General features: G+C 42.1%; 10 protein-coding genes across 10 annotated transcripts; 5 read left to right on the plus strand and 5 right to left on the minus strand.

The window, feature by feature from the left end:
- Positions 1-789: 789 nt before the first annotated feature.
- Positions 790-1,518, plus strand: PpBr36_07916 (uncharacterized protein; the record flags this gene model as incomplete). The annotated part of the gene is made up of 2 exons (XM_029895049.1): positions 790-1,003; positions 1,154-1,518. The coding sequence occupies 2 exons, from the start codon at positions 790-792 to the stop codon at positions 1,516-1,518; spliced, it is 579 nt and encodes a 192-aa protein (XP_029748062.1).
- Positions 1,519-2,648: 1,130 nt separating this feature from the next.
- On the minus strand, positions 2,649-4,366 carry PpBr36_07917 (uncharacterized protein; the record flags this gene model as incomplete). Its single annotated transcript, XM_029895050.1, has 5 exons — positions 2,649-3,279; positions 3,371-3,540; positions 3,604-3,680; positions 3,776-4,025; positions 4,079-4,366. The coding sequence occupies 5 exons, from the start codon at positions 4,364-4,366 to the stop codon at positions 2,649-2,651; spliced, it is 1,416 nt and encodes a 471-aa protein (XP_029748061.1).
- Positions 4,367-9,930: 5,564 nt separating this feature from the next.
- On the plus strand, positions 9,931-12,947 carry PpBr36_07918 (uncharacterized protein; the record flags this gene model as incomplete). Its single annotated transcript, XM_029895051.1, has 6 exons — positions 9,931-11,275; positions 11,487-11,971; positions 12,025-12,097; positions 12,156-12,466; positions 12,533-12,731; positions 12,823-12,947. Coding segments are annotated over 6 exons (2,538 nt in total), but the record flags the coding sequence as incomplete, so codon positions are not given.
- Positions 12,948-14,566: 1,619 nt separating this feature from the next.
- Positions 14,567-15,163, plus strand: PpBr36_07919 (uncharacterized protein; the record flags this gene model as incomplete). Its single annotated transcript, XM_029895052.1, has 1 exon — positions 14,567-15,163. The coding sequence occupies one exon, from the start codon at positions 14,567-14,569 to the stop codon at positions 15,161-15,163; it is 597 nt and encodes a 198-aa protein (XP_029748053.1).
- A 910-nt stretch (positions 15,164-16,073) lies between these two features.
- PpBr36_07920 (uncharacterized protein) lies at positions 16,074-17,169 on the minus strand (the record flags this gene model as incomplete). Its single annotated transcript, XM_029895053.1, has 2 exons — positions 17,092-17,169; positions 16,074-16,984 (listed from the first exon to the last, which is right to left on the minus strand). The coding sequence occupies exons 1-2, from the start codon at positions 17,096-17,098 to the stop codon at positions 16,074-16,076; spliced, it is 918 nt and encodes a 305-aa protein (XP_029748600.1). The 5' UTR covers positions 17,099-17,169.
- A 1,332-nt stretch (positions 17,170-18,501) lies between these two features.
- Positions 18,502-19,716, plus strand: PpBr36_07921 (uncharacterized protein; the record flags this gene model as incomplete). Its single annotated transcript, XM_029895054.1, has 1 exon — positions 18,502-19,716. The coding sequence occupies one exon, from the start codon at positions 18,502-18,504 to the stop codon at positions 19,714-19,716; it is 1,215 nt and encodes a 404-aa protein (XP_029748601.1).
- Positions 19,717-20,860: 1,144 nt separating this feature from the next.
- On the minus strand, positions 20,861-22,587 carry PpBr36_07922 (uncharacterized protein; the record flags this gene model as incomplete). Its single annotated transcript, XM_029895055.1, has 4 exons — positions 20,861-21,154; positions 21,188-21,497; positions 21,570-21,657; positions 21,768-22,587. The coding sequence occupies 4 exons, from the start codon at positions 22,585-22,587 to the stop codon at positions 20,861-20,863; spliced, it is 1,512 nt and encodes a 503-aa protein (XP_029748602.1).
- Positions 22,588-24,569: 1,982 nt separating this feature from the next.
- PpBr36_07923 (uncharacterized protein) lies at positions 24,570-26,890 on the plus strand (the record flags this gene model as incomplete). The annotated part of the gene is made up of 5 exons (XM_029895056.1): positions 24,570-24,997; positions 25,117-26,219; positions 26,287-26,438; positions 26,502-26,606; positions 26,690-26,890. 5 exons carry the CDS (start codon positions 24,570-24,572, stop codon positions 26,888-26,890), a joined length of 1,989 nt encoding a protein of 662 aa, XP_029748910.1.
- Positions 26,891-27,618: 728 nt separating this feature from the next.
- On the minus strand, positions 27,619-28,298 carry PpBr36_07924 (uncharacterized protein; the record flags this gene model as incomplete). The annotated part of the gene is made up of 3 exons (XM_029895057.1): positions 27,619-27,835; positions 27,969-28,075; positions 28,182-28,298. 3 exons carry the CDS (start codon positions 28,296-28,298, stop codon positions 27,619-27,621), a joined length of 441 nt encoding a protein of 146 aa, XP_029748604.1.
- A 645-nt stretch (positions 28,299-28,943) lies between these two features.
- PpBr36_07925 (uncharacterized protein) lies at positions 28,944-29,857 on the minus strand (the record flags this gene model as incomplete). The annotated part of the gene is made up of 3 exons (XM_029895058.1): positions 28,944-28,971; positions 29,064-29,661; positions 29,761-29,857. The coding sequence occupies 3 exons, from the start codon at positions 29,855-29,857 to the stop codon at positions 28,944-28,946; spliced, it is 723 nt and encodes a 240-aa protein (XP_029748605.1).
- Positions 29,858-71,873: the final 42,016 nt, after the last annotated feature.

Below are 71,873 nucleotides of genomic sequence, written 5' to 3' on the forward strand. Positions count from 1 at the left end.
GTCCTTTAATCCCGGTTTGCCAGGTCCAGGAGCAGGTTCCACACCACCGAGTGGTCATCAACCATGGAAACCCCCTGTCCTCCCCGCCTTTTGCGCGGCTCCTTTCTGCTCGTCGCCCCGGATCCAAATGATGATTGACAAAGGTGGCAGGTGCTGCGAGGCGAGTGGGCTCCCGCTAAGCATGCCATGGAATTCCTTCCTTTCTTTGTTGGCGTCGGCGCAGTCGAAAAAAAGGGAGGGTATGATTCTGTGGAGAAGATGTTGGCCTTCCGGGGGAGGGGGGGTAAGTATGTGGTACCTCGCATTGGCGGCAAATGCCCTCCCTCCGTCAGACCACACCAGACCTATTGCCAAGTATCATCGGCATCAACAAGGTCTTTTCCCCCCGGCAGGAGAAGAGAAGAAGAAAAAAAATGGTTCGCCAGCCTCTTTGTGGGGTTTCAGAAAGCCGTTCAATCACTTGCTGGGCCTAAACTGCTCTCTAGATTCCTTGCACAGCACATGCTTTTTGTGGGTATAGAACCGAGGCGGACTTTAACATGGACAATAACCTTGGACCAAGCCTTACCCCCCCTCAGTTGATTTGTTTATTATAAAAAACCTGCCTCTTCTCCTCATTAGCCCATCTCATCCCACTCCCTTCTCCCCATCTCTATTACTCTCGCTAGTATAACCAGACCACTCGCTCAGCAAGAACAAAAAAAAACAGCCTGTATATCATTTTAATCTTTGCCATTATTCTTTTGTATATCCTACATATAAAGAAAAAGACCACACCAAACCGTCAGAATGAAGTACACTGCCGTTCTTGCTGTCCTCGCTGGCTTCGCCGCCGCCCAGAGCATCAACGATGTTCCCGAGTGCGCCCGCTCCTGCATCAGCACCGCCGCTACGGCTGCCGGCTGCGGCGCCACCGATCTGGCCTGCATGTGCAGCAACCGTGACAAGATCGTCTCGGGCCCTGCCGCCACCTGCGCCATCAGCTCCTGCGGGTCGCAGATTGGTACGTCTTTTTTCTTTTCTTTTCTTTTTTCTTTCTCCCTTTTTTTCTCCCTTTTTTTCTCCCTTTTTTTTCCTTCTCTCTTCTTCTATCCATATTCTCAAGCCGTGTTTCCAGTACACCAAAACTAACTCACCCCTTTCTGTTTGACAGGCGAGGTCCTCACCTCCCTGCAGACCCTCTGCGCTGCCGTCGGCACCGGTGGCGGTGCCAGCAGCGGCACTCCTGCCCCCGCCACCTCGTCGACTCCCCCCGCGTCGTCGGCGCCCCCGGCATCGTCGGCTGCTCCTGCTCCCTCCTCGTCGGCCCAGGCTCCCGCCCCGGTCTCCTCGTCGACCAGGGCCGTGACCTCCGCCGCCCCCACCGCTACCAGTCCGGGCACAGCCTCGTCCGGCGTTGCCAAGCCAACCTCGGCCAGCGGCAGCGCTACTGCTCCCCCGACTTCGCCTACCGCCGGCGCTGCCACCCTCGGCATGAGCGGCTTTGCCGTCCTCGCCCTCGGTGCCCTTGCTCTGTAGATTTCTTTTTCTTCTCTACACGGATAATGATGGCGTAAAGAGAAATTTGTGGGGGAGCATGGGGATATGTGACGAGGGGACATGTGGGGTTTATGGAAAAAAGGCCTCAAAAATATGAAGATTCTTACGGCCTTGTATGTAATGTGATGGGGGACTGAGTAATGGGATCTCTTCTGAAAAACCTTGCACCTACCAGTTATTGCGTGTAGGTACTTGCATAGGGGTAAGACAGCGCCTTTTGCAGTATTATGATAATAATAATGTGAACCAGCCCAATCCCCAAACTTTTGTTAGTCTCTGTCCGTATTGGGGTTCCCTCAAAGGTGAAAGGAGAGGAAATACGAGAATATCACTGTTGATGGTCATAATTTCCCGCAAAATGAGAAGCTTGCCAGCCTACTTTGAATACGAGCTCAGCCTACGCCTATAATCCGATAGTCGAGCCACTAGTGAAACCAATTCAGATAGCTCAGGGGTATCACGTGATTATCTACATTACGGACAGTCAGACGACGACATACAAGCCTCGTCTGGAACTTATCCTAGCTGGAGAAAAAGAGAAAAATGAAGGAAGATCTACATATCCCGATTCCACTGGCTTTTATCAATACGGCCAATTACAGCTCCAAGTCAGCAGTGGCATCGTCCATGTGGCATTCGCGATCAACTTTCTTCGGTATAGAGAAAAACAATGTTCATCTCTGTTATTATAGGAGAAACTAGTTATCTGCTCAGTGTAACCTCATGTTTTAGTGAGCAAACAGCGAACGAGTATATGAGGAAAGCTAAAAGATAGATGGAGGTAAAGGGCTTAGATGTGATTGGTTTGTTGGTGTGCTGTTCCGCCTTGTACATCACAACTAGGTAGCTAGGAGATGCATCATTCCCCTGGCCATACATATTTGGAGACCAGAAGAAAGGGAAAAAAAACAAAAAAAAAATCTTGGGTTGCTTTTGACATGTTGAAAAGGCAAAAAGAAGAATCCTCAAAGCAAAGAGCAAATGAGTTTCTGTTGAGAACAGAGCAGAAGCATGTGATAGTATATAATAAAAGGATGAAAAAACAAGAGACTCAGATGTGGGCAGTGACTCCCAATTCACATGAGAGCCGCCAAAAAGCAAGTCAAATCTCACTCCCAGTCGCTGTCGTCATCGAGGTACTCAGCCTCGTCGTCACTGCTGTCGAGAACAAACGCTGCAGAGCCAGCCGTGTACTTGGGGATACGGTAGTCGACAGCGGGAACAATGGGATACTTGCGGTTGACCACGCGGCGAGCCCGCGCAGAGATACCATCCTCTGCCTCATCGCCCAGGGAGCCCTGCGGCTTGAAGTGATAGCCGAACGCGGCGAGCCACGGCACCCGCATGCCCGCCGGGCGTGACCAAGCGAGCTTTTCATCATGGAGCCACATGCGGACGGCGTGGCGGCGCTGACCGCCGGCGACCTCTTCGTCAGTGTAGGCATCGCGCGCATGCACCAGAGCCAGATTGTTGACAAGGAGAATGTCCCCGGCCTGCATGCTGACAGAGATCTTGTGCTTGTGGGCCAGCTGGTCAAAGACGGCCAGGGCGTCGCGCTGGGTTCGGGTGAGGGTAGGCACGCGGAGCAGCGAAGACGCTGCGCCTGTGTTGGCCTTGCTGGGGACATGCTCCGGGTTGGCCTGTTGTCGGCCCAGGCGGCCTGGGTCGAGGCTTGCCATGACCTTGCCATCATGGTACGAGATGAGAGACGCTAGGAAGTGGCGAAGACGGGTTTTGGTACTGCTCACAGGGCAGTGCCATGTCAGATATTATCCAAGTTTCCTGGAACTGCAAATCCCGCCTCGCTCGCTCGCTTCATAGTGACACTTACATCTGAATGGGCCAGTTCGGGGTGGCCAACACCTCGAGGACCCTGGGAAAGTTGGCTGCGAGCTCGTTGTAGATGGTGGAAACCGAAGACAGATGGATGAAGCCACCCTCCTTGGCCACCTGGCGGTAGTGCAGACAAAGAATATCGGCACCCATATCGTTGTGGAATGGCTATGGAAGCTCGTCAGCCTGTCTGCCTAATTTTAGACTAACTTGGGATTGTGCATATCTTACCATGCTCTTGTTGGTGTGAACGCCATGACGAAGCCTATCAGGGAGAGACTCCCAGGCTTTGACGGACGTGACATGGCCTGTATCGGAAAAAACTGTGAGCAGCTGTGTCGAGGCAGATCGTGTGCTCACAAGCAAAGCACACCAGACGAGAGAAAACCCAGTTCAGTCATACTCAGCATATTTCCATTGCTATCCTGGATCCCACGAATGTTGCCAATATAGCTGGCAGTTCCCAGGTAGATCAGCGTGTTGTCCTCGGGAGAGTACTTGGCAGCCTCAAGGCCCCTCAGAACGCAGAAGCCCTGCTTGTTGTGGACGGCATCAGATGCACCACGGAGGCGGGCGCTCAGGTTGTCCGAGAGGGGGAATGTCTCGCAGCTGACTTTATCACCGTGGAGTTCCTGGGCTTCATTGTTGCGAAGCTGGTCAGTTTCGGTAGGGCATATGGACTGAGATACGAGTGACTAGTAGTAACAATACCTTTGAACGAGGCAACCGCATTCTCAATCTCTAGCACATCAGCCGTATCAAGCTGGATTACATGGTGGGTGGGTGCAGAAGCGTCTGCACCAGACCAGACCAGGTCGCCTGTCACTTTCTTCGGAAACTGTGCCAGATTATCTGTTGTAAGAGTGGGTTCCGTCGTCTCGGTCACATCGCTCGAGCGCAATGTCACAGACAGCTGGCTAGAGACGCTCGCAGAACGTTGGCGGACCTGCTGAGTGCTGATCATGTTCTCGCAGAGGGTCTGAGAGGCAGACATGGCGATAGCTGAAGATGGGGGGAACTTTGCAAAGAGGTAAAGCCACGGGCGGGTAGATGATGCAGGTTTGGCAGATCCTCGAAAAGTGATAGATCAGAAAAAGTGCCGCACAGTCGACTGCTAGTGTCGAGGAAGGTGAGATGCAGATCAGAGGAAAGCGCAAGTGTGCTCGGGAAGAGATGATTGATCCCAACGAACAAAACGTCGAAAGGTATCGGAGCTCTGGGTATTTATGTTCACCAGACCTCGGTCTATACCTTCCTCTCATGATATTCCTGGCCTCAGGTGCTAGCGATGAAAGTCTCGAAAATCACCCCATCTCTCTTGTTCTTTTTTTTTTTTTTTTCTTTTCTTTTTTCTAACCTGACACCCCCAAGTGGACGCGGGTTGATGATACAAGCAGCCGGAACGGATTTCAGTGGTTTCTACAAGCCAATAAAGTGGCAAACAAATCGGCAAACATGCAAGATTCCGTCTGCGCATCGTCTCTAGATGTTGATAGAAAACAGTGGCGGTGAATAATTGCTCGGTGGAAGATGTTCACCACGACTGTGGTACAAACTCGTTTACCCCTACATGACAACGACACCCGGTGATCCACAGATAGCCCTTTCGAACTGTTATACTATTGATCGTCCATGTAACTGTGGAAATCCCTGGTACGAGGGAATGAAGATAGAAGGCTAGCGATTTGGATTTTTGCAACAAGGGAGATATGCGACTGGAGTGTATATGTCGGTGTGTCGCTGGCAGAGGTGGGCCATAGACTCGGAATATGCCTCATCTGACCTACAAAAGCCCCCGCCCGGTGAGTTCCAATTGACCACAGTGATTGGGCAAAAGCTAAACGAAGAGACGAGGGCTCAAAGTGGAGGTATCTCTCAAAGTTTAATCGAGCGTCCGTAGGACCGTTGAAGCTCTACAGACCATAGATGGTGGCAACTGCAAACAGCTCATGCATGACACGTACGTACTCAGCTGTACTTAGCCGTGGTCAAATTTCGGTGGCCATATCAGCGGCATCGCAACTAGTGATGTATCAAAGTGACAGCAACGGCTGGGGATGGCGGGTGAACGAAACCTTCATGATCCGCGATATTCCCCTACTTTCAGAACCCCTTGTCGCGACAGGCTTCCGATGATCTCGGGCAAGGAATGACACCGGAGCCACACTCTCTCTGCTTCAGATCGACATCCATGATTCGATTCTGCAGGGGAATGCTGGCAGTCAAGCCAAACCAGGTAACTAGGGCGCTAAGGGTCGGAATCCTGCCTTGAACGAGTCTTCCCGAAGAACAAGAACAGAGAAACCGTGGGTCACAAATCGATCAGAGGGCGCGAGAGAGTATCCGGACTAGCAGCCTCGTTTTGAGATCGATATATTCTGCGACCTGGCGATAGACGACCAAAGTTTGAAGACTTTGCGGTCAAGTCCAGAGGTGCCCCCGAGGACCGTAGGATGATGTCGAAAAAGTGACAAATTCTTATAAAGGCTGTGCAGATTCAGACCTTTGTCGGGCCTGAGCTTATAGAGTCAGCTCGTGACCATGCTAAGCGAAGATGCTCGAGCGGTGGGTGAAAAAGGAGGCCTAGGAAATGTGACTTCTGCTCGCTTGCGCGTGGTGCCCCTGAAGGACGTTGCATACGATATTCGATAATTGTGGGCAAGCAAACAAGTCTAGTGGCTGCAGCAGCGTTGCAGGGATCTCGAATCACCCCGGTACCATGCGCACTGCCTAGGGTGCTGGGGAAAATCGATGCAAAAGCCCGCAGGCCGGTGGGCGTAGGATACCAAGGAGGCAAGCAGAACTGAGATATCATGACTTTTGCATCATGAGATGATACCCCATGAGGGGATAACAGTGTGCTCGTCGAGAAGTTGGCTCCACTCTATTGCAGTCGGTTCAGGGGTAAAAGACATTGTTCGGGATTGAGATCAAGTCACTGACGTATGTAGTAAAGGCTGAAGACGCAAGGAGGCATCGAGATGTATGGGACGAGGAGAGAAACTGGAGGTGCTGCCGTTAAAAATGAAGGAACCCCCCTGTAAGGAACACAGCTTTGACATGGTAAAGCGAAGCGTTCGCAGGATATGCGCAGATTGAGGTCACAATCTGGGCGGGAGAAATATTGATCCGATATGCACCATTTTAGAACTTCAGATGACAGGCGCCTCTTGTCTGTGCCAATGGATACTCGGTACGGGTGAATGCTAGCAACCACTCGTGGGCAAATTCCGCTCAGACTCAACCCGATGTAGAAAGCTGATCGACGATACGGTCGAAACGGGAGCAGCCCCTCTTGAGAGAACTCTGTCTAGAGAAAATGATAAGCGCATGCCAACACCTACACTGCAGCGTGCCGAGGGTCAATCGCCGCCCGGCCGAAGTATGCCAGTCAAAACACCTCAAAAGCTGCTCGGAGGCAACCGGTCAAGATCCACTTTGACGGTGTCTCGAGCTCCGCGGCGTGAGAATTTGGCCTGTCAACCCTCTCAACAGGCAATAGCGGTGAGTCGAGACTTTGAGTTTACTCGTCCCGTGACGAAAATGCGACTGATTCACTGACCGGTCGAGCTGCGTGATGTTCTCTCAAGCAAGTAGCCGCACGACTAGGTAGGTACTTAGGTATTCAGGCTAGACGATGCAACGAGGGGCGGAACATTCTGCCGTACCTAGGTGGCCCCGCGATTGGCATGCGTAATTTTTGCGCAGCGATATCTGTACAGTATTTGATGCGAACTACTTAATCGGACAGCCTGGCCACTGGGTCTGCAAGTGATTTGCCTCAAATTTGCAACGAGGAAAAGAAATGACAAAGAGAGATAGTATTTCGCCGACTTGCAACTGGAGTGAAATTGGTTCCTGCTTGCGCGGGGGTTGATGCATGTATCTGCCCGCTAGCGCTCGAAAACTACCGGTAGAGTGGAGGCTGGGCAAGGTAACGTAGGGAAAAGCTGCAGAGTAGTTGGTGGGAAGCGAAGTAAAGCGGACACTCAAGTCCGCTGCGCCAACCAGCCGGGGTCGACGGGTGCAGAGCTGCAGAACAGAGGTCAATTCGTTTTTGAAAACTGTAGCAATTCTAGGCAATCGCAATTGAGGCTGTTATGCGCCCTGAGAGTGGAGAGGGAGATGCCGAAATCGCACCAGACCCAACGTCAGTGTTGCAGTGTTGTGGACTCTGCCTGCGAGAGCTTTCAGGGCTTGCAGACTCCTTGTTCTGCAATTGGAGCTGAATGGCAGAAATCCAACCAACCACGTCCAATATCTGATCCTCGGTGTATATCAAGGTAGGTAGGAGCTGCCCAGGGCCAATCAGGTTGGGGAAGCAATTTGAGATTATGGGGAATGCGAGCTCGTCCGCAAAGTTTAGGCTCGTCGTATCGTTTATACGGTTTAAGTACGGTGCAGGTGCCTTCGGGTACTTTTAAAACGGCAGGTCGAACCAGTGGAGCTATTCTACCGGTCCAAAGAAGGCAAGAGCACTTTGCAATGGGTACCTTGGCTTGCTTACCTAGGTCTTTAGGTGGTTCGGGTCCACGGAGTATATCTATTTGTTAATCGAGGTGCTAGTCAAACAACCTTGGAAAGTTGCATCATACCCCATTTAACGAGACCGGAGAAAATCAATGTTTGCGTTTCATTCATGTATTGAAGCAAGTTGTAGGCGTCACCAGAATGAACCCCTCGACCAGATCTGCAGTTTGCTGGCCATGGTTGGCTACCTGGGCCACTTTGAACCCACTCAGTATCGCCTCTCCCCACATTGCAGGCTTGCACCACCAATCTTATTATGCGAGCAAGCGTTTTATTGCTTCCTTCACCACGCAAACAAATATTTTGTGCTCAGCACATGGTCTACAGTGCCGGCCTCCCCTCCACGCTCAGCGGAACGTGACAAACATGGCCAACCCCTCTTGCCAGACTCCTCCGAACCCCATGTCAATGTTTGTTGGTCTGATTACTGTGCTGTTCTTGAGGTTACCCTCGCGTGGCCGCCTGCATACCCACCAAAGGATTTGGTTTCATCGCAGTCCATACAGACTACACTGTCTTTCAGGCAACCTTTCTTTCCCCTCGCAAACATCAACAAAATCGCGTCAAGCAAGCCTGGCTTGAGTAGAACAACGTCACTGGCTTTCGATCCGCATACACCTCTCGCTTTTCGAAAGTGCCAAATTCCGTGTACCTCGTCACGTCATACTCTGAGCTCGCAGCGCATTGCTTCCTGGGCGCCCTGGGCATCTTGATGACAAGTTACGACACCGAATTGGTTCGAGCCGCCCACCGTCCGGCTTTCCGCACTCAACGGGCGTTTTAGCAGGCGGGCTAGGGTTTTGATGGGCAAGTTCGTCCCTAAGGGTACAGATTACATGCACCTCCGAACAAAACGTCTTCAGTAGCAGTGACATACTATCCCAAGAAAAGAAAAACGGCATTATAGGTGGAGATCAATCTGGGCAGGATAGTCATTTGGCTGCTGTCACTGGGCGAAAAGACCAATCTTCATCGTCGGGTATCCAGACATTCGACCGAAGCCGACGGGGCGTGGGTTGGGTTGGCTTAGAGTGACTGCGCTTCAGCAAGCCCATCTTTCCTTCGCCATCGATCGAAAAGCCGGCCTTGTATCGTTTTTGTACGATTTCCGATTTCTTGCACTTTTTGCCAGTGGTGAGGTAGCAGCACAATTACAAAGGAGCATCCGCAAGCCGGCCAAAGCCCTTCTCGGAGGCTTAGGAAGGTTTGCGTCTATATCGTCAACCCGACTGGTCCACGTCGATCTGTACTCACCGGTCATCAGATCAGCCAATCCCAGCGCTGGTGCTTTGAAGTTGTGCAAGGAGCACGTCCTGCCAGTGGGGCTTCTGGCGCGAACCCCTCGAGATATTCTGGGACAGAAAGTCTTGCCTGGTCGACTGATAGAGCAGAATCCGCAACATCTCTCCAGCGCCTACTTTGACATCGGCCGCCTCCGCGGGTGTTTTTGTGCACCCACATATTATAACCTTACCGAATCCCACCTTTCCAAGGGTTCGCCATAATGAACGTCCAAAGCCCAGGTCTCCCCTGCAACCGTTTGGTAAGTTGTGCTTCGCCATCTTCTCCAACTATCCACTCTCCTACACAACTACTGGTTTTGTTGCAACACAAAGTTTTGTATCGCGCAAGCTGCTCCAGGGGAGTAATTCGACGAACAACGGTGGTAGGACTCGATCAAAGTTCAGGTGCCCTCTGAGCCATCCTTTCTCACTGTCTAGACTCTCTCTATTCGCTGCAGAGCCGTGATTCACCGTCTTTGCATTCATCTATATTTGCTACCGATGGCTCTCGCGGAGTCTATCGCTGCAAAAACTGCGGGACCGTCCACTTTCTAGACTCACTTTGCCCTGTTGATCGGTGGCTTCAACAAACGGTCGTCGGCTTTTGGTTTCAGCTTGCTTACCCCGGACACATTGTGCCTTGGGTTGAGACCAATCGACGGCGAATATTGACGACCTGGCTCTTGTGGAGTGCTTTAGAGGCTTCAGCTGCCAGAAAACAAGCTGACTACCCATGGGCATTTAGAAAACCGAGAAACAAAGCAGACGGTGGCGAAATAATCCCATCCGCAGGCTGGATCAAGGATCGAGACCTGTCACAAGGACTGCCGACTTTAGGCAGGAATTTAATTCGCATCATCGCGATCATTCCTCAGGTCTATGTTTCTTGCCCGCGGAATCATTAAGCCATCCCGGCTCAGAATCCCCCATAACAGCTTCTGTCGCCGTAGGGACAGATCAAGTTCGGCGATACTCCCCTACAAGGGATCTGTTAGATCGCGAAGCATCTCACCAAACCAGTCACTATCTTGGATACAACACAAGAACGCTACGTTTCACGGCGGGATCTCAGACCGACGAATGTTACAGTCCGATATTAGTCAAAGAAATCTTGGTTGACACCGCAAACCACGCCCCAATCTACTCAGACAAAGGGCCACACTCGCTTCCCCAACCTCTCCTACCGCCTCTGCCGTGGAGCCAGTCTCACGTCTTTGGGCAGTCTTCCAGCAAGCCTGACCAACAGGAAGAGGATTTTCCTCATTGGACTGTGGAGTCATCGCAGCATTATTGGAATTTCGATTCTCAGCAAGACATTGCGCATCCAGCATCAGATAAACTTCTCCAAGCTGAGATAGCTCCATTGGTCAATCCTGTGAACGCACAGTCGGTTCTGTTATCTGGCAATCACGTTGCCGGGCACAGAGGCTCAATATTTGATGATTACCCAGCTGAGAATCCTTCTGCACAACCTCGACAGCAGCACGGTTCTGCAGGCCGATTGGAACCTCGCGCTAATTTGCCTGCTCCAAGGAGTATCTTATCATCATTGGAGACCTACAACTACCCTACTGGTGCCTGTAACGACCAGTCAACTACTGCTCCAATAGATCAGGCTGTATTCCCCCAGAATGCAAGCTCAGAAGCCTATAATCAACCCTTTGGACACGCGGATTATCGTCAGAACCCAGTGCAGCAGCCCCAAGAACAATATTGGTCCTCATCCTCAAGTGCAATAATACTCCCCCATCCTACACGAACAGGGCGGAGAGCTCGTGACTCTTCACCGAGTAAATTTTCACATTATCCCCTCAATCAGACAAATCAGACAGCCCCGGCGGCCATGGGAGGAGGGTCAGGTGACCCCTGGATCGAAGTGCCTGTGTGCTCGCAGCCTTACGAGGAGAGCCATTATGCTTCCTCTCGACCAGGTGCTCAATATATGTCTGGCGATGGCTATCAGGATTTTATGCTTTTGTCCATGGATGATTTGACATCCCCCATTGGCACAAGGACTGGTATCGTGATGAAGCAGCCATACGGTTCGACACCATGGAGAACTGAGAAGCGTACCAGCAAGAACAGGACCCGTCGAAAACCATTCGATTCAATATCGAAAAAGGCGACCGCAGAAACGCGCCTAAGGGGTGCATGTATTCGATGCAGAACTCAAAAACTTCGTGTATGCCGCGAATTTCCAAATTTCTACCTGGCACGTTTTGCTGTCATGCCACTAAGCTGATGTTTAACGGTGATAGTGCAACCCGCTTTACCCAGAAGATCCTCTCGGTCCTTGCACAGAATGCCATAAAGTTAACGCCGCGTCTAAAAAGACGACGCGATCAACGGACTGTCTTCATTACAATCTCAAGGATCTCCAACTTGCTAGACAGGGGAGTCTCAACCTCACCTCACGGTGGTCAGGAACCAAGATGCACGACGTCGACTGCCTAGCTGATAGCTCCATCCGGACTGTAGAGTTTAAGATATTCTACACGCACGATCCAAATCTCCCCGAGTTCTACGACGTGCCTGTTCGACTCGAAGTGCGCAGGTTCTTACCGAAAGAAGGCGACGTTCTAGACAGAAAGTGGACTTGGAATGGCCATGGTATGGTGACGCGACTGGCTCCTTTTGCACTGCACAGCATTCATGCAACAGCCACGGCAATCTCGAAATATATTGAAGAGAATGCGTTCAGAGCCATGACGGCTTCTGTTGCTGGCTGCGATCCCATCATACGGGATACCTACACCATGGCTATTCATCACTGGTACACGTTAAATGTAAGAGCCCAATAACCACACCATCAAGAGTCTATGCTGACGATTAGCGATAGCAGTCGGGGAACGATACTAGGGCGGCGGAGCACAGGTTCCTGAGCAGATTGTTCAAGGTGTGGTTTGCTATGAGTAAGGCCCCTTTGTCGTCATCCAAAGGTAGAAGTGCTGCGATTAACTCCCCTGGTAGGACTCACAACGGGGTCGGCCTATCTCTCAGGCGATGATAAGCTAGACATGGAACCAGAGTCACGACCCGGATATCCCCTTGGCGACCGAATTTCCCTTCCGCGGATGGTGACGGCTCAAATAGACAGTATTCTGACGACCAAGGTCATTCAAGACCAGACATCAAAGTTGAAAAAGGAGATTAACGATCTTTTCAAGAGCAACAACCCCCAGTACTGGTTCACACTGTACGTAGCGACTTTCATCCTTCTGCACGAGATTTCGGTGGCTACTCAGGACCGCGGACGCTATGCCCGACAAAACCAACTGCCTGTAAGTTTTGAGGGACAGACCAGCGGTGGAGGCCTTGCAGCTACTGACCATGAGTGACATGAAAAGACACGGTTCTCTTTGCCTTCTCTGGTATCTGCTCAGCACAGAAGCGCAACCTCTCTTCTGGCACACTGGCACTACTTCAAATCAGGCAGAGACCCTCGTAACACAGAGATGCATGACACAGAAAGGACACCAATGAGATATCTAAGCCAGGAACAGAAGCATTTCATCTGGCGGTGGTGGCGTTGGATGACAGATCCAGGTGAGTTGAGAAGGACGGACATATGGCTCTGTGACTAAGGCCCCCCGAGTACTTCACAAATGCTGATGTAGTGGTACCAACGGCTACCTAGCGATTATGCAAGAAAACTGCCCGGACGACCCTCGTGAGCAAGATAGGCGACTAGAGGACCCGCTTTATTTTGTCTCGCAGATGTTTATAGAACGTTGGTCAGCCAGAGCCGTGTTCCTAGGCTAACGTCCACCGGGTTCTTGCCAAGCTGGTCGATAACGTTGTGCCGATAACAATTAGGATCCCATCACAGGCTGGAAATGAACGAACACGCTTTCACGAAGTAACGACGACACTGTTGTAACATGAAGAGGAGAAAATAGTGTATTTGGAGGCCTCTGATTTACGATGCGGCTGGGTTTTGTGTCTGCAGTATATATAAAAACTCTTTGGGGATATTGGAACTTTGGTTTCGTGTTCTGCTTTTCGATTATACACGCAATATCTTGAACACACGAAGCAATCATTTAAACTTTAAGATGGGCCCTAGGGTTCCTCTAAAATCGCAAATAATGGAAGGGATTGCAGTTTGGAGGCTCATGGGGATCCTAGATAAACATAAAGCTAGACGCAGTGGGATGACCACTAAGAGAGCAGGCATACGGGGAATCGTGACCATTGCCTCTTTGTCCCCTCACCACCAAGCGCGGAAGGAAAGAAGAAGGGATGCAAAGAGAATATTGCCACTTGACCGAGGTTTCACCAGATGGAAACAATCAGTTCATCACGTCAAGGGACAAGAATCCGCCCCTTGGGTGTAACCTGACCGGTGTGAGTGTGCTTTTATCCTCTTGTTCTTTCGCAGGGAGCAACGTCCCCGCTGTCACCGGTCTCAATTAGCCAAGGCTCTTTTTTTGGATTAGGCTGCCTGAATGGCCAAATTAGTCAATGTGCATCGGCATGGTCGTATTGTTGCGGTGATGGTGAGACTAGAATAGGATTCGATAGGTGAGGATTTCCATTCGGGTTCTGGGCTGGAATCAATTACGGTTGTGGGGCGTTTCTATTTGCGATGAGACCATATATAAATTAATGCATGTACAAGGAAGGGTGTTTGTTGTTGTCTTTGACGAGAGGCAGAAAAGATGGTGAAAAGCAACAGGTGTGTGTTGAGTGCAGCAGTGGACGCCTCGGACCCCAGAACCTTGCTCGGTGGATGGGACAGCACAATCCCCGGGGGGGGGCTTTTTGGACACGGAATAGGAACAGAACTTCTGCATCGGCCGGGACGGCCAGAGGAAAATAAGGGTTTTTATGGTTTGCGGGGCTGAAAAAGATGCCTGACGGTAGGTCTGCAAGGTCTTTCAAGGATGACCCCACCAATGCCGCTCTAACCGGCCCACTTTTTAGCTTATCGGCGTCGATGGGCGGCTTATCTCCGCCGACACGTGTCTGGACTTTGCGCAAACGACAGCGGGCGCCAAACGGTACATGTGTACTTTAAAGCTAGGTGTAGTCTAATGACAGGCATCTTGACAGTAATCCAAACGTGGGCAGATCACTGACCACGTATCACCTCTTGCGCCGCCAGATATATAGGTTTTTGCAACTAGAGGGAATTTTGTTTTTGCGTCGTTACAGGTACAGACAGATAACAACGTCGATTTACAAAGCGAACAACGAACAACTCAAAGACCTTGCACAAAAAAAAAAAAAAAGGGCGCCGGGACTGGGTCTCACCGTCATTGACGAAAGCGGCGTTCCATTCCGCCCACCGTACACACACATACACACCACATCCACGCACAACAAAAAAAAACGCACACACACACACACACACACACACACACACACAAACCGCAACGATGTCGGATCTAGACACCTTCACCCTCCTCCCGATCCGGATCGACCCGCAGTCCAAAGCCATCAGCAGCACGAGCCCGTCGCGGGCGCTCGACGCGGAGCTGGCGACGCTCAACAGCCTACACCGGACGCTGCTGGGGCTGGAGAAGCCGCACGCGGTGCCGCCGCCGCCGATCCCCGTCAACCCGAAGCTGTCGGCGCAGGTCAACAAGATGCGCGAGGGCGGCAACGCCGAGTTCCGCAAGGGCCGGTTCGCCGAGGCCATCAAGCTCTACTCGCTCGGGCTCGAGATGGCGCTCAAGCGCCCGCTCTGGGAGCCGCAGCAGCTGGTGCGCGAGGAGGTCGCCAGCCTGTTTGCGAACCGCGCCCAGGCGCACATGGCGCTGCTGAACTGGGTCGACGGCGCCATCGACGCCGAGGCCAGCGTCGAGGCCAAGCGCGCCGGCAACCCCAAGGCCTGGTGGAGGCGCGGCAAGTGCCTGATCGAGATGGGCAGGCTCGAGGAGGCTAGGGAGTGGGTCGGCAAGGGCTTGGAGATGGAGGGTGAGGAGCACGAGCTCATGGCCTTGATGAAGGAACTCGACGCCAAGCTGGGTTAGATTGTCGTTCGTGAGCTGGTATAACTGCACACGTGGGAAGGAATTAATGATTTGACGACTCGAGGTTGTGGCTTGACTCTTGGTCTACAATTGCTTATCTTTTTTTTTTTTTTTTTTTTTTTTTTTTTTGGGATGGACTTGACCGAGTCCAACGTCTCAGTGCGCCAGGATAATGAGGCACAGGTTGGCTTCACTGTGGGCGGCACTGGTTGGGGGGAAGAGAGGATGGACCTGGAATTCAGCCAGCCATTCAACCATCTTACGGACGAGGGGTAAAGTTGGCGATATCGTCCCAAAACAACATTTTACCAAGTTTCTGGGAGGACCGCAAAGCCTATTTTTTTTTTTTTTTTACGAATTTGGCGTAGCTCGCTGTTTTCTTTATTATTATTTATTTCATGGACCGCTTTGCATGAGAATCCCGTTTGTATCAGTAATCATAACCTTTTTATAAAGCGACACTGTTTGTTGGTTCGCCCAGAGGCTTGCTTGATGTGAATAGTTTTAGTCTCTTGCATGTTCGCCACGAATCATCAAAACTCTCAGATGCCATATAGATAGTGCCCTAGGCCGACGGCTCCATGGACCGTTTCTCAAATACAATAGTTTTAACAATTTGAGGCGATTGGTTGTTCTATGAAGTGTTGACTGTCTGGATCTATGTGCTTGACTGTGCATCTTGCATGCCTTTATGCTCTACAGCCAAAAAGAGAAATCGGCTTGTTTTTGTACAATTATTCCATTTAATCATTAAAATCATCGTTATTGTGACAGGATGCTGGCCAATGCAAATGCAACTACAAAAAAAAAAAAAAGTCCGCTTGCAACCGCATGCCATATCCTTGTGTCGACGAGTTATAGCAATCGCAAAGTCCAACTGTAGTCTAAATCTTGCTTCTCATCATGGTCATCATTTCTTCTCTGCATTCTTCTCGTCCTTGGCTCCCTTCTTGTCATCATTACGGTACTTCTTCACCCTGCCCCATAGCTCCCCAATTATATTAACCTCGTTCTTGACTTCATCGCTGTGCTCGGCTCCCTTGGATTCTGAGCCATCGAGCTTGAAGTCCAGTTTAGCCATCATCATGTCCATGGCCATCTTGGGCGACACCATTCTGAGCTCCTCGTCCAGCTTGTGCTGGCTCACGATCCTCCCGTCGCACAGGGCCTTCATCAAGGTCTCGGCCAGGTGCTGGCAGTTACTCTCGAGGAGGCTGTACTTTGGGTTCAGGGCCATGTGGGTCTCGCCGAGCATCTTGACCTCCTCGTGCGACTTTGTGGTCTCGCCGACGTAGTAGGCCGAGCTCCAGGTCTGGACGTACTCTGGCGTGACCTCGTTGATGCGAAAGACGTTCCTGCCGATCATGTTGAGCTCCAGGCGGTCGCTCATGAGGTCGTAGGCCCAGCTCTTGCCGACGCCGCGGTCGATGACGCACAGGGCCCAGTGGCAGATGCTGTCCATGCTCATGCCGACGTGCCGCGCCAGGAGCCGGTACGACTGCTTGCTCAGCTCGATGGGGCCGAACTCGATGGGCGTCGTCACCAGCAGCACGGCCTTGTGCGAGTCGCGGCTGAACTCGAGCGGCTGCTCCATGTCGTGGTACGACGTCGCGGCGCCCGGCGCGTCCTTGGCCGTCGACTCGGCCGCGGGTGCCTCGGCCGGGTTGGGCGCGGGGCTGCTGCTGGCCTCCAGCTTGGCCCTGATGGGCGCCAGGAACTCATTGCGCTCCTTGGCCAGCTGGGCCTCGGCCGCTGCCGCCTTGGCCGCCTCTTCTTCTGCGGCGGCACGAGCGCGCCGTTCATTGAGGGTTTCTTTGCCCTCTTCCCTGCGGCCGTGTCAGAAACCGTCGAGTCAGTGCATGAGGAGGGAGGGGGGGTGTGTGCCTCGCTCTGAGGTCAAGACGAAAGAAAAGGTTGTTTTGTTTCACTTGCCATTTTTTGTTGATGAATTTTTGCGTGGCCTCGGAAGCCTTGGAAAGCTTCTTGGACCAGTCGTCGAAACCCATTGGCGCGGATTAAAATGTAGAGATTAGGAGGCAGGCAGATGTTGCCTTTTTACAACAATCTAACTTTACAATCTCGTCCCGTCTAACCAAGGTTCGACGAATAGGTACCGAGATTTACGGCGCCTCGTAGATCGGGAGTTGGAGCAGGTCCCACCTTGAAGCAACGGGATGACGATTATGGAGGGGCCATGGGTTGATTGGCAGGCGACCACTGCCAGTGGGTTGGAATCAGGAGTCAGCCTCTGCCATGTGAGTTGTCTAATTAGTCCAGTTGGGCCGCCGACTTTGTTTGTGCATGACATTGCAACTGGCGCACAATTAGCTAGCTGTACGTACCCCTTTCTACTGGGGTGGGGCGCCCCTTGTTCATCGACTAAGGTACGCGCGCGAGATACGGTTGCCAATACCTAGCTAAAACTAGTGAATCCACGTGATTCAGGCAGGGCAAGGCAAAGAAAGAGAGAGCCAAGGTAATCAATTCCTCAACTGAACTGTGCTGTATTTTCTGCCTTTAATTACTGTAGTTCGACGGGAGTTCAAAGTCTAACATGGCCGCAGCCGCCCTAAAACACAATTGGATGACGCCCATATCCTACCATTTGCTCTATAGCATATAGACTACACATAGCCAGACAGACCCTGGTGCAGATCGAAACTCGGATGTGACCATCTCGACAAACCCGCGTTGAGAAATCACTGAGCTGCATTGACTCAACGGGCCCTCGCGGACCTGTCCAACGTTTGATGATCATCAGGCTGATTGAGTGACTGACAAAGTTCCACAACGAACCAAATGCCGTTTTTCCCTCCAGCGCGTTAAAACGTCCCATCTCTCGGCTGCATTCCGAAATTGGTGGGATGATCGAGGGAGCATTGAGATAAGCTCTTTGGAACATTTTGGATTGATTCTCTTGCATGACTTTGTCAGCCCTCGACTCTCCACCCCCTGTGTGTGTGTGTGTGTGTGTGCGTGTGTATGCGCAAACCACCGATCCTGACTCCCCTTGAAACTTGAACATCCGGCTAGAGTTCGACCGCAGATTCAAGTTCCGCATGTTGGCGAGCAATGATCGACCGTGTTTTATTACCAAGGCAGTTATTGTGTATTGTTTTATTTTGAGCTTGGCTCATGATGCGCAGATATGCAGGTGTTTGTTTCGCACTCGTGGGGTGTCTGCGATGGATAAAACATGCCGCAACTCTCTGTCTTTGACCCTTCATTTTTTCTTTTTTTTTTCTTTCTTTTTATTGTCTTTTGTCTAAAGCTGGTGAAAACATAGTAATTCTTTTGAATTTTTGTCTTGTCTGTACAAAGTCCGGGGCATAATCATCATGACAAGGCTAGCAACCCTCATCACCCTCGCAGGCCTCTTGGCCACAGCGCCTGGGACGTATGCACAGAGAAACAGAAACATGACGGGCGGCACCACCGGCGCAGAAGGTCTGCACTCGTTAGCCGTCAAGGCCGGCTTGCTCTACTTCGGCACAGCCAGCGACGTCGGCAACTTCGCCGACGAGCGATACATGAGCGTCGTCAACAACACCAATGAGTTTGGCATGATCGTCCCGGAGAACTCGATGAAGTGGGAGTCCATCGAAAGGGAGTCCGGCCGCTTCTCGTTCGCCAATGCGGATCGCGTCCGCGCCATGGCCAAGGCCAACGGACATATGCTTCGCTGTCACACCCTGGTCTGGCACTCGCAGCTCCCGAACTTTGTCAGAACCACCGCCTGGACCCGGGAGACCCTCACCGCCGCCATCCAGTCCCACATCTCCAACGTGGTCGGCCACTTTGCCGGTGATTGCTACGCCTGGGACGTAGTCAACGAGGCTGTCAACGAGAACGGCACCTTCCGCAACTCGCCTTTCCACCGCACCCTCGGCACCGATTTTCTCGCCATCTCGTTCCGCGCCGCCGCGACCGCAGACCCGAACGCCAAGCTGTACTACAACGACTTCAACATCGAGACGCCGGGGCCCAAGGCCACCGCCGCGATGGGCATAGTGCGGCTGCTCAAGGACCAGGGCGTGCGCATCGACGGCGTCGGCTTCCAGGGTCACCTGACGGTCGGCCGCACCCCGACCAGGACGCAGCTCGCGGCTCAGCTCCAGCGCTTCGCCGACCTCGGGGTCGAGGTAAGCTACACCGAGCTCGACATCAGCCATCGGTCGCTGCCAGCGAGCAGCCGCGCCGTGCAGGACCAGGCCCGCGACTACGAGGCCGTCGTCGGCTCGTGCCTTGACGTCGACGCCTGCGTCGGCATCATGGTCTGGCAGCCCACCGACAAGTACAGCTGGATCCCCAAGTCGTCCCCCGGCGCCGGCGACGCCTGCCTGTTCGACGCCGATATGAACCCCAAACCGGCCTACACCAGCGTGGCCAACCTCCTGGCCGCCGCCGCGACGGACCCTTCCATCGTCGCGCCGTCAGCGGGCGTTACGTCGTCAGAGGTGCCCATCCGGGCGGGGGCTGGCCGGGAGTCGGTTTCCGTCGCCGGTGTCGCCTTGGCCTTGAGCTCGTTGGCCCTCGGCATGTTTATGCTGTGATTGTTTTTGATCTTCTTATTCACGAAAAAAGAAAAAAAAGAAAAAGCGTATACTAAAAGTTTAATAAAATGTTATGACATGTCCGCGTTCTGCACAGAGAGGTCTGAGACCACTAGCCAATGTAATCACTGATGTTCGACTTTCGGACGCGGATCGGGGATAGAAAAAGTAGTAGGTAATGACCAAACCCCCATATTGGTTCTTCCCACATGAGCTTCAGTGTATTCCTCACTATTCCCAACCAATCTGCGACCAAGAATAATCACAATGCCCATCACAGTAACTAGCGAGCATCAGCTGGAGAGATGCTTGATTCCGCCCGCCCCTTGGCGCCGGCTGCGCCAACGATACTGCAAAGAGAGCGATAAAAAAAAAAAATACAAGGATGCGGTTGGAAGGCAAGGTCAATGTCGGGTAGATTGTTTACTCACCTTTATCTCCAAGCTTACTCGGGTATACAACAAGCTTCTTACTTTACCTACACATAAAAATACTCTTGCAAGTGGACAGTAGGGTTTTCCTCGAGACCCTTTGGCAACACATTTAGACCCAAGGGACACGAAAAGGATTACATCATTCTTGCGTCTTCTACATTGCAAGTTTGCGACAAAGAACCCCTGTATCTCTTCAATGGAAGCTGTATGACGCTTCCGGTATCACTCTAGACTGCTAGTACCCAACACGATGAAGAGTCTCGAATCATCGCACAGCTATTCCTGTGAAACTGCGTCAAGACACACAGAAGGAATTCAAAATGTTCGTGTCGTACCCAAAGAATTCATGATCATAGACAAAGAGCTGTTGGTTTAGTTCTTTCGCCAACAATGGCTACCAGAAGTAGCTTTAAAAGATGATGTCGACTGGTGTATCAAGGAACAGTGACTTCACGTACATCCTCTGCATGGGTTTTGTGAGCAGAAAAACTTCAAATGGAGCTTATACAAGTACTATGCCCTGTACTCTACGTCTTAGGGTTCTGTCTTGATGGCTAAGTAATGGGCTAAATGCTACTTCTCTCATTGCAATGGTCTACCTGCGGTGATGTTGAACACAATGAGTAAAGAATAAATGTTTCTGCTTGACATGGAATTGGCAGTTTTATCAACATCGAATAGAAAAGGCTGCAGTCCTCAGTATTCATCAATCATACATGTGCATACCCCCTGGCCTCTCGGCGCATCTGGTGTACCGAAATTGGACGTACAATTTCGGGACCCAGGCCCAAAAAATGCATGGCATCCCCGCGGCACTTGATTAAATTTTTATCGAGTATTGTCGATGTATAGCGAACCGGCTCTTCGCATTCCAGCACATCCATGTTGAAGTCGAGCCAGGTCGATATGGGAACATATCCGAATGGCTCGATCTTGTCCAAATCGGTTTCCCAGTCCCACGTTTCCTCGTCGAGCCTGATTTCATTGATATCCCAGGTCCCTTTCTAATGGATCGTGAGGCAATTTTCTGCTGTAACCTCGAAGCTCAAAAGCGATGCGTAGTCGTCACCAGCGTGCCATAATTGAAACTTTTTCACCTCAGGCATGTCGAGTGCTGCTAGACCTGCAGAATAAACAAGCTGTGTGACCTTGGACCTGGGGGCTCCTGGTTGCAAGCTTGGTGAAGTCATGGTGAACTGATTCATATAGAACCATTTAAATTCGTGCGCCCTTGCGGCTTCTATAGCACGTAAAGGTCGATCGTAGAAGTAGGTTGAGTAGAGATAGTGCTCGAAAAACTCGTCAGCAGAGAGGATAAAAGAACAATTAAAAACTTTAAGGGCAAGGCTAAAGTGAATAAGGTGATATGCCAACTCGTTGCGCAACTTCTGGAGTGAATTGGTGAGCTAATCCTCATACTCCTCACGTATTGCTTCGCTAGTGTCATATAGCAACGTCGCTCGCTCGATGCAGGGCGGGAAGGCCAATCTCACTAGGGATCCTAGCTCTGCCGTTGGGCCAAGTATGCAACATGTTAGTCGGGAGCAGACGGGAGCCAGGCGACGAGTGTGACTGTTTATCAGCCATAAGCAGGTGGGCGTAGACATGACAGCTTACCGATTGTCTTGTCCTTGATTCTTGCTTCTTCCCATTCTTGCCACATTTCCAAGTGGACGTGGGCGAGGTTCGGCAGCCTTGCACAAATAGCATTGTACGCACTCACGTGCAAATCTGTCCTTGTCTGGCGTCGAAGGAGAAGGCCAGTCACTGCGACAACACTTGGCATGTCGATGTCGTCTTCCAAGCAGATGAAATGTCGTAATTTTTGCCACTCCATCCTGGTGGCTGACCTAACTCTTGAGCCTAGAACCCAACCATGAGTCGGTGCGTGCAGCGCGAACGTGTGTCGTTCAAAGTCATCCTCAATTTCTGGGAATGAGGTGAACCAATCTCCTTCACCGAGATCGATATCCTGGAACGAGTATTTGTTGTCACTCGGGGACCACATGCTGAGCTCAAGAGTGACTCCTTTGTCGCCGCGAGCGTAGGGAGGGCCCCACACGCTCAGTTCCTGGAAAAGGCTGTTGATTGCAAGCCAGAAAAAATGCGAAGGAATAGAGTCGAGAGAGTCGTGGGGGTGAATGACGGAATTCTGAGAAGAGTACATATTGAACTCGATGATGAACCAGATATGTTTGACTAGGTGTCTGCGGCGTTCCCGAACAACAACGTTGAGGAATTGCACGTCTGCTGCTTGCAGTGTCAGGTGCTCGAAGATCTTGGGCTCGAAAATATGTTGCCAATGGCGGCAGACGGAAGCCAGGGCGCCATAGCCGGGCCTGATGAATCGGTTACTGCGCTTGGCGGCGACGATCTCCTGAGCCATAGGCTCCAGGATTGTGAACCAAAGCTCCATGGGCACGCGGGGACAAGACATAGTGCATGCCGCGTAGAAAAATTCTAACAAAGAACAAAATACGGTGTATGATCCAAGCGAAGAGGAAGAGAAGGGTTTGTTATTACGTTACTGTCTTGAGCGTTGAGTCAACTAGTCGAGCAGGATAACAAGTTCTCAAGTTCTAGGACAAAAAGAATTGCGGCGATTTTGCCTGTCATGGAAGCCATGTACTATGGCTCGGGTGAGCAATGAAGAAAATTATCTAGATAGGCAAGGAGCCAAATGGGAAAGCACAAGAAACAGTCAGGTCGATGCCTTGATCAGGTAGGCGCGTCAGACCATGAAGCCAAACCGACATTGTGCAGAACTCTTTTTGGCAGTTGCGACAGCTTTCCAATACAGCAGGATTGTCAAGTTGCTTTTGATGGAAATCATTAGCGGCTTTCATACTCCGACAGAAGCTATGTTGTGTGTCTTTAGGCAGGCAATTAAATACTGTAACAACAATGGCGTTAATCGCGGGCTACAAAGTATTAAGAGTCACGTGATAAATGCATTGTCGCCCATGTGACCAATCTTCTGCTGGAACAAAGACTAATCAAGTAAGAGCAATTCGCCGACATAGTACCTAGGTAAGTAGGTAAGGTACCTGGCAGGAGGTATTGAGCGATATGGAATAAGGACACACTCAGCCAAGCCAACAGCCGCGCTGATATCCATTTCTACCCGACCTTATCTGGAACCAACACGTAAGGCCCACGCGATAGGTCGCATTGAAATCTTTTTTTTTTTTTTTTTTTTTTTTCGTACGAAACCTGAATCATACACAATCAAGTCTCAATTTTCAACGACGCATTTTGCTGTTGGTTGTTCAGTAAACATCAATGGACGAGGACGCACGTATCAAGCTAAATACCATCAAACTCGGCCGTCGGCTGCATCAAGGTCCCTTCGATCCGTGATTTTTACGTCAAGTCATGGAACCTGGCCCGATAAAAACCCACCAAAGTGACGCGGGATGTGGGTTTAGTCGGGTGCTTGGTGGCCTTGATTGACTTGGGCGACGTTGCACGTTGTGATGATTTTGGAACACGTGATAACTGATAGGATGGATCTCGGCTCGAAAGATTGCTACAGCAAATATTTGCAGGAGCTGAATTCTTTATCTATTCATCGCACGGCCGAGACCGCAGAACCCTGGATTGCCTGATCCCAGCTCGGGCTTTTGCATCCCCATGGGGGCGGCCATTGGTTCTTGGCGTATCTGACGAGGCAATCTCGACAAGCACTTGTGGTTGTGGATGATTTCGCATATCCATCAAATCAATCGCTTAATTGGACAGGATCACGGCCTGGCCCTGAACCATCGGGTGGCGACGGTTCTGGCCTCGGATACACCGAAAATTTTGCAGGAAGCTAAAGGGGTGCCAATTGCGGGGGGAGCAATCCCACGAGGGTGGAACGGCAAAAGCGAATGCAATGATAGGTCGCGTTGGCTCTGAGATTGCGCCGGACCAAGGACTTTTTTGGGAAGGTAATCGCTCAAAATCTCCACTCTGCACTGGTTCTTATCACGGCTATCGAATGGCAGCCCAGATAATCTGCTGAGAAGCCCAGAAGAAGCTGTGGGGAGTTCGCCTTCGGTCACCAACAGAGCACTCGATCCACTTTTGAGCTGCCGAATCAACTGCACCTATAGTACGAATAGTACCGTGCAGGAAGAAACCCTGGTGGCGGGGTGGAGGGAACCCCCCGGTCGGCTGCACCGTGAGACGCCAATTTCGGAGAGGGGACACACGACTTCTTATCGTCTTGAATTTTTTTTTTTTTTTTCTCTCTTGTTTAAGAGCCGCCCTGTCGCGCTCCACAAACATTTAGGGCCTGGCCTGGGTCGCGTGTCCCTCTCTTGTCCGTCCCTCTGGGTTTCTTGGGTCTCTGCTTGCGAATTTCTGCAGCACAAGAGCCTCCTCCTCAACGAAGAGCGCCTAGCCAGCAGCCAGACGGACAGCGTCACATTCACCATGAGTGCTCCGGCTACCGACGACAAGACGGCGCCACGCCGGCCCTCGGCTGAGCGCACGGCCACAGCTGCCACTGAGACGCCCAGCGTCTATGCCACACCGGGTGCCACCACCACGCTCGGTGCAAACACCACTTCCGGTGCCGGCCTCGCCAACACGGCAGACAATATTACTCCCGCCCAGGGAAACCAACAGCACGCCACTGCGCCCGTGTATAACGACGAAAAGGCCTCTCTCTCCTCGCGCCGCGACAGTAACCCCAAGGCCGCTCCTCATTACATGGATGCCGAAAAGGGCTCCAGCGACACCGTCACTGCGAACCCGAACCAGCAAGATGAGAAACCCAGCAAGATCAAGCTGTTTTACCGTCGCCACCGTACCGTCATCAAGCTTGTCATTGAGGCTCTGGTTTTCGTCTTCTTCACCGTGTATGTATATTTCATGACGTGTGCCCAATGCGGTGCGCCGTGGTCCCCAAGGTGCATGCACCGCGGCAATACTCATGGGCCTTGCTTCAAACAGAGCAGATACTCATTGCATGTTACAGATGGTTCATCTACGGCATCGTCGCCCACAATGGTGTCCGCCGCTCCGACAACTATGGTTGGCTGAAGCCCATGCTGTTCTACATCGCCATTGTTCTCCGCATCTTCTTCAACCACGCACCGACGTCGGTTGTAATGACTCCACTTAGCATCGTCTGGAACAACACCGTTGTTCGCCTGTACGACATCATCCCGAAGAAGCTGCACCAGCCCCTGGCAGGACTCGGAACCTTGGGCGTCTTCCTGGTCGGCAGCATGGTTTCACCCGAAGAGGCAGAGAACACCCGCGCTAGCCGTGCCATCTCCATCTTTGGTCTCTTGGTCATGATTGCTTTTCTGACGATCACGTCCCGCAACTGGAGGGCCATTCCCTGGCACACGGTCATCGGTGGCATGTTGACCCAGTTCATAATTGCAGTCTTTGTGCTCCGGTCACAAGCTGGATTCGACATTTTCGAGTTCATCTCGTTCCTCGCCCGTTCTCTGCTCGGCTTCGCCAACGCTGGAGTCACGTTCTTGACCGACGACACCGTTCCCAAGAAGACGTGGTTCTTGACCAATGTCATTCCTGCCATCATCTTCTTCGTGGCTTTGGTTCAGCTGCTCTTCTACTTCGGACTCATCCAGTGGTTCATTGGCAAGTTCGCCAAGTTCTTCTTCTGGAGCTTGCGCGTGTCTGGCGCCGAGGCCGTTGTCGCCTCTGCCACTCCCTTCATTGGTCAGGGTGAATCTGCCATGTTGGTGAAGCCATTCGTGCCCTACATGACCAAGGCCGAGCTGCACCAGGTCATGACGTGTGGTTTCGCCACCATTGCCGGTTCCGTGCTCGTCGCCTACATTGGTCTCGGTCTCAACCGTCAGGCTCTGGTGTCCTCGTGCATCATGAGTATCCCCGCTTCACTCGCAGTCTCCAAGATGCGCTACCCCGAGACAGAGGAGACGCTCACTGCCGGCGACGCTGTTGTCCCCAAGGAGGAGTCGCCTGCTTCCAACGCCCTGGAGGCTTTCGCCAACGGTGCTTGGCTCGGTCTGAAGATTGCCGGCATGATCATCGCCACGCTGCTTTGTATCATTGCCTTTGTTGCCATGATTGACGGTATTCTTGGTGAGTTGACGCGCATACCTATCTACCCATCTCTTATTGGTGGACAATGCTGACGAGAGAAATTTAGGCTGGATCGGTGTCTACTTTGACATTGGATACTTTGGAGGACAGAAGCTTTCCATCAACCTGATTCTTGGCTACATTTTCTTCCCTATCGCTTGGCTGCTGGGTGTTCCCGGACAAGACTGCCTGCGTGTCGCCAGGCTGATTGGCATCAAGGTGAGGAACATTGCCTACCCCAAGACCAGACAGTGAGGAAAGTCGAGCTAACAGCCTCTCTAGATCATCCAAAATGAGTTTGTTGCTTTCTTGGCTCTGGTAGACAAGACCAGCGAGTACGCCAGCATGTCTGAGCGGTCCAAGCTTATTGCCACCTACGCCATCTGTGTAAGTACAGCCCGCTGCCAACTTGAGACCGCACAGAGTCTAGGCAGTGTCATGGACTAACATATGTTGTCTTTCGATTTCAGGGTTTTGGAAACGTCGGATCTCTGGGCACCCAAATCGGTGTGCTCTCGCAACTTGCCCCGTCGCGTACTGCCGATGTATCTTCGGTCGCGCTCTCGGCTCTCATGGCCGGCATCCTTTCGACCCTGACCTCGGCCTCTGTGGCTGGCATGTTGTACACCGAGTCCATGGGCAAGGCCCTCGAGGCGGCGGCCACCGCCTAGCTAGAGCTCTTTTTTCTTGTTGCTTTGAGAGTGTTTGGCAAAACAGGTGAGAGCTCACGCTCGCTGTAATGTGTAGTGATATCCAAGACTTTATGTCCCGTTAAAATCCGAATGGTCATGTTTAAAAACCAGCCTTTGTTCTTGTAGCATCGTGCTTATGGAGTGAATATGTGGAGACCGATCGATAGTTTCATGTGGAGCACGTGAAATTGTCAAGCATAGACGTCAGCAAGATGATTGGATCACGAGAGGGGAGATGCATGCTACACCAGCATGAGAAAGACGGGCAGGAGGAAATTGTAATTTGTGGCATTCATCTGTAGGAATACCTATTGCTTAAAATCCTCTCTGTTTGCTCATGAGGTATAACTTGTCCGAGTTGAGTTGTCCCCAATCCAAATAACCGAGCAGTGTACTGCAGGGAATCTTCCTGTCAAAAGCATTATCAAAACTTGGGGAAAAAAAAAGAGAAAATATCAAATCCTTGCTTCCGAAAGAGTGGCTTCCACGGAACAATTGGATCGGCATCTGCAGAGTAAGACAGCCATGACGGCTGTGTTGCAAACAAAAGAAGAAGAAAAAAAAAAAAAAGATATCAACCCAAGTTCCGTGTTACCCAACTCCTCCCATCGTTAAAAAGGCAAGAGAAATGCTACGGCCACGGCACCCTAAGATAGTGAAAACGAGACAGAAGAAATATTTCCCGAGAGGCAGGCAAAAAGGCGTCCCTACTCGGTCTGGACTCCGCCTTGGTCGTCCATGTCGACGTCCATGGAGGCGGGCTCGGCGGAAGCGGCCTTCTTGGCACGGGCGCGCGGCTTCTTGGCCGGGGTGTCGGCGTCTCTGTCGTCGTCGTCGTCGGCGGTCTTCTTGCCGGACGCCTTGCGCTTCTTGGGGGTGAGAGGGGGCAGGGCGCTGCCGTTCTCGGGGGTGCTGGAGCTTGCGCTGTGGGTTTTGGTTTTGGTCATGTTAGTGGTCGGAGGGTTAGGATATACTGGGGCCAGGGTGACATTTCTCTTTTTTGCTTTTTCGTTTCTTCGTCTTCGTGTGTAAAAGAAAGACCTGGGGTTCAACGTACTGGAGCTTCTTGAGAATGATTCCCACGGCAGTCTTGGCCGCGTGGGCGTTCTTGTAGCCGCCTAGGACGGCCAGGCTTTCAAAGTTGACGTTGGCGAGATTCGCGGTCTTCAAAGGAACAGCCGAAAAGACAAAGATTAGAGTTGGTTCTTGGAAGGATCCGGCATAGACAAGAAGAAGAGAATCTTGCTGCTGAAATGCAGGACAAACTCACCAGGGACTCCGGGGAAGAGCAGATGACCATCAGGCTCAGGATTTCCATATCCCTGGGCTTGAGGCCGGCGAGGGAGGCCTTGGTCAAGGTGGACTTGTCGGAGATCTCTGAGGCCATCTTGGTGAGCGTGGCAGTGATGGTGATAGTTGTGCTATGTTCAAGGGGACTTTTTTTATGCTTGAAAGTTGATGCTGTCGAAAGTTAAAAGCGTAAAGTGGGCAGATTCTTGTGGTGTTGTGGGTGAAGAGAAAAGCTGGCAAACCCAGGTTTGAAAAGAAAGTGAGAATAAATAGTCACAGACTTGCCAGATTCTTGCCGGCCCTGCTCTGGGGTCTCTTTCTGATCCGCAAAGGGAAAGGTGCCAAATCATGGCAACCCAACTGTTGCTCGCTTTACTAGGCTGCAGTTCAGCCAATCTCTTTTTTACCTCCAGGGAAATCTTTGGAACTTGACAGAGAAAATTTCAGACGTGTAAAAAGCATTCAACCTTTTCAGGAGCTCAGTGTTCCTGTACTTGATATTGGTCACCGACTCTGTCCCTCTTTGATTCAGCCAGCCTCACAATGCTTATTCAATGGTATTGGCATCCCTCATATTATTCCCGGGGACCCTAGTGCCTTTGATTGCTTTGGGGGGATGTTGGAAAGTTGAAATTCAAATATTGTTTCAAAAAATACATGACGCCATATAACCCATATGTTCTAGAGCCCTGATCAATCAACCTTTGCCTTGTCGACTTCTCCAGTTTTCCACCCCTCCAGTCTATCGGTAGCTAACATGCACATGGTCCCTGCAGAAAACAATACTTGATGTTAGTCATTGCAAGCAAAACAATATCAACCCCACCCCTGAGAAGCCCGAACGAGAGATCAAAGACTTTACCAGTGGTTCTGCGTGACATCCTTCCGGTCCTCCATGGTACGCCACTTATCCCAGCCCATCTCCTTGTCGTTCTTGACGTGCCAGATCTTCTGACCCCAGATGACATAGCTCAGCCTCAGCTCGTCCCGGTTCCTCATGACCCACTCAGCAATCTCCCTCCCCGACAGCGTCGCCGAGCCCCCGGCGTCGGAGCACATCATATCCGTCGCCCTGCCGCAGCAGTGGTCGCTGCCCTCGCCACACTGGCAGTCGCGCGCGCAGTACACCTGTCTGATGCGGCCCGGCCACGCCTCGACGATCTTGCCGGCCCCGTCCCGCGCCACCTGCAGACACTTGGGGCTCACCGGCGGCAGCACCGGCTCGGCATAGCCGCCAAAGCCCTCGTCGTCGCTGCTGCAACACTTGAACCCGCCCGGGCCGGGGCACTGGTTCGACTGGGACTTGGCGTCGCAGTCGGACGTCCAGCGGCAGTTGCCGGCTTTGGAGGCGCCGCAGCTCGGCTTGCTGCAGCACTTTATGCTGGCGGCGTCGGCTGGGCAGGCGCCGTCGATGGTCTTGCCGCCTTGTTTGGTGCATTCGGAGCTGGAGAGGCAGACGCCTTTGTTTCACGAGGGATGAAAGGATGGGAAGGGTTAGGGGCTTTTGCTGCAGAGGGAACCATATCTGTCTACAATGTTGGGGGTTGGAGATTCCTCACCTGCTGCACCATCGGGCCCATAACATGGCTCGCTGGGGGCTGCATTGATGCCGACAGCGGCCGAGAATGTCGATAAGAGAATCATCGTTGCCTTCATGACTGGGGAGAGATAGGGTCTGGTCTTGTTCTGCTGCTTTGTCAGACAGATGTATTGATAGCAGCAGCCTAGGTATCCGTCTTGTTTTTCAAATCAATCAAACTTTTTATTCAACAGTACACAAAGACAGCTTTTATATAGCACGACTTGAAGCTCATCTTCTTGTACAGTAACTAGCTGAGCCAGAAACCGAAGTGTCTAATTTGGAATAGCCTATACAGTAATGTAATACAACATGTCCCCTTTCAGCTGGCCCCCAAAATAAACAACCAATCGAAATCATCGGCCTGCATTTGTACTTCGCCCTCATCCGCCCCTGAAATGCCGGGAGATGTACCCCGGATGACATACCCGCGAGGCACAGCACCTGTTTGATCAAAAGGCAAGAACAAAAATAGTACCACCTGAGCCAGCTGCCGAGCAGCAATGGACCCCAAATATGACTAGGTTGATAGCCTCCCCGACAATCAATGACGCAGCAACCCGGCTGGCCGTGAAGGCTTGGTATCCCAGCTGAACAACCATCAAAAGGCAGAAGAATCATACCAAGACTGGCCAGTATCGTTTCGTCGATATCCCCCGAATCCCTTTCTTTCCCTGCTGCGCCCATCTTACTCTCCTGTTGAAACTGCCTGACCATGCTCTTGCGACGGCCGAGATGTTCTGGAAGCAAAAGGTCAGAGTTGGGGAAGGCACCGGTCCGCCAAAGCAGCCTTCGTTAGTCTCAGGGCTCATCCCTGAAGCCCAGAGCTCCACTGATTGAGCCGTGGCTCAATTCGTGGCTTTGCATGTACCTGTGGGTCCATCCAAAGAACGCTCTGGTTCAGGTCTGAGGACAACTTGTCGATTTTCGCCGTTCATGGCGGTATTTTTGGCATTTTTGCGACCGACATTCCCTTATTATTCTACAACCACGCAAAATATTGAAAAAAGAAAACATTGTTAAAAATAGGAATTGGTAGGCCTTTTTTATGAAGCCAAAATCTTTTGTATACGGTTCGTTAATTAAAAGTTGGATACCACCTGCCCTTAATCCGTTCATAGTGGTATTGTTTTTTCGATTTTTGTTAATATTATTTTCAATCTTCGACCAAATTTTATAATTCTTGCACGTAGAGGGTCGTATATATATACCGCTGTATTAGATTTTGGTGTATATACCGTGTTATATAAGCAATTAAATAAGCGGATAGGCAAAGTATATACATTTTTGTGTATAATTAACAATTAAAACTCGTTTATATTTTTACCAATTTTAACGACACTAAAACCAGAACTTCAGGGATTGGATGAAGTATATAAGCAAGCGTCCACGTCAAATCCAACCTATAAGGTTGGTTTTAGAAACTTTTTTATATAAAAAAATGCTAAATGTGTATTGTTTATTTATTTTGTGCTCTATTTTATTAATTTTGTATTATTTCTATTCTGCAAGCGAATCTCATGACTTATGCACCTAGAGGGTAATATACGTATTTTTAACTCAATAATATAATTTGGTATACATATCCAATTATATAACCGTTAAATAAACGGATAGGTAAGGTGTATATAATTTTGTACATAATTTACAATCGAAACGCTTTTATATTTTTTACCAATTTTCACAATAATAAACCCAGAATTTGAGGCATTGGATTAAATATATAAGCAAACGTTAACGTGGGATCCGATTTATAATACCCCGTGCTAATTATATGCGTGATTTAGCATGTAGTGGGTCCACGTTTATTTATATATAAGCCACAATACATTGTGCCAAAGTGGGGCTGTCGGGGTTGTCGAATTATCCGTTATATTTTGTGTGTTGCAGGAGTTGCGATTTAAAGGGTTAGCGAGTGGGGTTTAACACCCACCCTGCATTTACAAGTCAGCTACCCTGTATCGGGTTGAAAATTTCACCAAATTAGCAAATTAGTGCGAACCCAGAAATGGTTTATATAAAAATAAGGGTGTTTTTTTAACAACGCATTCAAAATAATTTTTCGGAAAATCGTGTGCGGCACCGGAACGCTTTTAGGGGTGCGGACCCCAATTTCGATGTCGGAAAATATATAAGGGAGACAAAGCAAAATTTCCCCCACCAAGAAATTTAAAATATTAATCCCAAGATTAGTGAGCCATTTTAGTGAATAATCTAGTGCTTTTAAGCCCTGTAATTACAGGCCTTATAGCGCAACTAGCACCGCGCCGCACCTAGGCTAATGCCTAAACCCCTGTAAGCAACCTATATTATAAACACCCCGCTTATATTATTCTTTTATATAAAGGAAGGTTAAGTTTGTGCTATTTTTTAGTTGTTGCTTTGTTTAATTAAATAATATTTATAAGAATAAGGGTAAATAACACTTGTATATAGATCTTCAAAAAATGGATGTATTGATTTTGTTTATAGTTTTACCCATATTTGCGTAAATTATTTAGGTTTTAAATAAATTACTCATTAATATAAAACCATTAATACAATTTTCGTTTCAAACGATAACTGCATGCACTTTGTAGTTCTACGACCGTTGAACTATAAATATTATAATCTGGCTTTAAGTTGATATTATATACCATTATTCAAAATAATAATTAAATATAATGAAAAATTACAGATTTTACTAAATGTTTAAATATCTTGCCAAATAAATTAGTTATACAAACGCGGTTTTAAACAAAAAGATTAGCAAATTCCAATGAATCCCAGGAGGGTTATTCTATATTTCTATAATCTTTGTTTATTTTCTTATTCGAATATTCAATTGCATATTATGGTTATACTACTTCTTTTCGCTATTATAATGCGAATACAATGTATATACCCGCTATAAACGGCGAAATGCGACAAATTGTCGTTAGTGGTACCGGCGTGCCGCCACGAACGCCGAAGTGCGACAAATTGTCGTTGGTAGTACCGGCTTACCGCCATAAACGGCAAAATGCGACAAGTTGTCCTCAGACTAGAACGAGCGCGATCTTTTCGGCCGATATAATTGGTCGAAAAGCCATGTGGCTAAAAGGTACATGGAGCGCTCGGTCCCCACTGCGAAGCAGGGGGGTCTAGTCTGAGCACTGAGACTAAGCCTCCGTATATTTCACTTAAATAACGACGAATATACCGCCCCGGAAAACGTATTTATTTTCTGTGTTTTTTACATTAAATGTTTAAAACGAATAAAATTTGGGAATATAGTTTTACCCCCGACGGAATTAGCTATTAACGATATTATAATACCAAAAGATTATATTACTATTATAGCGAAACCGTTTACGTTTTTAACCTGATATTTCGTCGTCGTTTGCGAAAATCCAAAACTATAATTTATAATAATCGTTACATTATCCGCCTTTCGATCCGGAATATTATTATAAATATGGAAAAACCTTTAAATAGAGATGCTATTTTATCACGTAATTTTTTACCGCGTATATCAATTAGGTCCGCGTTTATTAAAACGCGTAGAATAAATTGGCTAATTTTGGCGTCGCGATAACTTTTACCAAGAGTAACGTTTTTACCGCTACACTTAATATTTTTCTCGTAACGGTGGTGTTTATAACCGCTAATTGATATAAACGTTAATTCGCGGCTATGGTTATTTGGAGGTCCGTCCTTTTTTCCCTAACGCGGGTATTTATTTCGATAACGTTATTAATTTTCAAAGGTTTGAAAAACTTAATACGTCGCGCTATAGAAAAGACGTGAAAAAAACGCGCCGAGAAAATAATGTTTTCGTGGTCTGATTGTTATTTTAACTTTTTCCCTGTTACGTCCGTACAGCAGTTTCGTCCCGCGTATTCCCCGCGCTTTTTTACTCTCGCCGCCATTATACCCCGTCGCCGTTTTGAAACCTTTTTTACGCGTACCTTAACCGCCATTCGCCCTACCCGTACCTTAGCTCGACGTATATTTAATCTTTTGCGCCCCGGTGTTGTGAATATGATTAGCGCAGCGCTAATTATATAAGCTACCCTGCACCTTCTTATAACGGCTAGCACAGCCAAATTTTATTAGTCGCCCTGCAGTTAATAAAAACAAATAAAATAAAGATATCCAAAAACGATATATATATAATTATAATAAATATACGTGTGAGATTTGCTTAGCTGCAAAATCCAATTGGAAAATGAACAGGACTTCTGCAAGTATCATGAATTCTAATATTTTAGATAGTCCATTACGATTTAGGTGGACCCATAAATCCACCAACATATAATTAGTATAAATATTATATAACTTTTTTGGATAAAAAGTCACGTCATTTACGTGTTGCATTGTTAAAGACAAAGGCTGATTGATGCCCTAGAGGCATTTAACATATATAAAAAACAAATGGATAATAGTACCGTTAATACAAATGGTAAAAGGACAATAAAACAGTTCTTTACCGATAATGGAGGCGAATATATAAATAAGTGTTGGAATAACCTCACTAGCGCGCATGCACGAATAGGGAGATCCGGGGCGGAGGATCCAACCCGGCGGAACGGGATGACTAATTGCGGTGCACGGACCGCAATTGGATGACTAAAAGCGACGCACGGCCCGCACGCAAAGTCTTTGATTAGCGGTGCAATAATAAGGTGTTATCGCCAGATTGAAATAAAGAATTGCACCGAATATATCCTAACATAGAGAAATATATCGTCATTACCCTTTATATTAAGGGTTTCCACAATATATTAATAAAAACACAATTTTACGAGCATTGGTCTACAAATACAAATGCGGAAACCAAATATACGAAATTCATATATTGGTAACGTAGAAAAATAAATTGCGCGCACGAAAACCCATCCTATTGGATATTTAAACGCTTAAATCCGGTTTATACTACTACCTAAAATTCAAATAGGATATTTCCCATTGGAATAACCAGAAATTTGAAATTGGACGAATTTAACACGTTTGTACTAAAAAAGTTAAATTGAACGCTATCGTTCGACAATTATATAATTTTTGTTCAAATGAATCATTATTGCAAAAATGGCAATAACAAATAATATACCAAACACGCGCGACGAAAATAACTACGAATTTGAGGAGCAATAATTGCCTATAGCGAAATTATTGCGCACACCTACCGCGACCAAAATAATTAAAACGAGCAGGATTAAAAATATATCCTGGTCAAAATATGTTAACCCGCACGTATAAAATTAATTACCGCCCGATGTTTAATAATTATTAAACCCCAAAATGGCCGTTATATATTTTGTTAATTATATGCATTATTGAGCATATATTGGGTCCACGTTTAATTATGAATTAACCACAATAGATAGTGCCGAAGTGGGGCTGTCGGGGTTGTCGGATTATCCATTATATTTTATATTGAAGGAGTTGCGATTCAACGGTCAGCGAATGGGATTTGGCCTAAAACGGGTTAGTACCCACCCTTCACCTATGAATTAGTTACCCTGTATCGGGTTAAACATTTCACCAAATTAGCAAATTAGTGCAAACCCAGAAACGGTTTGTATGGCGATAAGGGTGTTTGCTCCAAAACCTATATAAAATAGTTTTTCGGAAAATCGTATGCGGTACCGGAACGATATCTGGCGTGCGGACCCCCATTTCGATGTCGGAGGGTATATAAAGGAGATAAAGCAAAATCTCCCCGACCAATGAATTTAAACTATTAATCCCAAAATTAGTAAACCAGTTTAATGAACAATTTAGTGCATTTAAGCCCTGTAATTATAAGCCTTTATAGTGCAACTAGCAGCACGCCGCATTTAGGCTAATGCCTGAACCTCTGTCAGTAACCGATATTGTTAATAAAATTATATAACGCTGTTACGAAATTTTGGTTAATAAACGCAAAATTTAAAATGCGGGAATATATAATTTTAAATAACAATTGCGCAACCGATACTAAAAAAAGTTTAACAATTGGACAAGTTACCAGCTGGACAAAATAACGGGCGAAATCCGCAAAATGTACGTCGATTTATTAAAAAAATGTACGATCCCATCCCAAGAAGCAAAATAAGACAAATTCGTATAATTCATTGGAAATAAAGACGATTAATAAAAAAAAACAAACGAACGAAAAATAAATAAAGGAAAACCAGCGTACGATAATAATATTTAGTCCCGATAAACCGTATAATAATTTATTATTAACAATATGGGTTGCTTACAGGGGTTTAGGCATTAGCCTAGGTGCGGCGTGGTGCTAGTTGCGCCATAAATGCCTGTAATTACAGGGTTTAAATGCACTAAATGTTCACTAAGTTTTGGGACTGATAATTTCGATTCATTGGTGGGGGAGACTTTGCTTTGTCTCCCTTATATACTGTTAACAATATGGGTTGCTAACAGGGGGTTAGGCATTAGCCTAGGTGCGGCGTGGTCCTAGTTACGTTGTAAAAGCCTGTAATTACAGGGTTTATATGCACTAAATTCACTAATTTTGGGATGAATAGATTTAATTCATTGGTGGGGGAAATTTTGCTTTATTTCTTTTATATATTTTCCGACATCGAAGTGGGGGTCCGCACCCCGTAAAGGGTTCCGGTGCCGCACACGATTTTCCGAAAAATTATTTTGTATGCGTTGTTGAAAAAACACCCTCAATTCCATACAAACCATTTCTGGGTTCGCACTAATTTGCTGATTTGGTGAAAATTTCAACCCGGTACAGGGTAGCTGACTCCTAAGTGCAGGGTGGGTATTAAACCCGGTACAGGGTGAAACCCCATTCGCTGACTTTGAATCGCAATTACTGCAATACATAAAATATAATAGAAAATCTGACAAGCTCAATAGCCCCATTTCGGCACTATCTATTATGGCTTATATACAAATAAAAGTGGACTCATTATATGCTAAATAACGCATATAATTATTAATACCTAATTTGGACTACTACCAACGAACAGCCAGATTAATTACCTGGTTTAGTAGTTAATTCCGTGGGTTAATATTATACAAATCGGGGGTTCGAATCCGGAGGTTATTACAATTCTGGGGTTTTTTTCCAATTCGGGGTTTCGTCCATTTCGGGGGTTATAGGTCGGTATGAAGGGCTTAATTATCCAGGGGGTTTATATCGGCAATTCGAATCGGGTTGGGATATAAGGGGGATTTTTTTCTGGGGGTTTTATTTTTTATTTTTTATATATTCTTTTTCCGATTTTATATAAATAGTAGCAAAAAAGATGGGGTGTTAATTATATGCATTATTTAACATGTAATGGGCCCATTTTTATTTGTATATAAGCCACAATAGATAGTGCCGAAATGGGGCTGTTGGGGTTGTTGGATTTTTTGTTATATTTTGTGTGTTGCAGGAATTGCGATTTGAAATGTCAGCGAGTGGGGTTTCACCCTGTATCGGGTTTAACACCCACCCTGCATTTACGAATCAGCTACCCTGTACCGGGTTGAAATTTTTACCAAATTAACAAATTAGTGCGAACCCAGAGATGGTTTGTATGGAATTGAGGGTGTTTTCCAACAACGCATATAAAACAATTTTTTGGGAAATCGTGTGCGGTACCGGAACACTTTTTGGTGTGCGGACCCCCACTGCGATATCGGAGTCTATATAAGGGAGATAAAGCAAAGTTTCCCCCACCAATGAATTAAATCTATTAATCCCAAAATTTAGTGAACAATTTAATGCATTTAAGCCCTGTAATTACAGGCCTTTACAACGTGTGAACCTGGCTAGCGCAGGGCTAATTTTATTAGCTACCCTGCATTATCTTATAACGGCTAGCACGGGCTTATTCTATTAGTCACCCTGCATCGAATAAATAAATAAATAACAAATAAAACGTATACGCGTTTATATACACAAAGCTTTGTATATGACGTCTTCGTTCATAGTTTTAACAACAAAGCAAATACGTCATATCTAATCTAGCTTAGTGGTATAATGCACGTACCATCTATATCATATATACGCTGTTAAAGTTCGTGGGTCCGAATCCCGTTGTGGTCACAGATTTTCTGTGCATGTATAAGCACAATAGGCCGTTAGGCTCAATGGGCCGTTAGGCTCAATGGGCCGTTAGGCTCAATAGGCCGGCAGGTCAGTCACATGAATAAGGCCAAAATCATGTGACATGACCCCGCATTCCGGGCATCCGGATCGAAGATTTGCACCTACGGATTCGAACACGTAATTCACAACTCAGCCCTAGATTCATTACCTTCATAACCTTTATCGATTCAACGATTTAACGAATCGATTGTGCAACAATATATCATCTCTATCACCCGCTAGCCGACGGTTATCTGCCATTTCAACGTTCCATTAGCCTTATACGTGATTCACCTTTCCCCCCGTTCAAGAGTAAGCTTATTCTATCTCGTAACCTCCTCACACAACGCAACTAGTACCTCGCCGCACCTAGGTTAATGCCTAAACCCCTGTTAGCAACCCATATTGTTAACAGCAAACAAAAGCCGTAAAATGGTGTTACTTTTTTCGGACCAGGAAATTTCCTGTGACTAAAATTGAATATTGCGGGTCGTTTTAGGGGTTTTCCAAATAAGTATAAACGTGTCGTTAATTTTCTGGGCTGGGTTTTCCGGTATTTCATCCTTTTACAAACCGTTATTTCTACCTTTTATAACGTTGGCGTTGCTATTTTTTGGCAAAAAAGAATTTGAAAATGGCTTAACCAAATTTACCGGTTATAACCCCGTTATACGCCACCCAAATTGAATATATTTTACTGTAAATACTTTCCATTTGGTTTTTTTATAGTAAGAGAGGAAATTTCGCTTTCCAATAACCGTCGAACAGAAAAACTGGTTTATAAAACCAGATTAACGTCGAAAAGCCTTTTTTAACGCCCCAAAAATAGATAAATTCAATACTTGAAAAGCGTGCGACGAATAAAGGGGTAAATATGGGAGTTAAATCTTATTTTGGGGTTGAAAAAGTATAAATTAGTCCGTAACGTGTAATTTATGGCCGTCGAAAACCAATAACCGCTTTTTAGGGGTTAAAAATTGGGTATACGGAATAAATAGTGTTTTTAACTATTCGATAACCGTTTCCTTATTTATCCACCCATTTTCGGTTGTAAAAAGTTACCAATTATCGAAATAATCCAAATTTATTAAAAGCTATTGTTATTGTACGTTTTTCCCTTTAAATATAACGAGGGCAGGTACAATAACCCCCGTAACCGAGACATATTCGATTATAATCGTTTACCTCCGCGCTTCGGGCTTTTTCCGCTGCGACGGCGGGATCGCGTTAAAGGCATATACTAGGCGGTTAAATTCTCTACCTTTTATTATACAGGTTTCGTCCATGTTCCACCGAGTGTCCGGTTTAATATCCTTAATAATGGGGTTAATAATATAAAGCCACCAAAATTTAATTATTTCCGTAGTAACTCTATTAACCCGGGCATTTTTGATTCGACGGGGCGTTTAAATGCAAAAGATTAGACAACGAACCACAAACCGGGTTATATAACGTTTTCCAAAAGTTTATACTTTTCCGGCGGCCTATAAAATTGGTTCCGTAAAAAAGCGTAGTTTTTAGTGCATGGTGGAAGGCCTAAACGGCCTGGGCAAACACCCAATGAATTAGGTGTTTTTCCCGCTCCGGTAAAAGCTTTTGGAGTAGTTGTTTTATTTATTTTTTAGATTGGGCGCCGTTAAAACGACCTCGAAGGGTGTTTATCGGTATACCCCATTTTCGGGTAATTTTTGCAATTGATTCGCCATTACTAACGTTGTTTGATGGCAGAATTAAGCTAGTCCTTGGTATTCTGCTTTATCGGAAAATGGAGAGTTAAAATTAAAAAAGTAAGTCCAAAAGTGAAAAATTTCTCGACATATTTGTAATAGAAGTTGGAGGATAAAAATAAAAGTGTCGTTGTTTTTGGGTGGCTAACAGGGGGGGTGACCATCAGGGGGTACCCGACGTTAGCACAATAAAGCAAGATAAAGGGAATAAATGTTGATACCGTTATTCTATAAGTCCTTAGGACCAGTAGGATATCCTACGTAAAGTTTGAAAAAACCGTCCTAACCGGTTAGGACTTTTATACCGAACGGGTAACGCCTTTACAAAACGTTACGTAGAAAAAAGGAGATAACAACCGTTATTCTTCAAATGCTTAAAGGCTTTTAGATTTTTCCACTTAACCAAATTACCTAATAAATAAACAAATAGAAGCAAAAATGTGTATTATTGGACAAAATACGATAAAATAAACGCAAAAACGGGTTCCCAGGTTGACGACGAACGCTATGACAGGGTATGAACTTTCCTCGATAATATATTGTCGAAATTCCAATTATTTTTATTAGTAAAGGAACGAATCGACGCTGACTTCCTGTGCGAACCCTTCCACGAACTCCCGGAAAACCCGAAAAAGGTTTTAGTAGTTCGAAAAAAATATGGATTTTCAAAATATTTGACCGATTTATGGAGGACGAGCGGGGAAAAACACTGTTAATTTCGTACCGAAAAGGTTTTGAAGGATGGACTGAAAATTGATTTATAATTTGCAATTTTTTAATCAATAAGCTTTAAAAGCATATTTGGAATTTAATAAAGCTATTTTACCAGGTAAAGGAAAAGGAATAAACGGTAAACGATTTGCTAATGCGGTAGAATGAAATGATGAAATATTCATGAAAGCAATTTTATTACCAAATAATTAAAACTTTGAAACGATGGAAAAAGAATTAAAAGTCCGGAAAACGTTATTTTAAAGGAACAGCAGAAGGAGAAATATAACCGGTTTGCAAAAGAGGGGGCAATTGAAACTACCTTTTCCGCGAGTGAAAAAGTTAGGGGTTTCACCAAATTCCCAAAAAACAGAATTTCAACGAAAACAAAGCTATAAGGATTTGTAAAGCGGAATATTAAAATAGCAGTACGTTATAATAAAGAACAGGGGAAATAGCAAAATAATAAGCAAAAATGTTGAATATTTACGAATATATCCCGCCGCTGCAAATCCCAAACAGATTAATCGAACTATACCAAATAAAGGCGTTTAATAGCGCATGGAGCAGGAGAAAACCCTATTTAGGGGAATTATACGATATTTTGGACGATAAAGTTAAAGGTTTTATACATATTTGCAATATGTTACAAAACCCGTTCACCCAGATTTCTGCATTATTCCCACTAATTTTAACAAAAAGTGCAGAAACGCATTTTTGAAAATATATACATATGCGAATATCATTTAAAGAAATATATATGGGATTCAAAAAACGGTTTAAAACACCGTTTTCACGTTACATATATTATAAAATTTGGAATTTTATTAGCTTCGAAAACGTTAAAGCGGAACCCGATTACGAAGGAAAACGCGATTTAAAGATTATGCAGATTATACCGAAAGAATTGTAAATTTATTAAGGAGTATTAGGGCCTACATATGCAGATGAAAAACACTTTGTTGCAGCGACCTTAAAGGCAATTGAAATCGTAAAAAAGCTTCGAACCGTTATTGCTAACCCTGCGACCATTTTCCCGGTATTATCGAACCAAATATTAATTGCTTTTAAATTGGAAAAAGGATATGCGGCATAAAATACGTTTTTCGTTAACCGAAACTATAAAAAATATAAGGGCCGCAAAAAGCGAGGTAATAAATTTCTACCCCCGTCGAGGATATAATAAACGACCTGGCCAATACTTTAATAACTGAAGATGTTATTAGTGCGGTAAACCAGGGTGTAAACCCTTAAGTTATATGAAGGAAAAAAACAACGGTGGCGAAAATACAAAAGCGAAATAGGAAATACCAAAAAGGAAACCAACGCGGAAATAAATAATTTTTTACCAACGGCAAAAATGACCGAAATGAGGAATATGAGGAAAAAAACTCGAAAGACGAATTTAATAACGAAAAAGCAGATATAAACGATTCGGACGGATATACGTTAGTTAATTCTATAGATTATAAGGCACCGGTATTCCTAACAAAGAAAATATTCCGATACAAAATGAATTAGGGCGGAATGGCGTTTTAAAGAAACGAAAACCCGTAAAAGGGTTTACCGCACCAAATTTTAAATTTAAAAAAATTTAAATAGTATTTGGTATGGAATCATACCGGATATAGCCGTTGCAGCGATAGAAACGGCCGGAATTGGCCAAATGAAAATATTATAACGAAAAAAACCGGAAGTCTAAGTCGATAAATCAAATCCTAATAAAGCCAAAATGCGTTTTGCAGCGGGCGAAGAGATTACCGCTATGGGAAAAATTATTTTGGATATACAAATTGGTATTATAACGTTCCACGTTATATTAACTTGGATACTTTTTCTTGTATATATATTAAAGATATAAATAAATTCACTATATACCTGAACAATACCAGTAACAAATTTATAAAGGTCGATGATCCGAAGTGCCAGTTTTACGCACATGGGGGCATTTATGGTTTTTCTTACCAGGATTAAAACTAGGCGGACCGGAAACATATTTTACAAAAACAAAGAGCACGTTAATAACGTTTTTAACCGAAAAAAAACTAAAAACGGTTTACCGAAAATTCGGCCACCCTTTAGTAGGGCGTTAATGGAAAACGCTACAGAGGGTAGGCCACGAGGTTAACCGAAATGCATTAAAGTTGATAAACTGTTTTTGTCACCATTACCAAATTTAAGGGAAACGCATTAAAACGTTTTAAACTCATTTTAAAGGACGATATAAATTTCAACTACGAAATCGTGCTTAACGTAATGTATTTGGAATCTAAATTGATCCTATATGTAGTTAAAACGAGTACGGCATTCCAGGTTACACGCTTAATAAATAATATAACAGTGAAAGAAACATGGGAAATATTAAAAAAGTGCTGGATCGATACGTATTCAGGACCATCTGACATTATTATATACGATTTAGGCACAAATTTTGCCGCGGCCGGATTTAAGGCAAAAGCACGACTTTTCGGTATAATATGTAACCAAATACCAATCGAGGTATATTGGTTATTAGGAAAGGTCGAACGTTACTATAAACCGCTACGAAAAGCGTACGAAATAATTAAAGTCGAGTGCAAGGAAATAATACCGCAAAACGTATTGCAAGTTGCGGTGAAAGCCGTGAACGATATTGTAGGCCCAAATGGCCTAATACCTACCCTAATGGTATTCGGCGCAATACCACGCATTACCAACGATTTAGCGCTTTTAAAATAACAAAATGTCACGCGCCAAAACCGTTAATAAAGTAATAAAGGAATTTAAAAAAATAATGGCGCAAAGGAAGGTTAAAAAAGCAGTAGGAACGAGGAATGGCCCGAATATCGAATTAAAAATGCCAATATTATTGGAATTGGGATTAAAGGTTTTAGTATATAGAAACAAATACAACTGGACCAGACCTTTTAAGGTATTTAACGTATTAGATTCGACAATAACTGTTAATATAATAAGTGGCCCTTCCGCGTTCCGAAACACGTATATAAAACTATACCACCGCCTTACAAAGCAAACAAAAAAAACAATAACGAAATTATATCGACGGAACTAGAGTTCCGATACCCAAAAACCGAGTAGTTCAAACGCAGGGGAGGACCTAAAGGATCGGGGAATCGAAAGTTAAATGCTCGAAACGAACTTGAAAAAACGAGGAACGCAAAATCCGAAATCATAATATAAACACTAACCCTGGATATAATATCAAAGGACAACGAAGCATAAAAACAGTGTTTTTAAATTAGAAAACGATATAACAACGAAATCCAAAGAATTGCAAAAAAGAATATACAAAACGGTAAATACCCAATTTTTAACAGAAAAGGAGCAATAAACCCACGAACTTACCGTTAAATACAAACGAAAAGGCCGAATCAAAGCTCTTCGGAAACCGTTCGAAAAATCTGATATAGCAGGAAGTAAATATTTTGCTAATTGCAGGAATTTTGCAACCGGTAAATAAAAGGTAGTTTACTAATTTAAGGATTTTCAGATTACGATTCGTAAACGAAATCAAAAGGCTACCAAAACGATTTTATAAAAAATCACGTTTTATTATACATGGGCACAGTGATTTCGAAAAAAAACTGTTTACGCAATTACATATAATAGTGCGGTGCGACCAAAATTTTATCTTAGCTTTTACACCGGTTATAAGGCAGTTCGGATGCAATTTAATATTTGAAAAAATTAACTAAACGTATATTTAAAGCTTTACGAAATTATAAAAGGACATTTTAGTGCGAACCCCGAAAAAGATCGAACATTGATATCCCGCCAATACGGTGTTTAGATTTATTTAACCCTTTTACGGATTTGCAAAGGCAAGTTTACACTAATTGGTTACATACCAACATTATTATAAAAAGCGCTTAAATCATATTCCAGTAAATTATAATCCGTATTTCTTCCTTCTTAAACAAAACGACAATTTTGGTATTGTGGGAATATAAATAAACGATACGGTAAATTTGGCAAATAAAAGGTTTATCCGAAAAAAGCAAAAAAAGTTCGAAAAAACTGGTTTTTAAACTAAACCACAAACGATTATATGACTTGAAAACGAGCAAAGCTTTAACGATTATTTAGTTATAACTTATAATAAAAGGTTGGACATGCGCAAAAAGGACAATTCGACAGTTTGTAATTTATAACAACGGACTAACCAGGGGTAAAGCATAAATAAATCGTTTAACCAGCCAGAGGAGCGTACGTTGCATCGATCTATAAACCGTAAACTATATTCGATTATGCCGCAGCGGCGCAAATAGTAAAACCAAATAACGAAAATTACAATTTAATATATAAACGAATCGAATAGTAGCGATGAAAGGTTCAAAAAAGGTTTCCCTATATCCAAATAGACTTAGGAACAGCGAATTTATACGTATTTATCGACGGGTCCTTTACTAATAATAAGGATTTTAATTCCCAAATCGGATACGTAATATTTTACGGGAACGAATGCTCCGTGGATTAGGAAACCGGTTTTTAAGTAACCGGTAATATTATACATTGACTATCGACCAAATGTTATAAAACTACAAAAAAGTGCTAACAAGCGAGATTTTTGGTATAATTAATGGATTTAATATTGGGTTTGTATTAAAAACGACTGCTGGAATTATCCTAAAAAAGCTAGATTTACCCTTGTCACCTGTGGTAATATGCACGGATAACCCATTATTATACCAATACCTAGTGCAATTGGGCATAATAGCGGGAAAACGATTTATGAGGGATTTGTTAAGTTTAAAATAGTTATATGAAATTCGTAAAGCTGGAAAAACTAGATGGATTTCAGGAGAAGCCAACCCGGCAGATTTTATAACGAAAAAAGCGCCCAATAGGGCCTTAACCCAATTTATTAATACCAATTCGACGGTAATGCGTATTAACAAAATGGTTAACAGGTTATAAAATTTACCGGAAAAAACGAGAGGGTTAAAAACGAATTAAATTAAATGGGAGCGGCGAAACGATATATTACGTCGTTGGCGACTGGAAAGCCGCGCCGCGAATTGAACCGCATCGTTAAAAAAACACCGGAAAACACCGCAACGCCTTTACCAAATGTAAAAAATAAAAATAAAAACAGAGTTGTAAATTTTAAAGCTATATATTAAATTAAACGTCCTCGTTATTGCTTTCCTCCTTATTTTCCTTTTTGAACAAAATATTATATTCGGTCTGCATACGTTTTTTGACCTATAAAATTTCAAACCGGCGAATTGCAACCGTATGGCCAGCGAAACGGCGGTCCTCCGACGATGAATATTTAAAATCGTTATTCACGGCAAAACTGCTTTTTATAAAAGGCGATTATTAGTATGTTTTTAATGGTTATACGCCACCGATCGCAATCCTGAAAGCGTTTATTAATGAATTAAAATATATAAACAGCGTTTTAACAAATCTACGGCAGTAATCGCGGTAGGAATTTTAGCGGGAAGCTCTTCGGTTTTGCGTTTTTTGGAAATGGTGACGGTAAATACAAAAGCAGATTTTTGGGTTCGTTTTCAAACAGCGCGCCGGCTTTTTACAAATTGTAAGCCCGCAGGAATAGCATCGCGGGTTTAAAAGCGATGGTGGGATTAGGCAAAATGTATTAAATAACCAAATTACAAAAAAACTCCAAATTATTAATTTATATTGGTTTATAGGAACGACGTTATTTGCATTTGGTGCAGCGACCAAACGGCGGAATAATATTATAATAAATACCAGAAGACTTTTTCTAAATTTGTTTACCAAAGAAATAAAAGTTAAGGCAGGCCAAACAGGGAATAGGGCGTAAAATTAAGGAATAATAATTAGCAGATTTAATAATAACGACAAAATTAAAAAAAACTTACCCTCGTCGGAAACGTCGGGAAAAGCAGATATAATGGCGAAAATTAAATTAAAATTAAACCGAGTAATAAAAAGGGTAGACAAAATAATAAATAAGCAGCAAAACGGCCAAAAAGGATAATTGCCAAAAGGTAATTTGAAAAAATGCGAAAAAAAGGGATTAAAAAATCACCACAACTACGTATCAAAATTCCTGGTAGGCAAACGTGCGTTTATAAACAAAAAGGATCGCCAAAAAATTTGCACCTAATTAAAAACGACGTCGCTGCAATCGAATAGTAAAGTGAATGAATAATAGGAACGTTGAACGGAATTATTTAGAATTATTATTATTAAAAAAAACCACGTAATTAATAAATACTACAACAAGAATCTATAACGGGTTGCTAAAAGAAAAGGCGCAACGAATAAGCATTAAAACCGCTTTTAGAAAATTTATTATAACCTGTAGAGCTGTTTTTGTTATTTTCGTTTTACAGATTGCTATTGCGAGTGAATTGAAGGTTATTGACCGCGTGCACAAAAGAAAAAATTGCCGGTGTTGGAATAGAGGGAATCACGGTCAAATTTGGTCTCAATGCTGAGACTAGACCCCCCTGCTACGCAGTGGGGACCGAACGCTCCATGTACCTTTCAACCACATGGCCTTTCGACCAATTACATTGGCCGAAAAGATCGCGCTCGTTCTAGTCTGAGGACATCTTATCGCATTTCGCCGTTCATGGCGGTACCACTAACGATAATTTGTCACATTTCGCCGTTTATAACGGTATTATTAATAGTATACCTAATGTTGCGATATCGCTAATAATTATTTTATTAATATAAAGATAATTTGTGTTATTCTGCCGTTTATAGCGGGTATATACAAAATATTCGGATTATAATGGCAAAAGAAAATGGTGTACCCATAACATGCAAATTAAATATTCGAATAAAAAAATAAATAAAGATGATAAAAATATATAATATTTTGCGTTAAATTCATCAGAGTTTGTTAATTATTTGAATACCGGCCACCTTTTTATAGCCACTTTACTTGAGGAGATATTAGAATATTGAGTAAAATTTGTGATTTTTAATTATATTTAATTCTTATTTGAAATAATAGTATATAATATTAGTTTTAATTTAAATGACAGTATTTATAGCTTAGCAGACCTGATACTGCAGAATGCATGCAATTATCGATTGAAACAAAAGTGTTATTAATATTTTCATATTAATTAACAATTTGTTAAAAAACTGAATAATTTACGCAAATACTAGTAAAATTAAAAAAACTTTAATTAATGCATTTTTCTATAGATTTATCAAAGGATCTGATCTGAGGCTTTATTTTGAAATTTTATTTTACCAAATAAAGGAAAAAATACAAAAATAACACAAATTTAGCATTTTTTTATACAAAAAAATAAAAAGGGCCGGTATTTTAAATCGAATCTTATGTTGACGTTTGTTTATATACGTAGTCCGCTTTTTCAAATTTTGGTTTTGTGAATATTAAAATTGGTAAAAATGTAAAAGCATTTCGATTGTGAGATATATATAAAATTAAATATACTTTACTTATCCGCATATTTAACGGTTTATATAATCGGATATACGTACCAAAATGTATTATTATTTTAAATATATATTTACCACCCCCCACGTGCACAGACTACAGTTTTTGGCTGCAAAACAAAATTGATATAAAATTAATTAAATAAAGCAAAAAATTCCATAAAATACATATTTAACATTTATTTTTATTAAACAACTTCTAAAACCGATATTATGAGTTAAATTGAAGCTTGACGCTTGTTTATATACGTAATCAAATCTCTAAAGCTTTGGTTTCATTATCGTTAAAATTGGTAAAAATATAAACGAGTTTCGATTGTAAATTATATATACAAAAATATATACTTTGCCTATCCGCTTATTTAACTTCTTATATTATATGATATATGCACCAAAATTTATTTTGAAAATAAATATATATATACGACCCTCCACGTGCAAACATTGTAAAATGTGGTCAATAATTAAAAATAATATCAAAAACAATCGAAAATCGAAAAGAAAATCGAAAAAACAATATCGCCATAAACGGATTAAAGGTAGGTGGTATCCAATTCGGCCATTATAATAAATAAAAAAATAAATTAAATCGCTGCCAATAGCGGTATTAAACGCTATTTTCAACGATATTTTCTTTTTTCAATATTTTGCGTAATTGTGGAATAATAAAGGAGTGACGGTCGAAAAAAAGCCAAAAATACCGCCATAAACGGCGAAAATCGACAAGTTGTCCTCAGACCTAAACCAAAGCGTTTTTTGGATGGACCCACAGGTACATTACAAAACCGCAATTGAGCCACGAAATGGAGCGAAATGGATCAATTGCGGAGCTCTGGGCTTCAGGGATAAGGCCTGAGACTATAGTGAGTGACCCATAAGTGGACATGCACCTGAAGTGGACACCTGTTTTGTTAGTAATTTCTAGCATCCTTAACATAGCCCACCTACTTTAACACGATAACGCACCGCAAATAACGCGTTTTTAAAGCCGAAAAAAACCGTGATACCGAGAAATTCGGAGTTAAAACTTACCCAGGCGGTTAAAACCGTAAAATTAGGCGTTTGGAAAAATAAAGCGGCCGCGTAGTGGGCCGTACCAAAAACCACCCTTATGCGTCGCTTTAACGGCGTTTTCGATCGAAAACAAACCCATAAACCGTATTAGCTACTCTTTGACGAATAGGAAAAATTCGTTAACCGTTAGATCAAAATCGAAAAATTCGCTGGAAAGGCGCCCACGCACCAAATAATTAAAAATTTCGCTTTTTTTTTAATACCGCCGAAAAAACGCGTAAACGCCTTCGGTAAACGTTGGTTAGCCGGTTTTTTACGCCGTAATAAAAATAATTAAACCAAATCCGGGATTTTTTTAAAGGGTGCGCGAGTTAAAAAAACCACGGCCGAATCGATCCGGGCGTTTTATAGCTAATACCAACGAATAATTACCGAATTCGAAATTAAACCCAAATATATCGTAAATGTGGACGAACACGGCTTCCAACAAGGCGATACAGCGGCCGGAAAAATATACGGTTTATTTTTCGTAAAATGCCGGAATTAGGTTAAAATTATACACACGTCAAATACCATTTGGGCGTCGATTATTAAGGCGGTAATTGCAAAAAGAAGAAAATTTACTTTAACCGTGATCCAAACGGGTAATATTTTACAAACGCAATGGTTTCCACCTAATATTAAAGATTAGGCGTACGATTCGACTCCCACGGGCTGGTTTAACTTTAAAATCGCTTTTAAATGGCTAAAACAGTTTTTTTTACCTAAAACGAAGCCAGATATTAGTACAAATTGGCGGTTATTAATATTGGATTAAATTTTAACGCATTAATTAGCTAAATCTATATTTAAAACGTTTAAAAACAGGGTTTTCCTCGAATATTTACCTGCTTATAACTCATATTTTACTTAACCGTTAAATATTTCTATTTTTGGCCCTATTAAAACCTATTACCGGTAATATATAAAATTTTTTACGTCGTTAAATATTACTGCGTTTAAATAACGAAAACGGTTTTTTACCGCCTATCGAAACGCTTTTGCAACCGGTTTATCGGTTTACAACGTAATCTCCGGTTTCCGCAAAACCGGGATTTGGCCGGCAATACCCCCTTAAACATCAATTCCGGATCGAATGGTAAATCCTAACCTAAAAATTACCCAGGTAACGATTTTTAACCGTAATTCGGATTAGGATATGGCCAACGTTATTTTCGGGACCCCAAAAACCTTTCAAAATATTAAAAAGCAAATTATGTAAATAATAGGCCGGTTGGGCGAATGCAAAAAAAATTTGGCTAATTTTGTACAAAAGGTATCCAAAACTATGGATTATTAAATTGTTTAAATCGCGAGTTTTACCTCCGAAAATAAGCGGTTAAACGAAAAAATTAAGATTTTCAAACCTGTATTTAAAAAACGCGTGCGCCGCGAAGCCCAAAACTCTTTTTATAAACAGGCCGGTATATAGGAAGCGGTTTACGGCCTGGATTAAAAAAGGGCGGCCATGGAGGTTAAAATCCGGCAATAACACCGAAATTAGGATTAGGACCAGGGATTTACGGCTTCATTTTTGGATTATAATGTAAAGGAGCTTTTTGCGAATTAATAAATATAGGTTTTATTGCGATTTACTGCGGAAAAACGATTAATTGCATGTTCGTTGTTTTTATGGCAGTTCTTCGGGAGGGTGTCCACTTCAGGGGCATGTCCACTTCTGGGTCACCCACTGTAGGTCAAATTAACAATAGAGCGATAAATTACGTGCAATGCCGCACAGGCCAACAGCGCGTGACTCGCCCGCCCAATTGCGAGTATAAGACGGAAGGACGTTCCGAAGCTCACCTCCAGACAGTTTCATAGAACACACTTAAAAGAGAATATATATGTTTATATTCGTATAACAACGTTCCGCTGATCGATCGACATTACGAAAAGCCTATTAACAAACACTTTATTATTTAATACTAAGAACCGCAAATAGACGAGTATTTAATTTGGATGTTTAATGATAAACTTTCCCAAAATACGCATATTATTTTCCGCCAACCAAATTTCATAATATGGGCTATATTGCAATAAATATAACCCTCGGATATGAACCTTTTGTACACCCGCTTTTGGCACCTATTGGGGCGGAAGGTTGGAGATTTTTAGAGATAAATTTTATCATTATTCGTTAAAATGTGCGATAAATACAATAATACATTAAAACAAAATCATATAAAAATGATTATATTTGTTTTTCATTATATTACCCTATGTTTGATTGAGATATATGCTTTCAATTAATTATACGGATAAATATACTTTATTTATTACATTTTATCCAAATTTAAATAACACCGGTACTTTCTTTTTTACGTTATGCTTACTTTTTATTCGCCCCAATACGAAAGCCCGCGGGCCCCTTTTTACCGGTTTAAAAACCCCTAAACTATTACGTCCCCTAACTAAGATCCCACGGGTTACCGGGCCGGGTTGGGTTAAAACTGTTTTTGGATTTTACCAGGCCTTCCATAGTTAATATCATCATTTTCAGATTTCCGGCTTTTTTTTTCTGGATTGATTGCCATAACGCAACCTCCCGTAAGTCCATGGCCTGGCGGTAGAGCTCCCTCCACCAAATACGCAAGGCAATTTCCAGTAGCCCTAAAAGAAAATTTAAACCCCAGGTATTCCCAACTGGCACATTCGCCAGGTTGAATTAGCCTCGGGAATTGTCGGACCCAATCTAACATATTTCCTAGTTTGTAAATTGCTATCCGACATTCCAAAGGCTCTTTTGGAACGATTCTAAAACCTGGCGGAAGGGTTATTGGCCGACTAGGATCTTGATCGATAGCGGAACCAGCTAATACCATGGGCGCGGCCATAACGCCGGTGGCGAAAATTTTAGAGAAACGCATAGATTCGTTTATAATCAAATAACAGCGTTCGGAGTTTGACGTGTTTTGCTTTGAATAAAAGCGTAGTGAAAATGGAAAAGAATGTAAGAATTTGAAAAAAGCAGGAAATAGTATATGTAAAATAAAGGCGGAATATATTGTAGCAATATTTGTACAATGGAACTACAATAAGGGTACGGACGGGTGAAGGTTTATACTAATATTAAAATAAAAATGGGGAACTAGACGCTGCTAATAATATAAAAAGAAATTTTAAAAATTGCAAACATTGGAAAATAGAAACATTTTATTTTTAGTTTCATTTTAAATAGCAATTGCTGCCGGTAATGCCAAAAAAACAAAGTTTGCCTAGCCAATAACAGATTATGGTTTCAGGGTTTATCCTTGAACGAAAGCTCCGCAATGGATCCACTTCGTGGCTTTATTGCGGCGTTGGTTATATTTGTGGGTTGAATCCACCCAATTTCGCGTTTATTTAAGTTTGAGGATGAGTTGTCGAATTTCGCCGCGTATGGCGGTGTTTCCGTTTCTTCGGCGACGAAGACTCCGTTATAACAAACATAAATATAGATTGTAAAAATATACGGTTTATGCGTTGAGAAGACGATTTAGACGGATTATTAACAGCAATTTAATTTATACTTTTATTTGTTATAACGGCCGAATGGAATACCTGCTGGTTTTGATTGGCTTATGGCGAAACTATTTTTTCGGTTTTTTGTCGATTTTCGATTTGTTTTGAATTTGTTTTTGTTATTTCCGGAAAATTAAGGTTTTTGCACGGGGAAGGGGGGTGGGTGGTATACTTGTAAGAAGCGATATACATAATTTTGCATTGATATTGGACTATATAAGCCGTTAAATAAGTCCGGTGGGTAAAGTATATTTATTATGCAATGTTTGTAACCGAAACGCTTTTATGTTTTTTTCCAATTTTAAAGATAATAAAATCAAAATTTCAGAGATTGGATGACGTATGAAAGGAAGCGTGAAAATGAAATCCGATTTTCCGTTTTTTGGTTTAATTATTTTTGTATATAGAAAAACGATAAACACGTATTATATTTCTTTTTTAATTTGACAAAACTCCGTTGGAAGAAAATCAAATAATGATTATATATAATATTGTTACATAAAAGTTATATTTGGGTTTTATTTGCTTTTATTAGCGTTAGTTGTATCCATTGTTTTGCAAGTAATTGGTCCACTTTTATTCCAAATGATAAACAGCCGAAGAGGGGTTGTCGGGGTTGTTAAATTCTCCATTTACTTTATAAAATAAGAGGTGCGATTTAGGGGTTAGCAAATGGGGCTAACCCAGTACCGGGTATAATACTCACCCTGCAATTACAAATTAGCTACCCTATGCTACTGCGTATAACCCCAGAGATAGTCTTGTTAACAATATGGGTTACTGATAGGGGTTTAGGCATTAGCCTAGGAGCGGCGTGGTGCTAGTTGGGCTAAAAAGGTCTGTGATTGCAGGGGTTTAAAGCCTGTAATTGGAGGGTTTAAATGCACTAAATGCACCAAAATTGTTCACTAAAGTGGTTCACTGATTTTGGGATTAATAGCTTAAATTCGTTGGTGGGGGAGATTTTGCTTTATCTCCCTTATATACTCTCCAACATCGGAATGGGGGTCCGCACCCCAGAAAGCGTTCCGGTGCCGCACACGATTTTCCAAAAAAATATTTTGTATGGGTTTTGGAAAAAATACCCTTATTTCCATATAAACCATTTCTGGGTTCGCACTAATTTGCTAATTTGGTGTAACTTTTTAACCCGGTACAGGGTAAACCCCATTCGCTGACACTTTAAATCGCAACTCCTGCAACACATAAAATATAGCGGAAAATCCGACAACCCCGACAGCCCCATTTCGGCACTATCTATTGTAGCTTATATACAAATTAAAGTGGACTCATTATATGCTTAATAACGCATATAAGTAACAGGTTTATATAATAATAAAGGTGTTTTTTTCAAAAAAGCCTTCATAAAATAATTTTTCGGAAAATTATTTGGGGTACCGGAACGCTTTCTGGCGTGCGGACACCCATTTCAATGTCGGAAGGTATATAAGGGATATTAAGCAAAATCTCCCCTACCAATTAACTTAGACTATGAAACTTAAAGTAAATATTATTAATTTGGTGCATTTAATGCATTGAACCCCTGTATTTACAGGTTTTATAGCATTAATAAGTGTTAATGATACTATGGTGGTAGGGGTAAAAATCCCCATCCCTGAACAGTGGTGGCGACTTTGCAGGTGGGTGGAACCCCGATCCAATATTGTAGCAAAGTATGGACGCGTGCTCGTTGGGGTTCGGTAAAGTGTTTCGTTATTATGGCGATTAGCGTTAATTTTAATAGCGATTTTATTTTGCAGGGCTGAATAACACGTTACGGTTTTGAATATTTAATAACAAAATATATTATAAACTCGATCGCGGTTTTAAATTTAGGCTTTAAAATCGTGAAATCAATTTACAATTGCGATACCTGCAAAAAAGTACGAAGTACCTGTGGGTCAAAAGTTTTAAATTATATTGACGTCGTGAAAGTTACATCGACAAATATACGGTGACAGGGGGTGGTTCTTTTTGCCTGCCACCATAGTATGCGTTACTTTGCATGTAATGGGTCCACTTTTATCTGTGTACAAGCCACAATAAATAATGCCGAAGTGGGGCTATCGAAGTTGTCGGATTTTCCGATTTTGTATTGCAGGAGTTGCGATTTAACGGTTAGCGAATGGGGTTAACTACCCTATACCGGGTTCGACACCCACCCTGGACCTACGAATCAAATACTCTGCATCGTGTTAAAAATTTCACCGAATTAGCAAATTAATGCGAACCCAGAAATGGTTTATATAATAATAAGGGTGTTTTTTTCAAAAAAGCCTTCATAAAATAATTTTTCGGAAAATCGTGGGCGGCACAGGAACGCTTTCTGGCGGGCGGACCCCCACTTCAATGTCAGAGGGTATATAAGGGAAATAAAGCAAAATCCCCCCCACTAATTAATTTAAGTTATTACTCCCAAAATTAGTGTACCATTCTAGTGCATTTAGTGCATTTAAGCCCTGTAATTACAGGCCTTATAGCGCAACTAGCACCACGCCGCACCTAGGCTAATGCCTAAACCCCTGTTAGTAACCCTTATTATTAACAGGCTATAAACCCGGCAAGGTTTTAATTCGTGCATTAAAGTGCATTTCGCGTCGCTGAAAAGGTTTAATTTGAGGCTTTATTTTGGTTATTGTGGCATTTTTACATGACGAATATTGACGAAAATATTGCTCTGTTTATGCAAAATTGTTTATGGTGAGTAATAATTTAAAACCTTCTCCCCTACATTGACAGTGTTAATTATATGCGTTATCTAGCATGTAATGGGTCCGCTTTTATTTGTATAAAAGCCACAATAGATAGTGCCGAAGTGGGGCTGTTGGGGCTGTCGGATTTTCTATTATATTTTGTATATTGCAGGAGTTGCGATTCAAAGTCAGCGAGTGGGGTTTCACCCTGTACCGGGTTTAATACCCACCCTGCATTGACAAATTAGCTACCCTGTACCGGGTTGAAATTCTCACCAAATTAGCAAATTAATGCGAACCCAGAAATGGTTTATATGGCGATGACGGTGTTTTTTCCAAAACCCATACAAAATAATTTTTCGGAAAATCGTGTGTAGCACCGGAACGCTTTCTGGCGTGCGGACCCCCACTTCGATGTTGGAGAGTACATAAGGGAGATAAAGCAAAGTCTCGCCCACCAATATATCTAAGCTATTAATCCCAAAATTAGTAAACCACTTTAATGGGTAATTTTAGTGCATTTAATGCATTTGAACTTTATAATTACAGGTATTAAACCCCTGTATTTACAGGTTTTTTAGCCCAACTAGCACCACGCCGCACCTGGGCTAATACCTAAACCCCTGTTAGTAACCCATATTGTTAATAAGGTCCGCCATAAGGTATTGCAAATTTAACTTTTCCGAATTTTGGCCTATAGCCTGCAGGGCCCGTTGGGTATTGCTTTGGGGTTCGGTACAGGTAGGGAAACCCCCTCCAGGGCCCGTAGGTACTGATTTCGTACATTTAAGGGGTGGATTTGCACGTTGGTATTCGCTAATTTAGCTATTAGGGAGTTAAAATGGTTTTTAAATTTGTTACGATTAAGGTATCGGGTAACCTGTTCTCAGGGTAGAATATAGTCGGTTAAAGCAGTTGAGCGTTTTAACTGGGTAACTGTGGTTCTTAATAATTGGGGTAAAATTATAGTCGCTTTTATAAAAGTATTAAGGTTAACTTAAATATAGTTGCTGCTAAGCAATCCTTAAATCGAATTTATTTACATGGTAACAATCGTGTTTTATATAATCCGCTGTCCTAAATGGAATATATGGAATATACTCCATAGCCAGGATATCTTTTGTTTTGCTATAATTAATATATAATATATCAATTATATCGCTTTTTGGCGCTTACATGGGGTTACGTAATTTATTCCTCATATAATTTTATTTTCTATCGGTCGGTGTTTTCTTCGGTCGAATATCGTTAAAAAGGGTATAACCCCGGCTAATCTTATTAATACCGGCCCAATTATTTGGTCGTAATAGTAGGTTTCCTTTCCTTCAACCAATTCCTTTTAGCTTTGAAATAGTTTATATTTTCATAATTTTTGTTTTTAATTGTATATTCCTTTTTTTGCTAAGCTTTTTACGCTATATTTAATCGCTCAATTAAATTTTGTGGTTGCACGTCCACCGTTCGTCGCAACGATTTGTTTTTTGTTTTGTTTTTCGGCGGTCTAAATGTTTTTTATTTTCTTCGCGAGTCACACGGGATTGCGAAATGTGTTATATCGTTTCGGGATCTTTTTTGCTAAATCGAATATATTCGCTTTGGTCGCTCGCGATGCGATATTACTGGTATTTCCCGACAATTCTTATATAAAATCGCGGTTTAATATTTAAAATTCGAATTTAAATTAAAGCGGCGGAGGAAAAAATCCTTCGTTTCTATAAATCAAAATTATTATGGTTTAATAAAATGAGATAGAAGGTTCGTCGTAGTATCGACAATTTGGAGGAATTGGATTAAATGGTACTTAAAAAGGCAAAATAAAAAAAAGGCGGCGATCGGCCGAAATTTTTCCTGTAATGTTTTTGGCATCGCTTTTTCCGGATTCCAATTTTACCTAGGACTCGTCCTTTTCAATGAATTCTTTAAATTCTTGTTTGTTGGATAAAATAAATCTTTTTGCGCAGCATTCAATTGGTGAATTATTTTATTTATATATTTTGGTTTATAATAAGTGATAATCGTTTTTTTGTAAATCCGTTTGGTGGTATGGTTTCGAATCCTGGTTAACTCTTAATTTTGGGAAATAGTAAATGGTGCTTTTTCAAATCGTCCGATTTTTGGTTAATTTGTTCGTAAATCTGATTCCTAATAATATTGGCGGAATAATATTTGGTAATTTTGTAAATGGTTAAAAGGTTTCCAATATTATTTTTTTCCCACTTATAATTTCTGCATTTAATAAAGTATTTTGTTTTACCGTGGTTGCGTTTATGCTCTAATATTCTTTCGATTTCGTACGTTTTTATTCGTCGATTGCGATTTTTTTTTATATATTGGTACCGTGTGGTGCTGGTTTTAATAATAATGCGTGGAACGCTGTGTGAATGCTCATAGTTTCTGGCAATAATAATTAGTAATTGGTTTCGCTAACCTTTCTATTAATTTTAAAACGTTTAAGCTTTTTAAAATTAAACTTGCTATTTGGTCGCTTTGTTTAAATATTACGTCGAACAAAATAAACGTTATCTCCCTTTTGGAAAAATAGTCCCTTTATCCGATATAGGTTGGCGTATTTGGTCATTTTTGCTCGTACGAATTCTAATTTTTATTGGAATTTCTAAGAATGTTTTCGTAATTCGTTTGCTTGTTTATCGGTTCGTGGGGCCTTAATTGTGGTTTTTGGTTCTCCATGTACCGTAAAATTAAATCCGTAATTGGTATTAAGCGGGATTATTTTAGTATTTTTGATTATTAAACTATTGCACGCGAATTGCACCGTCGGTAATAATTGTACCCAATTATCCTATTTATAATTTATATAATATTTTAGGTATTATCTTAATATCTGGTTCGCTTGTTTTATTTATCCATTTTTCTGTGGGTGGAATATTGTAAATTATTTATAATTAATTTTTAATTATTTGAATTAACGTTTCCGATACTTTAATGTAAAAAACTTATTTTTATCCGTATTGATATTTTCTAGAACTCCGTAATTGCTAATAATTATTCGTAAAAGTGCGTAAGCGATTTTTTCGGCGCTAGTCTTTTCCTTATAAAGTAGGAAATCGGCGTATTTGGTAAGTTTGTCCATTATAATTAATATGCTATTATATTGAGTTTTAGTAGATGGCTTTTCGGAAAAGGGTAATTCAAAGATGAAATCCATAATATTGGTTTACCATATTTTACTAGGGGTTGGTAAAAGCTGTAAAGGCCTGTAAAGTTTATGTTTTGCGGTTTTACTTTTTGCGCAAAATTCGCAATTTTTAATGGCTTTTCGTATTTTTTACCGTATTTTTTTCAAAATTGTAATGCTATTTTAGTCGTTTCCATATTTTGGAAAGTTTCGGTGGTCGTGGACCTTATTCCCATGGATCTTTCGTATTTTCTTCGGTATAATTACTTTATTAATTATTATAAAACTTTGGTCAACGGGTAAAAGGTCTCCGTTGTCGTTTGCTGTAAAGATCTTTCGTGTTTTTTACGATATTATATTCTTATAATTTCTTTTTGGGTCAAAGGCGTCCGCCCTACCCTTTTTTGTTTTTTTTTTGGTATATAATCCCAAAATAGAATTTTAATAGGAATTTTACCTTTATAATTTCTCGTTTACTTAACATTTTGCTAATGGTAAAATGGGTAGGTTTTTATAATCCGTATAAATTAATGCTTCGTATTTAATTCCGGATAGCTGTGGCTTCCTTTTTTCGAATATTTGGATAATGGCCATAAATCTTTGATCCTGGATTTGGTATTTAAACTGTGGATTGTACAACTTTTGTAATTAAACGGCGCAAAGATGCAGGCGTTCTTTTCCGTTTCGCTGGCTAAATCATCCTCGAATCATATAATTGGATGCGTCGGTTTCAATTTCGGAATGTTTTGTTAAATCTAGGATTTTAAAAATTGGTTTTCGTGCTATTAAATTTTGTAACTATTCGAAAATTTATTATATTTGCTCCGTCTATTGGAATTTTAAATCCTTTTTCATTATATTGGTTAATGGGGTGGCGATCGCGCCGTAACCTTTGAATGAACCTTTTATAAAAATCAATAAATTCGAAAAATGCCCGAACATTTTTTTCGTTTTATAGTTGGGGCCATTTTTTTACTACCTGGATTTTTAATTTTTCCATCCTAATTTCTCCAGGGTCGATAATATATTTTGGGAATTTAATTTGCTTATTGTAAAACATACATTTTTCGGGATTAATTAAAAATTGAACGTTTGATTATTTTTAATGCGGGGTCACGTGACATGATTTGGCCTTATTCATGTGACTGACCTGCCGACCTACTGAGACTAACGCCCCATTGAGCCTAACGGCCTATTGTGCTTATGCATGCACAGAAAATCTGCGACCACAACGGGATTCGAACCCACGCTCTTCAACAACGGATATATGATATAGATTATGGTACGTGAATTATACGACTAAACTAGATTATATATGACGTTGTTGTTTTGTTGTTGAAACTATGAACAAAGACGTGATATATAAAGCTTTGTGTGTATAATAAACGCGAATACGTTTTATTTGTTATTTATTTATTTATTCGGTGCAGGGTGATTAATAGAATGAGCCCGTGCTAGCCGTTATAAGATAATGCAGGGTAGCTGATGTAATTAGCCCTGCGCTAGCCATGTTCACAATCCAATCCCTGAAGCTTTGGTTTTATTATCGTTAAAGTTGGTAAAAATATCAACGAGTTTCGATTATAAATTATATAACGTCGGGTATCCCCTGATGGCCACCCCCCCTGTTGGCCACACCTAAAAGCTCAACAATAATGAACAAATTTTTATAAACTAATTGAAATATAAAACTATTAACGCACAAAAATACAATCGTTTTCAGGCTATTCCGGTTCATTAACCTCTTCTTCATCCGCTCAAATTTCCAGATTTTCTATATTGTTTTCCTGCAATCCAATAATATTCTATTTATTAAGCAAAAGCTCATTTGGATTAGGGATTACCCTTTGTGTTCACCGGCTGGACTACCTCCAGTTGTGCTTCCAATAAACTGATTTTTGCTTCGCGTTAACCAAAAATATATCTTTAGCTTGGAAGCTTTTTTGGATTTTTGCAAATAAAAAACGGAAAATAGCGTTGGTTTCGTTGGATTGGGAAATTTTGTGCAATTGAAATCGAATATTTTTGGTCGTTTTTCGGGTTTTCCAAATAAGTAAAAACGGGTCGTTAATTTTTTGGGTTGGGCTTTCCGGTGTCTTATCCTTTTATAACCCGTTATTTTTAACTCATGTAACGTTGGCGTTGCTATTTTTTAATAAAAAAGGGTTTAAAAATGGTTGAAGCAAATTCACCAGCGATAAACCCGTTATACACCACCGAAATTGAATATTCTTTGCTGTAAATGCTTTTGATCTGGTTATATTATAGCAAAGGAGGAAATTCCGTTTTTAAACAACTGTTAAACAGCAAAATTCGTTTACAAATCCAAAATAACGTCGGTAAGCCTTTCTAACGGCCCAAAAACCGATAAGTCCAATGGTTTGACAACGTGTAACAAATAAAGGGGGAAAATATACGAATTAAATATTATTTTACAAATAAAGAAATAAATTCGTCCGTTATATATAATCCATAGCCGTCGAAAACTAATAACCGCTTTTTAGGGGTTAAAGGTTGGGTATACGGAATGAAAATGTTTTCAACTATTCGATAACCGTTTCGTTCATTGTCCACCCGTTTCCGGTTATGTAAAATTGCCAATTATCGAAAAGGTTCAAATCCGTTGGAAACCATTGTTATTATACGTTTTTTTTTAAATATAACGAAGGGAGGTATAAAAACGCCCGTAACCGATATTGTTAGTTACATGCGCTATTTAGCAAGTAATGGGTCCACTTTTATTAGTATATAAGCTATAATAGATAGTGGCGAAATGGGGCTATCGGGGTTCTCGGATTATCCGTTATATTTTTATGTGTTGCAGGAGTCGCGATTTAAAGTGTTAATGAATGGGGTTTGCCGGGTTGAACACCCACCCTGCACTTACGAGTCAGCTACCCTGTACCAGGTTGAAATTTTCACTAAATTAGCAAATTAATACGAACCCAAAACTGGTTTTTATGGAAATAAGGGTGTTTTTTTCAACAACGTATACAAAATCATTTTTCGGAAAATCGTATGCGGCACCGGAACCCTTTGCGGGGTGCAGACCCCCACTTCGATATCGGAGAGTATATAAGGGGGACAGAGCAAAATCTCCCCCACTAATGCATCGAATTTATTAATCCCTAATTTAGTGAATAATTTGGTGTATTTAAGCCTGTAATTACAGGCCTTACAGCGCAACTAGCACCACGCCGCACCTAGGCTAATGCCTAAAGCCCTATGAGCAACCCACATTGTTAACAGATATATATTCGATTATAGTCGTCCAACCCCGCGTTCCGGGCTTTTTTCGCTGTAACGGCCAAATTCCGTTAAAACCTATATATTACGCGGTTAAATCCTTTACCTTCCATTATACCGGTTTGGTCTATATTCCACCGATTTTCCGGTTTAATATCGTTAATAACGGGGTTAATAATATAAAATTACTAAATTTTAAATATTTCCGTAATAGCCCCAATAACCCGGGCGTTTTCTTTTCGACGGGGCATTTGGGTTCTAAGGATTGGACAACGAACTAAAAAACGGGTTATTTAACGCTTCCCAAATCTTCATGCTCCAACGGCGGCCTAAATAATTCGTTTTGCAAAAAAAGCATAGTTTTTGGTGCGTTGGTTAAAGCCTCAAAGCTATTTGGGCAAATACCCAGTTAATTAAATGCTTTTCCTATTTAGTAAACAACTTTTAAAAAGGGTTCTGTGTTTGTTTATAAGGTTAAGAACCTTGAAGACGGTGACGAAATGTACTTTTAAGTATACCCCATTTTCGGGAGGTTTTTGCAATTAATTCGTAGTCTCAGTGCTCAGTCTAGACTCCCCTGCTTCGCAGTGGGGACCGAGGGCTCCATATACATTTTAGCCTCATAGGTTTTCGATCAATTACATTGGCCGATAAGATTGCGCTCGTTCTAGTCTGAGGACAATTTGTCGTATTTCGCCGTTTATAGCGGGTATATACATTATATTATAAACAGGCCTTGTAAATGCCCTGCAACCGAACGTTAAATGCAATAAGTTGCATTCTTTATACCCGCAACCAATTTAACTGCGGTATAATCAACACATTGTATTTAAAATATAACAGCAAAAAAAGAGAGTATAGCCACAATATGCAATTGAATATTCGAATATAACATTCAATATAGATTATAGAAATAAAAATGACCCTGCGTTGGACTAATTGGAATTTGACAGTTCTTGTGTTGGAAACCGCGTCCTTATATCTAGTTTATTTAGAAAGATATTTCAGTATTTAGTAAAACTTGTATTTTATTATTATATTTAATTATTATTTTAAATTTTAATAAATAATAGTGGTTGAAGATCAAATAATAATTTTTGTACTTAAGCGGATTTGAAGCATTAACGTGTATGCATTTATCGCTTAAAACAAATCTTTTATTAACGTCGGGTACCCCCTGCTCGGCCCCCCCCCCCCACTGTTCGGTGTCCAAAAATAACTGTACAGCCACGTCCACCTCTCATGTTCTTTTATAAAGATCTCGACCAATTTTTCACTTTTGGATTTACTTTTTCTGTTTTTCATTCTCCGCTTTCCAATAAAGGGAAATACCACAAATCAGCTTATTTCCGCTATTAATGACGTTAATAATGGCGAATCAATTACAAAAACCTCCCGAAAATGGGGAACACATAAATCTACACTTTAAAATCGACTTAAAAGTTTTCAAATTGATAAACAAGCACAAAACCCTTTTCAAAAGCTTTCTACGGAATAGGAAAAGCATTTAGCTAATTGGGTATTTACCCAAACAACTTTAGGGTTTCCGCCAACCTATTAAAAATTACGCTTTTTTGCAAAACGAATTTTTCAAACCGCCGGAAAAATAAAAAACTTTAGAAAACGTTGGATAACCCGTTTTTTAACCCGCTATCCAATTCTTAAAATCCAAAAACCCCGTCGAATAAAGAACGCCCGGGTTAATGGGCCCATTACGGAAATAATTAAATTTTGGGGGTTTTATATTATTAACCCCGTTATTAACGATATTAAACCGGAAAATCGGTGGAATATGGACGAAACCGGTACATTGGAAGGTAAAAGATTTAACGGCCTAATATTAGCCCTTAACGGAATTCAGCTGTTACAGCGGAAAAAGCCCGGAACGCGTGGTTGGACGATTATAATCGAATATATATCGGCTACGGGTATTACCCTCCCTTCCCTCGTATCATTTAAAGGAAAAAACGTACAAAAACAATGGTTTCCAACGGATTTAAACCTTTTCGATAATTGGCAACTTTATGCAACCGAAAACGAGTGGATAAATAACGAAACGGTTATCGAATAGTTAAAAAAGGTATTTATTCCGTATACTTAACCCAATACCCCTAAAAAGCGGTTATTAGTTTTCGACGGCCACGGATCACATATAACGGACGAATTTATGTCCTTTTGTTTGCAAAATAATATTTAACTCCTATATTTACCCCCTTATTCGTTATACGTTCTCTAATTATTAAGTTTATCGGTTTTTGGACCGTTAAAAAAGGCTTATCGAGGTTAATTTGGATTTATTTACCAATTTTGCTATTTAACAATTATTGGAAAACGAAATTTGTTTTTTTGCGATAATATAATTAAACCGAGACTATTTACAGCAAAAGAATTTAATTTGGGTGGCGTATAATGGGTTTAAGGCCGGTAAACTTGGTTAAACCACTTTCAAGCCCTTTTTTATTAGAAAATAGCAACGCCAACGTTATAAAAAATGAATATAACGGTTTATATAGGGAAGAAATACGGGAAACCGCAACCTAAAGAATTAACGACCCGTGTTTACTTATTTGGAAAACCCCTAAAACGACCCGAAATATTCGACTTTAACTGCAAAAATTTTCCCAATCGAATAAAGCCAACGCTATTTTCCGTTTTTTATTTGCAAAAATCCAAAAAAGCTTCGAAGCTAAAAATATATTTCTGGTTAACGCCCAGCAAAAAATCAATTTATTGGAAGCACAACTGGAGGCAGTACGGCCGGTTAAAAAAAGGAGGATAATTCCGGATCCGAACGAGTTTATGGTTAATAAATAGAATTTTATTGGATTGCAGGAAAATGATGTAGAAAATTTGGAATTTTTAGCTGATGAAGAAGAGGTTAATGAACCGGAACAGGCTGAAAGCGATTGTATTTTTGTTCGTTGATAGTTTTATATTTATATTAGTTTATAAAAGTAGGTATTTTGTTATTAGATTTTCGGGGCGCCGAACAGGGGGGTGGCCGAGCAGGGGGTACCCGACGTTGATACTTTTATATTATTTATTAATTTGTCAAAAAACTGAATAATGTACGCAAATAACTCTATAATAAAAAGGAATTTCAATATGTCCACTTTGTTATAGGTTACGTATAGGTGTAACTAAACTTCATTTTAATAAATTGTATTTAATTACAAAAAGCCAAAAATAGAAAAACAGCACAAATTTAACGTTTCGTTTTATATATATACATATATATGACACTCGCCACGTGCAAAATGAATAAAGTTTGGCTGTAAAACAAGATAATGTAAAATTAATTGAATAAAGCAAAAAATCGATAAAAAATATGTATTTAGCATTTTTTGCATAAAAGATTTTTTAGAGTGAATACTTTAAATTGGATCTAGCGTGGACGCTTTTTTACATGCGTCATTCATTCCCTGTAATTTTGGTCTTATTTTCGTAAAATTTGGTGAAAATATAAACGAGTTTCGATTGTAAATTATTTATAAAAATGTATATACTCTACCTATCCGCTTATTTGACGGTTTATATAATCCGGGTTATATACCAAGACTTAATTTATTGGTATATATATATACGACCCTTTACGTGCAAAAATTATAAAATTTGGTTAAGAATTGAAAATAATATTAAACAGAATCGAAAAAACAGTACCGCCGTGAACGGATTAAGGGCAAGTGGTATCCAATTGGGCCGTTATAGCAGATAAAAAATAAATGAAATCGCTGCTAATAGCGGTATTAAACGCTAATTTCAACGATATTTTCTTTTTTCAATATTTTCCATGGTTGTGGAATAATAAAGGAGTGTCGGTCGCAAAAATGCCAAAAATACCGCTATAAACGGCGAAAATCGACAAACTATTTTCAAACCTGAACCAAAACGTTCTTTAGATGGACCCACAAATACATCACAAAACCGCAATTGAGCCTCGAAATGGAGCGAAGCGAACGAAATGGATTAATTGTGGAGCTCTGGGCTTCAGGGATAAGCTCTGAGACTAGATCGAAGATCTGCATCAGCGGATTCGAACACGTAATTCACAACTTAGCCTTAGAATTATCACCTTTATCGATTTAACAATTCAACGAATCGACTGTTTAACAACAATATATCATCTCTATTACCCGCTAGGAGACGGTTATTTGCCATTTTAACGTTCCATTAGCCTTATACGTGATCCACGTTTCCCCGCGTTTAAGATTATGCTTATTCTATCTCGTAACCTCCTCATACAATTTAGTGCATTGAGTGCATTTAAACCCTGTAATTACAGGTTTTACCAGCATTAGTTAGCACCACGCTGTACCGAGGCTAATGCCTAAACTCCTGTCAGCAAACCATATTTTTAACACATATAATTAACAATTTACATACTTTAAAATGAATATATAAGAACTTGCGGAAACGATGGTTTTTTTATAGTTGGATAAATAACGGATTTTATAATAGATACGCCGTACAAATTGTAACTTTGGTATTTTTCGGTTATTTATAACAGAATTTAAATATACAAGTTTTTCCCGCCTATATAATCTTTTCTAAATAAATTTAAACGGATTATAATCGTTATTCATAAAATAGGAAATAAATATCCATCATATTTCATGTGTTAATTATAAAATACCGTTAAAAACAGATAAAAGGCCGGCTAGATGTAACTTTTGATTAACATACCGTATATAAAACATTTTAATTTCACAAAAAAGGCCTACCAATTCTTATTTTTAGCGGTAATTTCTTTTTTTAATATTTTGCGCAATTATGTAATAATATAGGAATATCAGTAAATGACGAAAATACCGTTGTAAGCGGCGAAACTTGACAAATTCTCCTCAAAACCTAAGCTAAAGCGTTTTCTGGATGGACCCACAAATACATTGCAAACCCACAATTGAGCCATGAAATGGAACGAAGTGGATCAATTGCGGAGCTCTGGGCTTCATGGATAAGCCCCGAAACTATAAGGTAGTCAGGTATAAAATATAAATAAAATGTATAATATTCTTATTATATAACTTTTTACCTGTGCGGCAAACTCACAGTGCAAATACTGTAAGGATCCGCCGCAAAACGGTTAAAAACAACGAAATACTTTTAGAATCGAGACGCAGGCTATTTCTTCCACCAATTTTGATATTGGAAAAATTATATAGCTGGTAAAATGTAAGGAGGGCTTGGTTCACTTTAAGCAGCAGAGGTTTCAGTCTAAGCACTGAGACTATGAGATTCACTATTTAAATCGCTTTCAGATGATAATTTAATTTTCTGGAATTCCTTATGAATACTAAAGAGGTACGCCGTAACGAACAAATCTTCTCGAACCATCGTCAGAATATTCCCAAAAACCGTCATCACGAAATCCACTAATATTGTTCCAATTAGACGATGTATTATCGCCGTTGGAAGCCCGAGGAGAACCGCCATTAGAAGACCGAGGAGAATCGCCGTTAGAAGACCGAGGAGAACCACTGTTGGAAGATTGAGAAGAAGTAACGGGGTTGTAGGAAGCATAGAGGGCGAAATAGGTATAACTGTCGGCATTGTTAAGGGCGAGGTTTTTCGAAAGCCTATGGTTATAAGATTAGCAACTTGTATTCAATTTGACAAAGAAAGTAATTAAACATACTTTTTCGATGCCACCGATCCATATGCATGGTCGTGGGTTCCTCCAACTATTATGATTTTAATTTAATGAACTTATTTAATCGGCATTTTGAAATATTCGTAGGGTTGACTTACTTGTTCCAAAATGGCTGAATTCGTGTATAAGTGTTATCGCCGCTGTATAATCCGCCACTTCAAAGAAATACGGGCAAATATTTATCTCACCCCGGTCGTGGGAAGTGTGGGCAGCAGTGTTGCCTTGACAATGAAAGCCCTTTTCTTCACAAACAATAGGGGTGAAATGTTCGTCCATATCGCATCTTTTTTCGATTTCTCTGAACACCTTGTAAATACGTTCTATATCTGTTTCGTCGTCAGTTTTAAAATAATCGCGCCTGAATTTTCCATCGTTTCGAACGGTAAGCGCGGCGCGATTACTAAGTTTTGAACATCTAAACAATAAAAATTAGTAAACTTGGTTTGCAACGCCCAAAATTATTATTTAACATACAATGGTAATATTTTTTCTTTTATATACGCCTTTTGTGAATCGTTACATCGTTCAACATACTCCCGTTTAACAATTTTGGAATTAACATCAGCGGATTTTCCATTGCTCGCAGTCTAAATTAATATAGAGTTAATACTATAGTTGGGTTTGAAGATAATTTAAACATACCAATATTGTGTTTTCGACTTTTGAAATCGTGAAAACATCAGTTTCTCTTTTCGCGGCTATTGTACTAGCAGCAGCGAACGCAATATGAAAAATTGCCCAAAAGGATAAAAGACGCATGGTGGTTATACGTTAAATAAAAAAAGATATTCGGAGAAGAATTTTATATATATATATATATATATATATATATATATTTATAAAGTCGCAGTTAAATCTAAGAACGTAAACTTCTAAGAAGAGATTTGTTAAAGAAAGCGGTCCTATATTGAATTAATTTTATATTAACCGTCAAGTGTAGTTGTTATTTATTATTTTACATTCTCCGGCCCACGAAATTTGATTTATATCTAGTAAATACCATTGTGAACTATTTATATTACCGTTTATGCGCATGGAACTATAAACTGTTAGCATAAATGATTATGGCAAAAATTCGCATTTTTAATGCCAATATTATTTAGCAACTTTTACTTATTATGGGCTATATATTATATTTCACGGCCAGGCATACATTAGAGAGCCTCAGTGTATTTGGGGCTATTAACGAAAATTCTAAACTGAAGAGAGAGAAATCACAATCAACTACTCGCTGGAGCAACGCGTTCAAATCCGGGTCAGTGGATCCCTTTGTCCGATCCCTGGCTCGGCGTGGCGGTGCATGCCAGCGGCGTGGCTGGTGGACCCGAGTCGCAATTCTAAGGGTAGGTTTGGGAGGCTAATCCTTATATTATAAGCTCAATTGACAAAGCGGTTGCATGATTATAATTTTTTTATAAACCCGTGCGCCAGATAATATATAGTATCAAATACGACGCTAATCTATTGACGAAAGCAAAATATATTTATATATTACTATTAACAACTGTTATTGTAATGTAATCAAGTATGAACTAACAAAACCTTAATATATTATTTTTGGTCTGGTATTTTAACAGCTTAATTACTACGGTGGCAGGCAAACAAAAGCACCCCTTGCCACCGTTTATTTGTGGATGTAACTTTCACGACGCTGATATAATTTAAAACTTTTGACCTACAGGTACTTCGTTCGTTTTTTCACAGGTATCGCTACTGTTAATTGATTCAACGATTCCAAAACCAGAAATCACAACTTCGATTGATTTTGTAGTGTTTTTTGTTAAGTAATTAAAGTCGCGACGCGTTGTTCAACTTAGCAAAAAAAAAAAAAAAAAAAAAAAAAGAAATCACGTTAATCGCCATTATAACGAAACATTTTATTGAACCCCAACGAGCACGCGTTCGTACTTTTATCTAACGCCCGGTCGGGGTTCCACACACCTGCAAAGTCGCCACCACTGTTCAAGGGTGGTGACTTTTACCCCTACCACGAAGTATATAATATTATTTTCATTTGGTGTTACGAAAATGATCCGAATGAGACAAAGGTGTAATATAGGGCCATTTTATTCGAAGATCTAAAGCTAAGTGTAAAGAAAGAAGAAAGGCACGCAGTGCCAATCGCGTGCACGCGCCTAAGTGAACACATAACAACGACCCCTGGCACCTTGTCACGTTGGGTGGAGTAGTCTCAATACTTAGACTGAACCCACAGCTTCGCAATGGGGACTAGTCTCAGTGCTCAGACTAAACCCCCCTGCTTCGCAATGGGGACCGAGCGCTCCATGTGCCTTTCAGCCACATGGTTTTTCGACCAATTATATTGGCCGAAAAAATCGCGCTCGTTCTAGTCTCAGGACAACTTGTCGCATTTGGCCGTTTATAACTGGTATATATATTATATTATAAATAGGTTTTAGGAACGCCCTGCGACCGCACGCTTAATGTAATGCATTGCATTTTTTATACGCGTAACCAATTAAACAACGGTATAATTAACATATTATATTTAAAATATAATAGCAAAAGAAAAACAGTATAACTACGGTATGCAATTTAATGATACGAATAAAATATTGAAGACAAATTATAAAAATATACAATGACTTGTGTTAGATTAACTGGAGCTTAAGAAATTTGGGATTGAAAACCGTGTCCTCATATCTAATTTATTTGAAAATAGATTTCAATATTTAGTAAAACTTGTATTTTATTAATGTATCGTATGATTGTTTTGAATAATAATATATAAAACTGGTTTAAAACCAAATATTAATATTTATGATTAAGCGGATTCAAAACCACAAAATGCATGCAATTATCGCTTAAAACAAAACTTTTATTTATATTTTTTTATTATTTATTAATTTGTCGAAAAACTGAATATTTTGCGCAAATAACTTTAAAATGAAATGAAATTTTAGTATTCCCATTCTGTTATAAGCTTATATATAATCGTCAAACAACTTTACTTTTATAAATTTATTTAATTAAATAAAGCAAAAAATAGAAAAAAAGCACAAATTGAACATTTCCTTTTATAAAAAGATAATATAAACAGGTATTACAAATCAAATCACACATTGACGTTTCTTTATATGTTTCATTCAATCCCTGAAATTTTGGTTTATTATTGTAGAAATTTGTAAAATATAAAAGCGTTTCAATTGTAAATTATATATAAAATTACATACATTTTACCTATCAGCGTATTTAACGGCTTATTGAATTCGATATATATACTTAACTCGAATATTATATTATATATATCAATACCATCCCCCAGGTGCAAAATGCATAAAGTTTGGCTGCAAAATAGAATAATATAAAATTAATTAAATAAAGCAAAAACTTGATATGAAATATATTTTTAACATTTTCTTATATAAAAGATTTTTTTAAAGCGAAAATCATAGATCGGGTTTAATGTGGACGTTTGTTCATATACGTCTTCCAATCTCTGTAATTTAGGTTTTATCATCATTAAAATTGGTAAAATGATAAACGAGTTTCGATTGTAAATTATATATAAAAATGTGTTTACTTTACCTATCCGCTTATTTAACGGTTTGTATAGGCCGGGTTTTGAACCAAAATTTGATATAACGGTATATATCTATATATATAGGACCCTTCACGTGCAAAAATTTTAAAATTTGGCTTCAAATTGAAAATAATATCAAAATAAATCGAAAATCGAAAAAAAAATGGAAAAGGCAATACCCCTATAAACGGATTAAGGGCAGGTGGTATCCAATTCGGCCGTTACAACAAATAAAAAAATAAATTAAATCGCTGCTAATAGCGGTAATAAACGCTTTTTTTAACAATCTTTTTTTCAATATTTTGCGTAATTGTGGAATAATAAAGGAGTGTCGGTCGAAAAAAGGCCAAAAATACCGCCATGAACGGCGAAAATCGACAAGTTGTCCTCAGACCTAAACCAGAGCGTTTTTTGGATGGACCCACAAATACATTGCAAAGCCGCAATTGAGCCACGAAATGGAGCGAGGTGGATCAATTGTGGAGCTCTGGGCTTCAGGGATGAGCCCTGAGACTACTTTAAGGATAATAATTGTAAATAATTACGTTTAACGCTCCTATTATTTATTTACTTTATTGTTCGATTGCAACGACGTCGTTTTTAATCAGCTGCAAGTTTTTGGCGATTTCTTTTGTTTATAAAAAGGCCTTTTCCTGCCACGAACTTTAAGATATAATTATGGTGATTTTTTAAACCCTTTTTTCAGCATTTTTGAAATTATATGTTGGCAATTATCCTCTTTGACCGTTCTGCTGCTCATATATTATTTTGGCTGCCCTTTTTATCATTCGGCTCAATTTGAATTTGAATTTCGCCATTATGTTTGCTTCTTCCGACGCTACCGACGACGGTGAGCTTTTATTTTTTTTAATTTTGCCGTTATTATTAAAACTGCTGATCGTTATTCCTTAGTTTTGCGCCCGATTTTCTTTTTGGGCTACTTTGATTCTTATTTCGCTGGCAAACAAGTTTAGCAAGGACTTTTTAATGTTTACTTGTTAACAATATGGGTTGCTAACAGGGGTTTAAGCATTAGCCTAGGTGCGGCGTGGTGCTAGTTGCGCTATAAAGGCCTATAATTACAGGGTTTAAATGCACTAAATGCACTAAAATTGTTCACTGAAATGGTTCACTAATTTTGGGATTAATAACTTAAATTCATTGATGTGGTAGATTTTGCTTTATCTCCCTTATATACTTTTCAACATTAAAATGGGGGTCCGCACCCCTAGAAGCGTTCCGGTGCCGCACACGATTTTCCGAAAAATTATTCCATATACGCTACTAAAAAGAACACCCTTATTTCCATACAAACCATCTCTGGGTTTGCACTAATTTGCTAATTTAGTGAAAA

Source organism: Pyricularia pennisetigena, chromosome 1 (assembly GCF_004337985.1).
Source record: "Pyricularia pennisetigena strain Br36 chromosome 1, whole genome shotgun sequence".
NCBI lineage: Eukaryota > Fungi > Ascomycota > Sordariomycetes > Magnaporthales > Pyriculariaceae > Pyricularia > Pyricularia pennisetigena.